Source organism: Heloderma suspectum, chromosome 1, assembly GCF_057233095.1.
Source record: "Heloderma suspectum isolate Gila_16-S chromosome 1, 16-S_ref, whole genome shotgun sequence".
In the NCBI taxonomy this organism is placed as follows: Eukaryota; Metazoa; Chordata; class Lepidosauria; order Squamata; family Helodermatidae; genus Heloderma; species Heloderma suspectum.
This window is the reverse complement of record NC_139458.1, coordinates 314635522-314707610: the sequence shown is the minus strand read 5'-3', so window position 1 is coordinate 314707610 and position 72089 is coordinate 314635522. Positions and strand designations below refer to the sequence as shown.

Sequence of the window (72089 nt, the reverse complement as noted above, 5' to 3'; positions counted from 1 at the left end):
TGCTAAGATGGGTAGTCAAACGACACCTGGAATTACAGGCAAGCATGTTCTGGAGAACAAAATGAAGCAGGACATAGGCTGATAGAATTTTGCCAAGGCAACTCACTGTGCATAACAAACACTCTCTTCCAACAACCTAAGAGACGACTTTATACATGGACTTCACCAGACGGTCGACACCGAAATCAGATTGACTACATCCTTTGTAGCCAAAGGTGGCAGACATCTATGCAGTCGGTAAAAACAAGACCTGGAGCTGATTGTAGTTCAGATCACGATCTTCTTATTGCACAATTTAGAATCAGACTAAAGAGAATAGGGAAGACCCACAGATCAGTTAGATATGAGCTCACTAATATTCCTCATGAATATACAGTGAAGGTGAAGAATAGATTTAAGGGACTAGATTTAGTAGATAGGGTCCTGGAAGAACTATGGACAGAAGTTCACAAGATTGTTCAGGAGGCAGCAACAAAAAACGTCCCAAAGAAAAAGAAAACCAAGAAGGCAAGATGGCTGTCTGCTGAGACACTGGAAGCAGCCCAAGAAAGAAGGAAAGCAAAAGGCAATAGTGATCGGGGGAGATATGCCCAATTAAATGCAAAATTCCAGAGGTTAGCCAGAAGAGATCAGGAATTATTTTTAAACAAGCAATGTGCGGAAGCGGAAGAAGATAATAGAATAGGTAGGACAAGAGACCTCTTCCAGAAAATTAGAAACATCGGAGGTAAATTCCAGGCAAAAATGGGTATGATCAAAAACAAAGATGGCAAGGACATAACAGAAGCAGAAGAGATCAAGAAAAGGTGGCAAGAATATATGGAAGATCTGTATAGGAAGGATAATAATATCGGGGATAGATTTGACGGTGTGGTCAGTGAGCCAGAGCCAGACATCCTGAAGAGTGAGGTTGAATGGGTCTTAAGAAGCATTGCTAATAACAACAGGAGATGTTGTTGGCAGCAGGAGATGATGGTATCCCAGCTGAACTGTTTAAAATCTTGCAAGATGATGCTATCAAGGTGATGCATGCCATATGCCAGCAAATTTGGAAATCACAAGAATGGCCAACAGATTGGAAAAGATCAACTTATATCTCCATACCAAAAAAGGGAAGCACCAAAGAATGTTCAAACTATTGAACAGTGGCACTTATTTCACATGCCAGTAAGGTAATGCTCAAGATCTTGCAAGGTAGACTCCAGCAATTCATGGAACGAGAATTGCCAGATGTACAAGCTGGGTTTAGAAAAGGCAGAAGAACTAGAGACCAAATTGCCAATATCCGCTGGATAATGGAGAAAGTCAGGGAGTTTCAGAAAAACATCTATTTCTGTTTTATTGACTATTCTAAAGCCTTGGACTGTGTGGATCATAACAAATTGTGGCAAGTTCTTGGTGGTATGGGGATACCAAGTCATCTTGTCTGCCTGAGGAATCTATACAATGACCAAGTAGCAACAGTAAGAACAGACCACGGAACAATGGACTGGTTTAAGATTGGGAAAGGAGTACGGCAGGGTTGTATACTCTCACCCTACCTATTCAACCTGTACACAGAACACATCATGCAATGTGCTGGGCTTGATGAAGCCAAGGCTGGAGTTAAAATCGCTGGAAGAAACATTAACAATCTCCGATATGCAGATGATATCACTTTGATGGCTGAAAGCGAGGAGGAGCTGAGGAAACTCATGACGAAGGTGAAAGAAGAAAGTGCAAAAGCTGGCTTGCAGTTCAACCTCAAAAAAACCAAGATTATGGCAAACAGCTTGATTGAGAACTGGCAAACAGAGGGAGAAAACGTGGAGGCAGTGACAGACTTTGTCTTACTAGGCGCAAAGATTACTGCAGACGCTGAGTGCAGCCAGGAAATCAGAAGACGTTTACTTCTTGGGAGGACAGCAATGACAAATCTTGATAAAATAGTTAAGAGCAGAGACATCACACTGACAACAAAGGTCTGCATAGTTAAAGCAATGGTATTCCCCATAGTAACCTATGGCTGCGAGAGCTGGACCATAAGGAAGGCTGAGCGAAGGAAGATAGATGCTTTTGAACTGTGGTGCTGGAGGAAAATTCTGAGAGTACCTTGGACTGCAAGAAGATCAAACCAGTCCATACTCCAGGAAATAAAGCCAGACTGCTCACTTGAGGGAAGGATATTAAAGGCAAAACTGAAGTCCTTTGGCCACATAATGAGAAGACAGGATACCCTGGAGAAGATGCTGATGCTAGGGAAAGTGGAAGGCCAATGGAAGAGGGGCCAACCAAGGGTAAGATGGATGGATGATATTCTGGAGGTGACAGACTCGACCTTGGGGGAGCTGGGGGTTTCGACGGCCAAAGGAAGCTCTGGCATGGGCTGGTCCATGAAGTCACGAAGAGTCGGAAGCGATGGAATGAATAAATGACAACAACATACCTTGTGGAATTAGGATGTGAACATTCTAAATAGGAAAGGAAAGGAACTGAAACAAAACATTTCACTTAATAATAGCTATTCTGCTAGCAATGATTGCTGCAATGCTTCACACAACTATTCCATGTCCACAACACCTTGAAAAGTGGGTTGTTTATTTGTTTGTTTTGTCATTTCCACTTCACAGTTGGGTAAATTCTGCTGAAGGGCAGCAACATGTCTCTGGCTGCCTACTCTGCAAGTTCCAAAGAGGAACTAAACCTGAAGACCCAGGGCCAGGTACAGATGTGAGAGGACTCCTCAGTAGGGTGCCCTCTGGTGGGCTCTCTCTGACATCAGTGCACCCAATGGATTTACTGGCAGCACCAGTAGCAACAGCACCATGATCCGTGGTAGGAGGCTGTGAGCTGCCCACCTATGCAAAAGTTCCAGCAGTGCATTACCAGTGCCACTACTGATGTTGCGGTAACAGAAGCCAATCCTTGCACTAGGATCACAGCAACAGGTTTCCTGGGAAACTCATCATGCCAGCAAGTGCTATTGACTTCGTGCAAGCATTAATTTCCACTAGCGCAACATCAGTAGCGGTAGCACACTGTTAGATCCTTCCCATAATAATTACCAGCTGCACCACAATGTAATGTTATCCAGAGCATCTTTCCCTAACCTGGTGCCCTCCAAATGTTTTGGGCTGCAACCTTCAACATTCCTGACCAGTGGCTCTGCTGGCTGGGGCTGATGGGAGCTGAAGTGCATGACATCGGGGTGGGGGGACCAGGTTAAGGAAGACTGCTCCAAAGGATTGTTGGCCGTTGAAAATAGCACTTTCCTAGCTAGTCACTGCTGCTGCTCAGTAAGTTAGAACCCTGATGTCAGCACCAATGAGCTCTTGCCAGGGCAACTGGCCAAAGATGCTGGATGGTGATGCCAGGCCAGCTCAGATCCAAGAGAGACCAATGCTGTAGTCCCTGGCACCATTTCCTTCAGTACATCAGATGAAAGCACAGACTACCTCCCAAGTTAAACTCTAAAGAAGTCTATGGCAGGGTTGCTGCTGGGTTTCTTGGATGTTTTCTGAGCTCTCTCATCATGCGTATTGTTTCACACATTTGGTCTCTTTGTTTTTCAAAAAGTGATTTGACAAAATCCTAATCACATCAACCAGGATAATTACAGCAGTAGAGTTTCTCCAAGTTAAAAAAAAAGGAGGGGGCAAGAACATTAAGTGCTATACTTCAGAACAGAGGTCAAAACTTTTTCGCCACTTTGTTAAGGAGGCATTGTGAGATTTTGTCATTTTCCCATGAATTATTTCCTTTCATGCCACTGGAAAGTGCGTTCAGAGGTTAGAATTCACTGAGAGAAAAAGAAAACCTTGAATGAAAATGAAAAACTTATTTTTAATTGCACGGCAATTTGATGATATTTTCAAGCTGTTCCTTCCACAATCGCATTCACAAGCTGACTTAATGTGCAACTATTGTTTTAATGTGATTTCAAGTGCCTCACTGTGTTCAGGCTTGTTAATTAAATGCATTATTGAAAACATACAGCCCAAGTTCTTCAAAACTTCATCAGCCCCTGCTTCATCTTTGAAAAGATGACCTTGGAACAATGCCAGCACATTAAATAGAAAACCACTTATTACAAACCAGGTAGTCAGTCTTTTACCTGTATGCTTTATCTTGAAATGCTGCATATTATCTTCACCCTTCTCTTGTATTCACAGTTAAGAGTGAGCTGTTTCTATAGAACAAATAGAAGACATCAAGTGATTTCAACCCTTTCCAGATGCATAATACTGGAACAGCCGCACTGCCCCATTATGGAAAGCCATTCTCTCAATAGGCTTGATGTGACTTGATCATGGACAATTAGTCCTAATTAATGAACCAAAAGTGAAGCAGATGAATTTAGCCCATTTTAGTGGTCTGCTACCTTGGAATGTAGTTCAATTTACACTTACCTGTCCTGGTGGAAGCTAAAATGAGCTTTCTCTACAGCAGCCCTCCCCAACCAGGTGCTCTCCAGATGTGCGGGACTACAATTCCATCATTCTCAGCCAGAATGGGCACTGCTGAACACTGGAGATGTTCAACACATCTGAAGGACATCAGGTTGGAGAAAGCTGCTCTACAGTGTGGGGCAGATCAAGCACATCTTTCATATTTGCATGATCTTACCCCTGCTTTTCAATTAGGATGTTCTATAATCAAATGCCTCCAAGAGAATTCTGGAATTAAAAATGGGATTCCGATGCCTAATATCACCCAGTATGGTCTTCTTGCCAAGAAAACCCCATGGAACGTATCACAAGGCTAAAAGATATGACGCCGGAAGATGAGCCCCTCAGGTCAGAAGGTGTCCAATATACTACTGGGGAAGAGCAGAGGGAATTTCCAAGTAGTGCCAGAAAGGGAGAAGCGGCTGGGCCAAAGCTGAAAGGACACTCAGCTGTGGATGTGTCTGGTGGTGAAAAGAAGGTCTGATGCTGTAAAGAACAATATTGTTCAGGAACCTGGAATGTAAGATCAATGAATCAAGGTAAGCTAGAGGTGGTCAAACATGAGATGGCAAGATTGAACATTGACATCTTGGAAATCAGTGAACTAAAATGGACACGCATGGGCGAATTTAATTCAGGTGACCATTATAAGTCTGTGGGTAGGAATCCTGTAGAAGAAATGGAGTAGCACTCATAGTCAACAAAAGGGTGGGAAAAGCAGTACTGGGGTACAATCTCAAAAACGATAGAATGATCTCAGTACGAATCCAAGGCAAACCATTCAACATCACAGTAATTCAAGTCTATGCCCCAACCACTGACGCCGAAGAAGTTGAGGCTGATCGGTTCTATGAAGACCTACAACACCTTCTAGAACTAACACCAAAAAAAGATGTCCTCTTCATCATAGGGGATTGGAATGCTAAAGTAGGAAGTCAAGAAATCACCGGGATAACAGGAAAGCATGGCCTTGGTGTACAAAATGAAGCAGGACAAAGGCTAATCGAGTTTTGCCAAGAGAACACGCTGATCATAGCAAACACTCTTTTCCAACAGCACAAGAGGCGACTCTACACATGGACATCACCAGATGGTCAATATCGAAATCAGATTGATTATGTCCTTTGCAGCCAAAGATGGAGAAGCTCTATACAGTCAGTAAAAACAAGACCTGGAGCTGACTGTGGCTCAGATCATGAGCTGCTTCTTGCAAAATTTTGGCTTAAATTGAAGAACGTAGGGAAAACCACTAAACCATTCAGGTATGACCTAAATCATATCCCTTATGAATATACCGTGGAGGTGACAAATAGATTTAAGGGATTAGACCTGATAGACAGAGTGCCTGAGGAACTATGGACGGAGGTCCGTAACATTGTTCAGGAGGCAGCAACGAAATCCATCCCAAAGAAAAAGAAATGCAAGAAAGCCAAGTGGCTGTCTGATGAGGCTTTACAAGTCGCTGAGGAAAGAAGGGAAGTGAAAAGCAAGGGAGAAAGGGGAAGATATATCCAACTGAATGCAGAGTTCCAGAGAATAGCAAGGAGAGACAAGAAGGCCTTCTTACATGAACAATGCAAAGAAATCGAAGAAAACAATAGAATGGGAAAGACTAGAGATCTCTTCAAGAAAATCGGAGATCTCAAGGGAACGTTTTGTGCAAAGACGGGCATGATAAAGGACAAAGAAGGCAGAGACCTAACAGAAGCAGATGAGATTAAGAAGAGGTGGAAAGAATACACAGAAGAACTATACAGGAAAGATCTTAATGTCTCTGATAGCCATGATAATGGTCACTGAACTTGAGCAGGACATCCTAGAGAGTGAAGTCAAGTGGGCCTTAGGAAGCATAACTACCAACAAAGCTAGAGGAGATGACAGTATTCCAGCTGAGCTATTTAAGATCCTAAAAGATGATGCTGTTAAAGTGCTGCATTCAATATGCCAACAAATTTGGAACACTCAACAATGGCCACAAGACTGGAAAAGGTCAGTTTACATTCCAATTCCAAAGAAGGGCAATGCCAAAGAGTGTTCAAACTACCATACAATTGTGCTCATTTCACATGCCAGCAAGGTTACGCTCAAAATCCTACAAGCTAGGCTTCAGCAGTATGTGAACCGAGAACTACCGGAAGTACAAGCTGGGTTTCGAAGAGGCAGAGGAACTAGATATCAAATCGCCAACATTCGCTGGATCATGGAGAACGCAAGAGAATTCCAGAAAAACGTCTATTTCTGCTTCATTGACTACACTAAAGCCTTTGTGTGGATCACAACAAACTGTGGCAAATCCTTAAAGAGATGGGAGTCCCAGACCACCTTACCTGTCTCCTTAGAAACCTGTATGAGGGTCAAGAAGCAACAGTAAGAACCGGACATGGAACAACTGATTGGTTCCAAATTGGGAAAGGAGTATGACAAGGCTGTATATTGTCACCCTGCTTATTTAACTTATATGCAGAGTACATCATGAGAAACGCCGGGGTGGATGAATCACAGGTCAGAATTCAGAATGCAGGGAGAATTATCAACAACCTCAGATACGCAGACGATACCACCCTAATGGCAGAAAGCGAAGAGGATCTAAAGAGCCTCTTGTTGAGGGTGAAAGTGGAGAGTGCAAAAGCTGGTCTGAAACTCAACATTAAAAAAAACGGAGATCATGGCATCTGGCCCCATCACTTCCTGGCATATAGAAGGGGAAGAAATGGAAGCAGTGACAGATTTTACTTTCTTGGGCTCCAAGATCACCGCAAACGGTGACTGTAGCCATGAAATTAAAAGACGCTTGCTCCTTGGGAGGAAAGCTATGGCAAACCTAGACAGCATAGTAAGAAGCAGAGACATCACCTTGCCGACAAAGGTCCGCATAATCAATGCTATGGTTTTCCCAGTAGCAAGGAATGGCTGTGAGAGCTGGACTATAAGGAAGGCTGAGCACCGAAGAATTGATGCTTTCGAACTGTGGTGCTGGAGAAGACTCTTACAAGTCCCCTGGACTGCAAGGAGGTCAAATCAGTCCATCCTAAAGGAAATAACCCTGCGTGCTCATTGGAAGGACAGATACTGAAGCTGAAGCTCAAATATTTTGGCCACCAGATGTGAAGAGAAAAGTCACTGGAAAAGACCCTGGTGCTGGGAAGGATTGAAGGCAAAAGGAGAAGGGGATGGCAGAGGATGAGATGGCTAGATAGCATCACCACTGCAATGCATATGAACCTGAGCACACTCTGGGAGAGAGCGGAGGACAGGAAGACCTGGCGTGCTATGGTCCATGGGGTCACGAAGAGTCGGACACGACTGAACAACAACAACAACATGGTCTTCTCACCCAAGAGTAATTAAAATGTCTTAGCTCTGAGGTTTGCCAGATGAGAGACAATTGTACCAGGCAATTAGAAAAGGATCATTAGATCCTTTTACTGTTTAGAAAGGAATCCAGATGAGGAGGTGTCAATGTTAAATTTAGGTTTACAACTTTCACTTAGTAGAGTCTCGTCAAGTTATTAGGTCAATGGGCCATTAGGTAAGTGACCAAGAGGTCTCACTGGAGACGGTAAATATGTAAGAAAAACAAGCTCACAAGCCAGGATGATGCCAAGTAAATATGTTTGTATCCAAAACATGCCTGTAACATGTCAGAGAAAACTAAAATTTTTAGATAAGTATGTTGCATTTTAATCTCGAAAAGAAACTTCAAAATTTGATAATCTTATTTAGACATATGAAGATTTAGAGTAGAAAGGTTATCTTTGGAATTCTAGGATAAGAAATATAAAGTGTAGATAAAATAGTTTATACATATAGCATCCAAAAAGTATATAAAGGAGACTCAGAACACACAACAGTGGAAGCTATCCTTTAGGATCAGCTTTCCCCAATGTGTTGCCTATAGAATCAACCTGGTAAGCTTGATATTGATTATCATTGGGAACCAGCAAAAATACTTGATTCTGCTTAGAAGCCTCATTTAAGAATGATGTTTGATGTTTTGTGTGTTTGAATTTATGCATGCATAAGCTCTTACATTTAGTACTGTTATGCTAATACTTTGTAGTAAAAGGCAAAAAGACAAATCTTGTCTGAGAGAGTGTTTCTTAAGAACTAGAATTCTGTATTACCCATATCAGAGTGAAGTATTGAACTGGCTCTAGATGGTAGGGATGTCAGAGAATTCCGCCACGGATCTCGGGGAGGTCGAATGCCAGTGCATTCGGCCCCCCCGAAATCAGTGGTGGAACGGCCTGCCACCCCCCCTGCCACCCCCCGGGACGAGACTTACCTGGGGTGGATCTTCCGGGCGGCAGCGGCTCCGGCGGCGGCTCCGGTGGCGGTTCAGCAGCAGCAGCGGCTGCGGCAGCCGGTCTTCCAACCGGCTGCCACCGCCACCATTTCCAGTTTTAAAAAAAAAGACGTGATAGGCTACATAAAGATTTGCATAGCCTATCACAGCTAGGTTTTTTTAAAAAAAAAAAAAAACTGTGATAGGCTACGTAAATGTTTACGTAGCCTATCACGTCTGACTTAAAAAAACCAACAACGCGCGTACGCAAATGGTGGCGGCCACGGCCGCCGCCATTTGCGTTCCTTATTTTGGCACATCTTAGTCTACGTCAAGATTTACATAGACTAAGACGGCGAAAGTAAGGGGAACGCTAATAGCGTAGTATCCGCTATTTGCGTTCCCCTTATTTTCGCCGTCTTAGTCTACGTAAATGTTGACGTAGACTAAGACGTGCCAAAATAAGGAACGCAAATGGCGGCGGCTGTGGCTGCCGCCATTTGCGTACGCGCGTTGTTGTTGTTTTTTAAGTCAGACGTGATAGGCTACATAAACATTTACGTAGCCTATCACGGTTTTTTTTTTTTTAAACCTAGCTGTGATAGGCTATGTAAATCTTTATGTAGCCTATCACATCTTTTTTTTTAAAACTGGAAATGGTGGCGGTGGCTACAGCCACCACCATTTGCGTCCCTGCTAGCCAGCGGCCGGATGTCCAGCTGCTGGCGGAGCCGGCTGGCGGAGCCGGCTGGTGGCTCCGCAGAATCCCTGTGGAGCGGAGCCAGCCAGCCAGGATTCCGGGGGGAGGGACGGAATGCCTCCCCCCCACCAACATAATCCGCGAACAGGTAAGTGACTTTCGTACATCCCTACTAGATGGTATCTGGTTGTAAGAAAAATCTGACTGTATACACAGTAGACAAGTGATCAGTGGTTACCAACATACTGACAATATAGTTTGAGAGGATCTCTGAACCAGGGCATATGCCACAGGACTACATGTGCATACCACAGAATGAGTTTGGAATTGGCTCAAATAGTTGCTAGAAAGATTTGGGAGGGGAGCTTCTAGGGTACAACTGTTGCTATGAATTTGATACTGCCTGTGTACTTGCTTCTGTGCACCTATAATGCTTTCTCATCCTGAATATTTCTGAAGAAACAGAGATTTTCAGAAAGAACCCAGAAGTCACCAGTGCTCAGTTTTCCAAAGGAAATTGACCCTGTAAACTTTATCCTGTAAAGGAACTTGGAAGCTTTAACAACTCAGGGAAGGGTGGGGAAGTGGTGGTGGGGGATGTCATTTTGGTTAGATAGTATACCTCCATATGTCCTCGACAAAGAATTACAGGGCTGAAGAGGTAAACATTGAGTTTTCAGGCAGGGCTGCATAACATTTGGTACTAGATATAGATATATGAGAATGATGGGAGTTGCAATCCAACACATCTGGAGAGCACCAGACCAGGGAAGACCGTATTACAGAGATTGCTTTAGCCGGGTGAGAGAGAAAGGACAACTAAAGGTGCAATCCTATGCATGTTTAGATAGGAAAAAAGCCCTAAAACACACAAGATTCCCCAGCCAGTGGAGTAACAGCAGAGTCATTATCTGAGTTGACTATAATTTAAATGTTAAGAAAATTGACAGCATGCAAAGATTCATGTTATATGTCTATACTCATTTTAGCTTTGCAGTAGATTTTTTTTCTCGGTATGTAGCATCTTCTTTTTAGTACATATTTGTGGATTTATCAGTAGTAGTATGCCTCTGTACACCAGCTGCTGGGGAACATGGGCAGGAGGGTGCTGTTACACCCATGTCCTGCTTGTGGGTTCCTGCAGGTGGCTAGCTGGTCACTGTGTGAACAGAATGCTCAACTAGATGGATCTTGGTCTGATCCAGCATGGCTTTTCTAGTTTTCTTATGTTCTTAAAGGCTTGAAATCCCATTCCCTCTTCCAATGTTTTGCAGATGGAACTAGGGACACGCTTATATACTTGCAATACCTCTATTGCACCACTAAAGTTCACAGCCTGAGCATTGCTCTCCCGCTCCAGTGCATATTGTTTAAAGCTCCAGTGCATATTGTTTCTAGGGATCTGCGAGAAATCCACTTCATCTGGGGTTTGGTTTGGATTTCCCCAATCTGCATCATCTGGAAAGAGATGCAGATTGGATGCGCTGTGCATTTGGAAATCTGTACATTTCAGGACTTGCAATGTGTTTGCAAAGCAGGAAAAACGCATGCGATAAAATGCTCACATTTGAAAAGTGCAAAGAAAAATGCAGACATTTAAAATGCACAAACATGCTTTATTCAATAGGTAAATGGATGCATACAAAAATCTGCATGAGCACAGCTTGTCATGTCAAATGAACCACAGGCGGCATGGCTTGTTGGAGAGGGAAACGACCCTCCAATAACGCTACAACAACCTTTGGTGACTTATTTTGATTATGCCAATTGGGCCAGTGACTCTTTGCATGGGAGATTACGTAGGGATGGAAGGGAATCAGTACACTGTTGCTTTCTGTCCATTTGCATGCATTTACATGTGTTACGTGTGCTAGAGTCAAGATGCATCTGCCCTCTAGTCAGAGATTTAACTTCTAGAGGCCCAAGAGAGGACAGCAGTTTTAGTACAGATGTATGCAGACTACCAACTTTAAAAAAAAGTAAACCCAAAATATAATCAAGAAGAAATATTTAAACCTAAACCTTCTCCTTTGACCCAGAGGGATTATATCACTGATGCCAGATGTGTTAGAACAGCACATTTTTACACATGCATGTGGGGCATGGAAAGTAGAACCTGGGAGATTTGTTCTTCTTCAGTATGATAATACTATGCTTTACCTATCATACCAATATTGATTCCCAAATGTTTTTAATGGAGTTGCCGCTAGGTGGGTGTGCATTACAGAGCAAACAGGGCAAACAAGCTGCATTCATGGCACAAATACGTGCAGTAAATCCTGGTCCATAATTGTCTCTGCAACAATATGATATCATAGGTTACAACTTTTAGTGTTCAGACAGAGAACCCATGTTAAAGTGTGTGTGTGTGTGTGTGTGTGTGTGTTAGGCTAATGTGAGTTGAACGATTAATGTGCATAACAACCAGACATTGTGCACATTCACCACGCTTCAACATATATACATATACACACACATCTATATTGTTTTGAAAACCTTTTGTGGTTATTGCCAGAACAACTAATTTGACTGACTATATTTTAAAATGAACCACATAAGGAAGATGTGTAATCCTGTTCAAATGTGCAATCCATTTCATCCACAAAAATGTAGTATAAAGAAGATGCTACATAAAGAAAAAATAATCTACCACAAAGCTAAAATGAGTAGAGACATATTAACATAAATCTTTGCATGTTGTCAGCTTTCTTAGTGTTTAAATTATAGTCAGTTCAGATAATGGCTCTGCTGTTACTAAATTTTATTATTATTAGTTTTGGATTTGGGGGTTATTTTATTATTATTGCATTTATACCCCGCCTTTTTTCCTCTCGCAAGGAACCCAAGGCGGCTCACATTATCCTCCTCTTCTCCATTTTATCCTCACAACAACAACCCTGTGAGGTAGGTTGGGCTGAGGGAGTTTTGAGAATATGTTTTGATTGTTGTGTTTATGTTTTTTATAGTCTGTAAGCCACTTTTTTGGAGGGCGAAATGGGGTAAAATTACTTAAATAAAATAATCAGAAACAGGTTGTTATTCTGGAAAGTTTTTTTTTAATGTTAAGAACCATTTCTTTTCCCCTTAATCCTGACAGTTTTCCATTGGCATGACCCACATGCATCTTTGCCTGGCCTGGGTTTAAGGGACTCGGAATAAACCTAGCTGGTTTTCATGTGAATGTGTTTGGTAGTTTGAAGAAGGGCTGTGAGACATGTCATAAAAACAGCTGCCTCTGTCTTTTCCAACCAGCCAGGAATAAGCTGATGAGAACAAAGCTTTGAATGAAAACACCTCGACTTTTCATGCAAGGACAAAAGGTGGTCATTATGCATACCAGGAAGGTTCTTTTATAGCTGGTAATTACACATAAATTGGGGAGTTACATTTTTTAAAAAAAATCATTTTTCTCTTCATTTATTTAGAATATGATTTCTGCAGTCATTATATAATTTCTGGTATTTTTAGCAACATTATTAAGAACAAATAAGATTACTGATTCTGAAATTATTCTAAAGATGCAAATACAGAAAGTTTCACTGTGGAACTGGTCTTTCAGCTTGCAGCAAATGAATAGAGCCTTTGAAAAAACTAGAAACTTAAACTTTTTTCAGTGGGAAGATGGGATCAATTTTTATCCCTGGGGGATTTTTTAAAAGTAAATTAGCCCCATTATTATTACTGATGTAATAATTCAATCTCTGAATTTTTCTCAAGTTCTCCTCTCTGAAGGAAGCCACCAACGATGACTGACCTCAAGTGCAATGGTGGATTAGCATGTCGTGCAAACCAGGTCAATGCCTGATATAGCAAAACCTGTTCCAAGCCACCCCAGTTGCTCTTTCCCAGAAGACAACCAGCCCATCAATTACTGAACAGTGCTGTGTTTTCATGACAACCAATAATGAATTCACATTGACAGTATGGAGTTTGCAATAAGCAAGATAAGAAACAGAGTGTCTCGGTTAAAAAGATGTGGAAATAGCCTGTTGTTTAAAAAATGAAATCTCCTAAGGAAGCAGATCATGAAACTAGCTACCTGTATGTTTCTGAGCCCAATTCAAATGCTGGTTTTGACCTATAAAGCCTTACACAGCTTGGGACCACAGTAGCTGATGGACAGCCTCTCCCAGCATGAACTGACCCATACACTATGCTCTGCATCCAAGGCCCTTGTCTCGCACCTCTTCCAAGGGCAGCTCGGAAGGAGGCAACAAGGCAGAGGGCCTTCTCACTGGTGGCCTCCCATTTATGGAATTATCATACCTGACAAGGCCCACCTGATGCCAACATTTTCATCTTTTTGGCACCAGGTTAAAACTGCCCTCTTCTCTCAGGCATTTAGCAGCATATGACGAGTCTTTTGATCAGGTCCTGGATGGTCTCTGACTGATGATTTTAAATTGTTTTAGATATATGTTGTTGATGTGTGTGCTATCTGTTTTATGTCCATACATGAATGGTTTTATACTTCATATAATGTATTTTAATGGTTTTTAATTTTTGTGAACTGCTCAGAGAGCTTCAGCTATGGGGCAGTATAGAAATAGAATGAATGAATGAATGAATGAATGAATAAAATCATGCAGCATGGAGTGCTCCTGTTCAGTGCTCCAGGTAGAGGTGTACGAATTACTTACCCCATTCCGGTCCGGGGCATCCGTGGAGGGGGGGAAGTGATCCGTCCCTCCCCCCGGAATCCTCCCCAGCCAGCTCCACTCTGCGCAAGTCCGCGGAGCCGCCGGCCAGGCCTGCCCGCAGCTGGACTTCCGTCTGCTGCCGGCCTGCGGCCACACATGGCGGCCACCGTAGCGGCCGTCATTTGCATCCCTGCGTTAGCCGTGATAGGCTACATATATATTTACGTAGCCTATCATGAAAAGAGCAGGGATGCAAATGGCGTAGCGGCCGCCATTTGTGTCCCTGCTCTTTGCTGTGATAGGCTACGTAAATATATGCGTAGCCTATCATGGCTAACGCAGGGATGCAAATGGTGGCTGCAGACCGGGGCAGCCATTCGCAGCCACAGACCAGGGGCAGCGGACGGACCGGACAGCCGACACCCTGGACAATTTCGCGGGGTGGCGGGGGGGATTGCTCCGTTCCGCTATGGACTCCGGGGGGGCGGATTCTAAAGAATCCAGCCTCACTGGAGTCTGTGGCGGAATTCTCTAACATCTGTAGCTCCAGCCAGCCAGCAAGACAGCCATGACTCCATTCACTCTATTCTATACGCCACCCCTCCACCCTGGTTTCCCATTTTCCCTACCCAACAGACACTCAGAATTCTGTAACCACTGAGCATGCTCAGTCCTCATTGGGCTTGGGGGGGCACTTAAGGTTTTTTTCCTAAATATTTTTCTTGCTTCTGCAAAACATGGGGCTCCCCTGAGTATTTATATAAGTAAATATATACTTATATACCTATAAGTATATAGGTGCTATATAAGTAAAAATAAATACTTATATATATACTTATATATATATAAGTATTTTTACTTATATAGCACCTAGATACTTAAGACATAATCCAGCCAGAGGTGGACTGTTTATCTTTGGCTGATTCTTGCACATGCTAAATACAGGGTGTAATAATAGGCAAGTCCCAGCACCACAATGGCATATAGTTTAGAAACAGACAAAAGGAAAGGGGAAAGGGAGAGGGTAACAAGAGAACCAGAATATTCAGATAAAAAAGTTAAACAGTTTAATGGGGTCATTGTTTTTAATTGATAATTGTTTTAGCTCTTTTTAATAGGTATGTGTGTGTTAATGTATTTGTAAGTCGCCTTGAGGCTTTGTTTTAGAAAGGCATCTAAGAAATTTAAATAATAAATTGTTATTATTATTATTATTAATATAATGATACTCACAAATGTTAAATGGTCAAAACAGCTTGAGATACAAGCTATAATTAAGCTTTCAGACAGAATAAATCAGTCAATAGTAAAGAAGAAAAATGAGGAGGGAAATGCAAACAGGCAGATGGGAAACAGTTTCTCTATTGCTGCTCTAGGGCATACCCAGACGGCCGTTTCCCACGCTCTCTATTCACTGCTTGCCCACTAAAGCAGAAATGGAGGAAGTGGGACAAAGTGGATTGCCTGAAACAGCAGGTACCTTTTCTTACAGGTTCAAAGTCAACTCTTTTGCAAGTGCGAATCACATCACCAGTACTGGCTCTGCAATCATTGTCGCTTCTTGCTGGGAACAGGTGGAGGACCAGCCCAAGATGAAGTCATTTGTATCCATATTCACCCCCCTCCAAAATAATTTCCTCTATTTCTGAAGTTCCGTGATAAGTGTGGATCCTTGTGTAGCCAAAACAACACCATCCATGCACAAGAGGGGGGGAAGAGCAGAGTTAGAGAAACCCCACGGTTTGCAGAACTAAGAAAAAACAGCCCAATGAGGACTGAGCATAGTAAGTGGCCCTGTAATGCTAAGAACACAAGAAGAGCCCTGCTGGGTCTGAGCAAAGGCCAATCTAGTCCAGTGTTCTGTTCACACAGTGGCCAACCAGAGGCCTCTGGGAAGCCCACAAGCAGGACATGAGGCCAACAGCTGACTACTTGAGAGCAAATGCTGACGTAGGAGAAAACACAGAAAACTGGGTGGGAGGGGGAATGGGGTGGAGAGCTTCAGCTACTGGATGTACAGAAATGTAAATAAATTAATGAATGAATGAATGAATGAGCTGAAAATTTATTCCACTTTTTTCCCGGACCATTCTCATTCAATTTAATAGAAAATAAATTGCTTTTGAAAATAAATTCAAAAGGAAAGAAATTTTTGGAGAAGTTCTCATGGGTTGGACTGAGTTTCATGGGCTTACCTTACTTAGGAGGTGGCCAAGGAGAGAGTGCAAGTGTCCTGTCTTTCATTGTACGACTCTCCAACAGCCTGTAGCCTCCTTGGCCCCCTGGGCTTCAATTAAAGCCCAAGGAAATATATCAGGAGGTAATTCTCCCATAGGGCTTTTTCAGATCAGGTAGCACAGGCAGCCTGGGAGGCTGCACGGCAATGGAGAGATGTGTAATAGAAAGGGAAAAAACCACAGAGCATCCTCATCCGCCTCACAGTGATTAGGCAAGCTCAAAACACCACCAAGAGAGATTCAAAATAAATTATAAAACACCTTGAGAATGAGGCAGAAAAATGGATGTCTTTTCTATGCAGAAAGAAGACTTTCAGGAAAATGGAGGATAGATTTTGGCACAGCACGACCTCAGCCTCTTCCCTGGAGCTGGACACAATGGGCAGAATCCACTCTGGCCCTTGAGTACATGGCCAGCCTGCCACTTGAGATCCACAAGCAGCCCTGCCACTTGCAGAATGGCGATTTAGCGCTTCCAGAGGCACGCCAAAATGAGCAAAAATGCCCGTTACTGGAATGGAGCAGGTTGGCAGAGCTCCCTTAAGTGAGCTCCTCTGACCTGCCCTCTTCCAGAAACGAGTGTTTCCACTCATTTGAGGGGTTGCCTCTTGAAGTGCTAAACTGCCATTTCACAAGCAGTAGGGGCCACTTGCAGACCAGAAGGTGGGGGGGGGCTGGCCACGCATGGACCAGAATCTGCGACCAGCTCTGCTAGTGGGTGGGCAGCATCGGATTCTGCCCTGTACTGCCCCCCTCATGCCTGCTAAAGGGCTTTCAGGGAAATAGCGGTATTATATGCATCTGCATTCGAGACAAGATGTATCCAGAATCATCCCTCAGAAATGTAACGCTTGGGTGACTTCCAGTCAGAGCCAATGTCACCCTTGCAGCATGCCGCGGAGCTTCCGCGGGACACTATCTCAAACAGCTTTTTAAAAGGTTGAAAAACCTTTTCATCTCCCCCCTGGAATGATAAGGGGGCAGCAGCAGCTTTGGATCAAGTTTCGGAAGATTAGTTATCTCTGCGTATTAGCAGGGGGGCTGGACTCCGGAGCTAGTCTGCCAAATCTTAATCATCACTCAAAGCTGTTTTGAACCTCCTATTTAAATAGGAGAAAATAGGGCTGATGTGCTCCATTGTAGTTTATGGATTAAGAAATGCCAACAACATTTGAGGAATGGATTACGATATATCAACAATATTCGAGGACCTGCAAGATTTGTTTGAAGAGAAGGATGACTACTTTAATGCAAAAAAAAAAAAGTTCTCCGCCTACCCCCCCACACACACCTTCCTTGGCAAAGGTTCCGAGAAGCGAAAATACAGAGGAGTTGCTTGCTTTGATAAAAACTTTGTCCTTGCAATTTGCAGAACAGGCTAAGAGACTGGATACTATTCAAAATTCCACCACCGCCCTGCAAGGGGCTGTGGATTTAATCAACATTTCTTGGCAAAAAAAATGGAGGTGAAGATTAACGAGCTGCAAGATTGGGTGGCAGGGAATGAAACAACATCACAAGCTTTTTTCAATAATTTTCGGCGCCAGGTGAAGACCTTTTTATTTTCCCAGGCATTTTAGCTTTCTAAATTTTTATCTTTGCTGTTTTAAATCTGTATTTTAAATTCCTGTACTGCTGCTAGGTTTTATTGTGGTTGTATTGTTATATTGTGGTTTTAATGTTCTGTATATTTTAAATTGTTTTATTGTGTGTTGTTTGGTTTTAATTTTTGTGAACCGCCCAGAGAGCTTCGGCTATTGGGCGGTATAGAAATGAAATAAATAATAATAATAATAATAATTTGTCAGAATTTCTCAACTCAAAGCTTCTGTATGCAGGGCAAATGTACGTATCATTGGTATTAAAAATTTACCTACTGATGTAAATTTGTCTACTTTTGTAGATAAGTTCCTGCATGAGATACTCCCTGAGCCATCTGATTATTCATTTGATATTGAACAGGCATTCCATGTGTCAAATGCCAAAGGGACTGGTTATACGGTTATAGTCCCATTTGAAAGAATCTCCACAAAAAATTATATCCTGCATTTGGCAAGAGAGGGTGGAAACCTTTTTTGGAAACAAGATAAAGTTATGCTATTTCCAGATTACACCAGAGAGGCTGCTGATAAAAGAAGGGAATTTACCAAGGCAAAAAATCTGGCAAAACAAATGAACTTACGATATCACTTAAAATATCCTGCTACATTTTGCATTTTTTTCCAAAGGCCAGATGAAGAAGTTTCTAAATCATGAAATGGCGGAGGCGTGTCTAAATGGAAAATCGCATGAGAGTTCTGCTCTACCACCATGAACTGGAATCTACAAACATGTTTTGCTAACTGGCTTTGTTTAGTCTGGAAGATTCAGACTAGGCCAGAGATAATTGCATATATATATATATATATATATATATCCATTCTTTTTGTTTATCTTCTCTCATTTTTTCCCCTTTCTCTTTCTCTCTTTTCTTTAAATCCTTTCTTTTTAAAATGGATATGATATACTGTACTTAAATTTATTGTCTGATGGTGTATAGAAATGTGCACATTCATTTATATATCTAGTACAAAATATATTAGTGATGGTTCTAAGGTTGTTTTTAAGATTTATTATATAATATTATAAAATTTATTAGTGATTTGTTAGTATTATTATTAATCCTTTTAAATCTCCTTTTTATTATTATTATTACTATCATTATTGGTTACTAAGATTTTTGGCTGGTTAAATTGTTAAGGTTAATATTATATATTAGCTGAAGGGCAATATATGGTTACTGGAAATGAATTGTAGTCCTGCTTCCTTGCTATAAGTCTGATGATATGATATTGAAATGTAAGGCTGATTATTTATACTGTATTGAATTGTAATATTGCCAGTGTTATAGGTATAATTTTTAAGTGGAATGGGATCTGAAGTTACTGTGTAATGGAGTTTAAAATTAATCCTTTTCTTCTTTCTCTTTTCTTTTCTTTTTCTCTTTCATTATTGCTGTGTCCTCCTAAGAATACTGTACTGTGGGGAAATTGTAGTTATTGATTAGGTTGTTGGTATTGTTTATTTCATTTATAAAGATAAAAAATAATAAAAAGTATTTTCAAAAAAAGAAAAGAAATGTAACACTTGGAAGACACCGTGGAAGGTGCTGAACCCTGAAGTTTGGCAATGGGAGCTGAACCAAAATTTCTCAGAAACTAGTGGCCATGTTGGCTGAAGATAATGGGAGTTATAACCAACACTCCAAGAGGGCACCAGGTTGGGGAAAGCTTGTGTACTCTGACTGGCAGTGGTTCTCCAGGCTCGCAGGCAGAGATCTTCCACATCACATCCTACTGGATCCTTTTAACTGGAGATGTGACAATACTGGCATACAGTGGAGGCTTTGCCCCTTGGATAGTTCCTTTAGAGTTCTGACTGGTTCTGACTGAAACCCAGAGCAGATTCACTGCCTCACTGACATCGGAGCCACCAGCCTCCACTGCTGGCATAATAATAATAAAGACCTTAAAGGGTTGTTATAAGGATTACCGAGATATGTGTGAAATGCCTTAAACCCTCTGTATAGCAGGGATGGGTAAGATGGCTTCTGTTCCCCCATCCGGGGCCATTTTTTTTCCATGTTAGCGCTATGGAGTGCTCAACAGGCCAACTTTAGCATCAAAACAAAACAAAATTGGGCATCCTGTAGCACCCCAATGGGGTGCAGCCCATGGGTGGGTCCAGGGTGGTGAAAATGGACCTCCCAAAGTTGCCCACTTGCTAATGCCAACCAACTTTCCCTTTCAACTTTCAACCAGCTTGTGAGAAAGTGGTGAAGAAGAATGGGAGGGTTTGTTTTTGTTTTTCAAAAAGAACAATAAAAGTAACTGCTCTGTATAAGATGTTACAAAATACTTGGGAGTTCATAAAGATGCATTTATCATTGTGAACGCACATCGCAAGGTCTTCAGTAAAACACTTGTCTTTCTCTCCAGATCAAACACAGAAACTCATTTACAAGTGAATGTCGTTTCATCTTTGCCAGCTTGCAAAGTGCGCCGTATTTGCATGCCTTTGTTTCTCTGGCAGAGTGCTGTACCAGTCTTCTACAGCTGGTGTGAGCTGTACTCAGGACCTGCTACTGGCTACTAGACTTGGCAGTGGATTTAACTAGCTGCAACCTTGAATGAATGTAAAAACTGGAAAGTGGTTGTCCAAAAGCAGGTATTGGATAAGCAATGTTCATAAGAAATAACAATACTTAATTAAACAAAAGTAGCAGAATTGTGGGTTGATATGAAATTCAGGGTGATGAAATTCAGGGCAAAAAAATTCAGATTAATCCACAGGTCTCCGGACCATGCCATGAAAACGCCAGTGCAAGCAGCATCCCTCTAGGGGTCAGCAATGACCTGGTGCTCGCACAGGAGGAACCTTTCCTTTCCTTCCCAGGGCCACCTTATGTGATCGGGTCCCCAGCTGCAGTGCCAGCTCCCAGACCAAGGCACTGCCTGGAAGAGCTGTTACAAAGCGTGCCTAAATTCTGCTGTTCGGGGAAAAAGAGGCCTGTATTTGGAAGGGGATGGGGGAGTGGGGGGAGGTTGGCCTTGGAGAAGAGCAGAAAAGCAAGTTCCATAGGATATGTGGATGTCCCAAGTGAAGCTGCAGACTTCTTGCAAACAACATTCTGGCCAGCCAGGGTGTTCTGATTGCCATAATTCCTGTGTTGCCACTTGCATTTTTCAGATCTTACCACAGGAGCCCCCACCATGAAATATTTTATGCCGATTAAAGGTCTTGTTTAAGGCAGATGGAAGGAAAAATTAGGAATTCAACATCTTTTAAAGGCGTAAGACCCTGAAAAACCCAATATTGTGTAAGCAGACATGCCTATGTGACACTTTTGTCACCTTCGCTTAAGACAGTCACCAAAATCCTCCTGGCTATCTTGCTCACCTAGACTTCTGATAGCCAGAGTCCCTCTCGTCAGGAAGGAAAAGGGAGCCCATTGTCTTCTTTCTTCCTGTAATGTCTGACACCTAAAAATCAATTTTCCAACATCCTATGAGCAAGCTCTGAGAAAGGACTTGCTTTGTTTTATTTTAATTACTAAATCCTGAGAGGAGAGATAAAAAGAGCAACCCAAATCCATGGATTTTACAAGGACCAGGTTTGCATGATCACAAATGGAAAATAAGCCATGGTGGTGTGCAGGGTCTGCGGGGTTGGGAGCTGTCTAATTAGCTCTCAGGTGTGGCTTGAGGGTGGGTGGCCAGGGCGCTTTACTTTTTCCTCCTCTCTGGGGGTGTTCAGATGATCAGCAGGGGAAGCAATGCAGCGTCGGTTGTTTTGCCTGTCTCTGCATGTGCTGGTTGCATGACCAGGATTACCCTAAGTACCCACACCACACTGCAGGTTGCCATGTCATCTGAACCCAGCCAGGAGCTGTAGGGTGGGTGAAAAGTTACCACAGTTGTGCCATGTGCCAGGTTCCGACGACATGGCAACCCACGACACAGTGTGGGTAATTAGGGCAATCCTGGTGGCACAACCAGCGCATGTGAGGAAACAACCAACACTGTGTTGTTTCCACCACAGACCGTCTGAACCTGGTCTCTCTCTCCCCTTCTGTTCCAGAGAATGAGCTCAACAGAGCTTCCCATTACTTCACAAGTCAGCAGATATGGAGTGGTAAATCTTTATCTTCTGCTTTTCTCCTAAGTGGTCCATACTCCTAACTCCAATCATTCTCTTTTCCTCCCTTTCTCCTAGTACTTCACCCCATTCCAAACTCCAAAAGCTCCTTGTTACTCTTTTCTGCCTCTCCATCCACTTTATTCCAAAACCCCTGTATTTGCTCTAACCCCCTCCTCCAAAATTATCTCACAATCCCCCCAAACAGTCTGTTTCTCCCCCATTCAAATTCTCCCAGGCTGAAACTTCTTTCTTCCCCTTCACTCTCTTCCCCCTTCTCCATGATCAACTTCACACACACACACACACACACCAGAGGTGTTGCTGGGCACATAAAAGTTTCAGGGCCCAGGCCCAAAAGATTGCAATCTGAAGTAAAATTCACATATGCTAATTTATATCTATATATGCAAATACAGAAATAATTACTAGGACTTATTTAAATTTCACAGAAGGCAAAACCCACCAATTAATTTCCCATCCAAATTGCACCAAATAAATGCTTTAATTAATTTGCACCCCTCTCCTCCCAGATCATCCTATATCCGTAGTTCCTCTTCAAGTTACAATTCATTTGGAATGGCGGTGTACAGACGTGAAAAAAAATCACAAAAAAGTGAGTCTGGTATGTTTTTTCATGAGGGGGAGGGATTGCAGCATGTGGGAAGAGGAGAATTCACCCGTCCCTCCCCCATTGTGATCCCCCTTGACAACTGTCCCTTGCATTGCAATTAAGCTGAGGAAAAAACCTTGGAGGAGGTTAAGCTCCTTAAGCTGGAGGAAAAAACTTCCATTGGCACCAATGGACACTCAGAGTTCTGAGTAAAAGATCCAGGGCTCTGGTAAATAGTTTCAGGGCTGGGACCCCATAGGCCCAGACCTAGCAATGCCCCTGACACACACACACATGCACACACACACACACTATGACTGGGTTTGCATGGTTATGGAGGGAAAATAAGCCATGGTGGCTTATTTTTCCTCCCCACGTGTGCTGGTTGTGAGCCACCTAATTAGCATAATTACCCTTACTAGGGACAGGTTGTCATGAGGTCTGAACCCAGTGAGGGTGGGTGGCTGGGGTGGTTTACAAACGGCCCTGAAACCCATGCTTGTTCTAGGGTTTTAGGGTGGTTTGTAAACCACCCCAGTCACCCACCCTCACTGGGTTCAGACCTCATGTCAACCTGTCCCTGGTAAGGGTAATTATGCTAATGAGGTGCATGCAGAAGGAGGACAATAAGCCACCATGGCTGATTTTCCCTCTGTGATCATGCAAACCCACCCATATACTCACACCTCACTAGGAGTTAAAACTGTGCTCTTTGAGGTGCCCCACTTCCATCACCTTTTATTTTTTAACAAACACACACACACATACATGCTTTTCTATGCATCCAGGTGCACCTAGCTTCACTACTGACTTTAAATGCTTGTTATCTTTAACTTTCTCACTGTTAATGTTTGATTCTAATTTCCCTGATACATGTGTGGTTCTAATTCCCCTAATGTGTGATTTTAACTCGTTTTAAATTCTTCTTTAATAAAACAAAGAATTACTTTCAATGACCTCTTTGTGGTCTCTGACAGTATCAGGTTTGGGGGTATCAGGTTTTCCTAAGCACCCGGAGTTCAACGCCAAAAGACCCCTCATGTATGTGTTTAGTTTACATGTATGTAAGATGCATGCCCATGTACATTAAAGTATACTTCTTAACAGAGCACTCCAGCTGTGCCTCACTTGGTGAGCCCTGCTTTGCTCAGTCTAGGCTTTCCCCAGCTAGGGAAAGCCTGGGTGGAAGGAGGCCCACTGAGATGCCACCTTCATTCCTCATCCTCCACCTTCCCCTCTCTCCCATCCCTCATCCCTTCTGAGGGAGAGGCCTCGCCCAAGGCCCCGCAGGCCAGTTGGACCTGCTTGGCAAGCCAAATGTGGTCCATGGGCCAGAGGTTCCACATCTCTGCGTCCAAAGATGATCTTGGACAAAATTATAGAGCTCATCCCAACAGTCACTTAAATAGCACAGGGATGGGACTGTGCTATTGTAACTGGCATTGAAATATCACTGCTGGTGACTTTACCCCTGTTCTACTGGGGTCATCAGTCGCTGTCTTTTACCAGGTCAGACCACTGGTCCTTCTAGCCCAGCATTGTCAACTGTGATTGGCGGCAGCCCTCTAGGGTTTCAGGCAGGAGTTTTCCTATCACTTGTTACCTGATCCTTTAAAAAAATAAAAAAATAAACCAGCCACATTAGGCATTGAACATGGGGCTTCCTGCATGCAAAGCAGGTGCTCTACCACTGATTTACAGTCCCTCCCCAGTGGGTGAAACTCCAGGCCAAATATTTGCAGCCCATCTCTCTTCTCTCTCTCTCTCTCTCTTCTATTTCCAGTCCCCACAACAGCAGTTCTTAAAAGCTTCTATCCTTAAATCAAAACAGGGAATAATTAGGGGTCCTCAGACATAATGGGATGTTTTATTATAGACTTCTGAAAATCCCAGATGAATGTTATGATGTCTGAAAATAGATACTTTCCCCCCACTTTTCGAACATAAACAAGTATCTGATGCAACTATGGATCTCAGGTTACGCCTCGTTCTGCAAAAACTTTTGTTTTGTGTCTATTGGACAATGCAACGTATCTTTAATAAGAGCTTGTCTAAGTTGGCTAATTGTTGGAGGTATAACACAGCTAATGCTTCTTTTAAGCATATGTTTTGGTAATGCCCAGTACTTGCCCCTGGAGGAGGCTTCTGAGATTCCTACATCCTACCAGGCTGAAGCTGGTCCTGGCAGGAACAGTGGAGATGACCTTTGCCTCCCTGTCCTCCAATCTCCAAAATTTTCTCTAGACAGGCTTTTCAGACTGTTTAGCACAGGCCCTTTGGAGGCGGAGGGAAGGAGTCTGGGGGAGGCTCAGGATAAATTGTATCCTGGCCTTTCCAGTCTCCTCCCCTCCCCACCCACATCCCCATCCCCACTTCCCCCACACCAGAACACCCCCTTTTCCCCCCTCTCCAAAGTTGATTTTCCAGCCTTGGAGAGGCAGCTGGCATGGTTCTCTCCACACCAGCTGCATGGAGGTCGGGTCAGGGTCAGATCTCTGACTCCCCCTTCCAGGGTTGGAACACTGTGTCCAACCTCAGAAGGGGTTTTTCAAGCAATCCTATGGTCCCTGGGATGCTCACACAGGGACCATAAGATTGCTCTCTTAGTCTCATAACTTATGCCCCACTGATTTCAGTGAGTGTGCTCTAAGTATGCTGAAATCTGGATCCAACCTGTAATAAAGAAATACATTAAGGTTTTGAAACATGGCACAGATCAGGGGGCATATTCCTTTCCTTCTGTCTTCACTGAACCAGAAATATTCACAGCATTTTCAGTGGCATAATCCCAGCTATGTACCAGATGAGTAAAGAAAACCTTCCTTTCTTTTTTAAATCAAGGTCTTGGCATCAGGCAATATATTTATGTGCAAGCAAATCCAAGTGAGACACAGAGCAACTAGTTTTTTTAAAAAATAGGCAAGGAAGGCATGAGGAAGATCAGAAGAGAAAAGGAGCTGAGAACCAATTGATACAAGGCCTTGAGAAAGACAACAATGCATTTGCACAGCCTTTAAGAACTAAACTGCCAGCAGTGTCTCTAACAATGTTTGCAATAATAAACTTTGTCTCAGATGCCTTAATGTAAACATTGATTAAATGTTCAGCATCCTGTTGATGAGAGGTTTTTTCAAGAGGTTAACCCCTCAATTCTGTATTCAAATTGTTTTCTTAACCTTGTACTCACTGAACAACTGTATGGTTTTCTCATGACAAAGCTCTGCTTTATTAATCCCAAATAGAAACACCTTGGAAAGACAAATATTGACTGTCTTTGACAGAGAGAGAGAGAGAGAGAGAGAGAACTCAATGGAACTCACCTGGCTGATGCACAGGTATCCTGGTTGTAGTGGCATGTAGTCTCCATCTAAAATTCCGTCAGTCACCAAGATTACCATCCCCCTTTGTACTTTACAGAGAGAAAAAGAAATGGCCAAAGTATAATACCAGTCACACTATGCTAGGGTCATTACAAAGAGGGAGGGAAAAAAGGGTAAAGGTGTCCCCAACCAGTCCTGTCCGACTCTAGGGTGCGGTGCTCATCCCCGTTTCTAAGCCGAAGAGCCAGCGCTGTCCAAAGACGCTTCCGTGGTCATGTGGCCGGCATGACTGAACACCAAGGTGCACGGAACGCTGTTACCTTTCCCGCCGAGGCGGTACCTATTTATCTACTTGCAATTTCTTGCTTTCGAACTGCTAGGTTGGCAGAAGCTGGGACTGAAGACGGGAGCTCACTCCATCACGCAGCACTCGGGTCTCGAACTGCTGTCCTGCCGACCTTCCAGTCTGCAGTTCAGTGTCTTAACCACTAAAATATGGAAGCAGGAGCAGTTGCTTGCAGAGGAATAAGCGTCTCCATAATGACCCTCATTGTTCAGTTTATATATTTAATTTGATTGAGCCACAACTTCAGAACTGTTCCTTCCCAAACATTGATCTGATTTCCATGACACAACAGCCCATCATAGGTTAATTAACTCTCAAGCAGCTCTGGTGCATTCCGGTCCCAATTATGAATCTGCAACTCCCAAACAGGGTTTGCCATGGCTGGTCGTGTCATGCAAACCCATCCAGCATAACCCTACATGGTCTGTTTCAGGGTTACGCGAGGGTTGTTCAGGCCTCAAATAGCCTGCGGTTGCATATTCATAATGATGGCTGTCATGCACCGCAGCTCCTTGAATGTAAAGTAACCCATGATGGACTGTTGTGTAGTGCAAACCATCCCACTGTAATAAGTGTGAGTAGTTAATACTGCCCCACTCCAGACTTATTATGGTTAGCCCATGGCTGCCGGTTAAGAGAGGAAGTGGAAGTTCCTGACATTTTTGGTCCTCTGTGGTGCCAGTTCTCTTTCCATGCATCCTCAGCAGGTTCTCCCAGCTAGGGATGAGGGTGGGGGCAGAAAAATGCATTCAGTTCTCATTTTAATGTCAACTGACCTAACTGTGCCCTTTGGAACTACCAGCAAACCAAAAGCTCAATTCTTCTTCAAATTTTGCACTTCCCTGAATTTTGCGATGGAGCTTTCCAAATTGTTTTTAATGCATGCATTAGCAGAAAGTGCACAATTTTTACCTGTAAGGCAGTCTAAAAATAATTCTAAAAAATTAAAACAATTGAGTAAAAACGTGTATATTAGGGGAAATAATGTTCAAAAATACATAATATTAGGGGAAACTGCTTGCAAAACTGCATCTGTGAAAAAGGATTGTATACAACAATGAGTGTTTTAAGAGAAATGCACCCAAAAACATGTATGAATTTTTATGCTTTATTTTAAAAAGCACAGATCTCACTGATGTGGAATGGGATGAGTGAACAAAAGATTGGAAAAATGCCTCAATGCTGATGCTTGTTTAGGTTTTTATTGAAAATGTATCTGTTTGTTTTGGCTTTCCCCCAGCAATGAGCAATCTTTGTACCAAATTCGTGTGTGTGTGTGTGTGTGCGCACACGCGCGTGCGGTTCCATTTGTTTGCTTTGCTTTTGTTTGTTTTTATTCTTTTGTAAACCGCTTTGGGATTTCTTTCAAATGAGAAGCGGTATATAAATATTGTAAATAAATAAATAAATAAGGGGAACTCAGAGAAATGGAAATTGACAGATCTGTGTATCCAACAGGAACTTTCCAGGCCAGAACACAATTCAGAATCCTGAATTCCATAGACTGCAGCTGCCATCCTCAACTCCTCCTTTTCCTAGGCTCTCGGAATTCACTATGTGTGGCTGGACAAGGCAAGGAATAGAAAAGAGACAGTACCTGAAGTACTTGAAAGGTTGTCACAGAGAGGAAGGCCAGGATCTCTTCTCAATCATCCCAGAGTGCAGGACACGGAATAATGGGCTCAAGTTACAGGAAGCCAGATTCCGGCTGAACATCAGGAAAAACGTCCTGACTGTTAGAGCAATATGACAATGGAACCAATTCCCTAGGGATGTGGTGGGCTCTCCCACACTGGAGGTATTCAAGACGAGGCTGGACAGCCATCTGTCAGGGATGCTCTGACTTGGATTCCTGCATTGGGCAGGTTGTTGGACTCGAGGGTCTTGTAGGCCCCTTCTAACCCTACTATTCTATGATTCTATAAGAAGCACCAGTCCTGGCTGAACCACATGTACTCTAACAGGAACATAAGGCACTCCCTGTGCTTCAGCAAAGAGTTGAATATCTCCATCAATGGCAACTTCTGAAATATGGCCCTGCCTTCCACACTGTAGTTGTAGTTTTACATCTTTTCCTCTTTGCTCCTTCAACTGCCACTTGTGCTGCCTTGGATCCTCAGTTTTGTCAACTTTTCTATATGACTTGACTATAGGTATCTGTCTGTATTCTAGCATGATTTTTTTTAACTGCTGTTTTCAGTCTTGAATCAGTAAGACAATAGTAGGAATGCAGAAGGAAGTCATGTTACATCCCCAGAGAGAGAAGTTGGCATGGTGAGATTTGTGGTTCTCTTACCTTTGGAGACAGTTGGTTCAGATCAGATCAGCACATCACCAGAAGAATTCAAGAGTGCTTGCAATGCTAGTGCCATATTGTACACACCTCTTAAATAAAAGAGCATCACTTAGCAAGGCTATGCTTCCACTACCTTTCACATAACTTATAGTTAATCGACATTAAGTTCATTACAATTGCTTTCTAACCTTGGCATTTTAAATGGGTTTCTAAATGTTGTCAATAACTCAAATTTACCAGAAAAGAGACACTCCTGAGCAGAAGATATGTATTGGGCTGGGGGGCCAGGGGGTGGGGATAGCTGTAGACTGCAACACAGTAAAATAGTTGACTTTATAAGGATCTCTGTGATATACAATATTTACATGTCATATGCCTTGTTTCCTGTCATACATCCTTCTGCACAGAGAAAAATCAAATTGACATATAATCACAATAGAGCACCATCTGATAACAGATTTCACTTTAATATAAATTTTTAAAATGTATATTAAATACTTATATTCCACATTTATATTCCGTTACGCTTATTTTTCTTGTTAAAAAATTTTAATTTTCTAAAGCTATGTAATTTGTCCGCCTGTTTAAAAGGCAAGTATGACTATTGAATTAAAGCAGAGCATCAACTTGGTCAGATTTCAATCAATTGGTGCAAGGATGGACTAGAATGATCAAATGGAAGGGGTTGCCTTTGGCCGGTGATTCCCACATGGTTGATTAAGGCCTCTGATGGGTCGTAAAAGCCTTGGAAATGCTGATAAGTTATCAGTAGGAACCCTTAGTAATTATGTTGTCCAAGAGGTTAAAAGATGAGCTCTGGGTTGGATCAACCTGTAGATCATAATCCAAGACACACGGACATGAGCTGCTGCTGCTGCTGCATTGTGACTTCCCCATTCATTTAATTGGGGGAGGCAGCCATGTGGAAGTACACATAGAGGTGTGCCCTCTATTGAAGTTAATGGAGAAACCATTGTGGGTAAAAGGGGTTATATGCTCATCAAAACCATTGTTCCTTCCCTCAGCCATTTGCTGGATCAGGATACAAATTCTGTTGCTGAAGTGCCTTCCTTATTAAACAGTTTTCAAATCACTGCCAAGCTCCTAAACTGAAACCTACTTTCTGACTATTAACTCTAAAGTTGAGGATGCCTCCAGACACACACCTCCAATATCAGATACACATTTGAGTATCCAGACCATAGGTTGGACCCAGACTTAGTCATTCTTAGAGTAAACCCATTGAAATTAATGAGACTTAACTGATGGTTAATTTGCCCCATTGATTTCAATGGACCTGCTCTAAGCATGACTTAAGGCGTAATCCTATGCACATTTAGCCAGGAAAAAGTCCTGTAAGTCCCAGCATGCCCCAACAGCCGTGTCAGACAGATTTTGGTATTTCCCTTTTTAAAATCTTCCTCCTTATATTGCAACAGAATAGAGACTGTGAGAACTGCAGGGGTCAATGGATGAGAGCTAAGAAGATAAGTGATGAGCAATGAGGAATAGGCACAGGAATGGCTTCACTAAACCAACTTCTCTTTTTCATGTTTTCTTATTTCATATTTAGTAAAATGAAGTGCAATTTGGGATAATCACTATTATATCTCCATACTCAGGGGCAACTACTGCAAGGTTAGGGCTGGGCCTACTGTTAGGCAAAGTAGCAGATTTGAGGGTACCCTTAAAGAGCAGCAAATTGCCAATTATCTAATTTATTACTATATTTTACCACCATGGTGGATGATGCTACTTTAATTTTCTGCCTTAGACACTAAATTGTTCTAAAAGGGTGGCCTTTAGAATAAACATATGTTTTTAAAGGATAGAATGGCAAATGTGTGTAACCAGTTTTTTCCAAACAGATGATTTATGAAATATTGCACGAATTACACCAAACAATAAACAGAACTAACATTCTCTGCAAAGAGTATATGGCTATTTCCCCTGCAAAATGGAGTATTATTGCTCATTTCAAAATATTAGGTTTAAACATGTACAGCTGTAAACTTCCATAAATCTGCTAATGCAGTTCCTTTCCTGTGTCATCCCACTGCCAAGAATTTCCTTTTTTGCAATGTCTTGCAAAACCACAAATAAGTCTACAAAATCCAATATGCTATAGGAAACCATATCTTATTAGATTGACTTTGAACATACCTGAAAGCGTTTTGTTGCTCCTAGAATTTATCTGATATGGTCCAGTGAACTAAAGCGCAGTTGAACCTGACCTTGACATGTTCTTCTTTACCTTCAGGTGATAACACAGAAACTGCTCTGACCCAACTCTGACATTATCCTTGATACTGATTTTTTTTTTTCTTAAGATACAGAAATAAAGATTAAAAATAATCTTTGACCATCACTGTTTTCTGTCCTGAAACAGATGGTGGCTGGATTATTTCCCATCCATATCTTCTTTCACAGACAATGTTTTGACCTGAAGCTTTCTGGCAAACCCTTCAGATATATTTCTTTGCCACACTGTGCTTAAAATTATGCTTGCCGGTTTCAGCTTGATCCTGCCCATGTTTGCTCAGAAATCAGTCCCATTACTTTCAATGGAACTTACTTCCAAGTAAATATGGTTAGGATTGTCACCTTCATTTGTTATCACCCATAGGGCCAGAACAGACATGTTTATCTAGCAGCTACACCTTTCTTAATGTTTACTCTAGAGTAGGTTCAGGAGCCTGATCCAGGCCTTAAAAGTCCCTTATCCCTGCATGGTCCAAATCTAGATCAAGCCCCTTGACCTACCCTAAAGTTTTGTTGTTGTTTTTTAAACATAGTTGCTAGACATGGGGTTTAAAGTGTTGTCTGTTTTTGCCCTCAGAAGCAGTAAATATTGACAGTATTAAGAAGGCATTTGGCGTCATGCTTGCATAGAGCTAGGAGGCTTGATCTCATTGGTTTCAATAGGGCTTATGAAACTAAAGCTGCAATCCTATACACACTTACTTGAGAGTAAGCCCCATTTAACTGAATGAGGGTTTTTTTCTGAGTAGACATGCATAGGATTGTACTGGAAGAGTGCAATGCTATGCACACTTACCTGGGAATAAGCTCCTTTGAATTCAGTTTGACTTACTTCTGAGTAGACATGCATATAAATTGTGTTAGGATCGCAAACTTGGGGTTTTATTTTTCCAGATCAGCATTTGCAGATGAATCCTCTTACCTAGTTTTCTTTACCATATTATGAAATTATATCTTTACAAATTGATTTTTTAAACAACATAATGCCCTTAATTTCACATATGAAGGCTCACATAGACAATATCCTTTTGGCTTATTTTACAAGTTCGAGACACGAGTATGAAACAAAACTGCATGAAGAAGAAGAAGAAGAAGAAGAAGAAGAAGAAGAAGAAGAAGAAGAAGAAGAAGCAGCTTCCCTATTTCAGAGTGTCCCAACTTTGCCCAGCTGAGCTCCACAATTAGCCATTTACCCAAAGGCGATGTTTAATCTGCATTTCATGGAACAGATTGCAGACATTGTTTATTTAAGGCTAGTAGGAGCATTGCTAATGTTGACTTCTGACTTAATCAAGGAGCATCACAAAGGTGCACCTAGCCAGAGCTCTGCCTTCAAGGGAAGCAGCAGCTGTCCATCACTGGTGAAAAAATCAAGTCATTTCTTTGATCCCTAACTGGAGAGAACCGATTCTAAAAATTAAAGATCACACACTTATTGGGATGGGTGTTTCTTCCCCACTGAAATCCATGGGACCTGTTTCCAAGTCCATATGCTTAGATCTGCTTCACACATGGTTGGTTTTCCCCTGCACTGATGTCGCTTCTGCATCAGAGTGTGTGCTGCACACATGCATCATTGTGTGGGAAGAGCACATCTCAGTCTTCTTAGCCAGGTTAACTGGCCACAGCTTCTCTGTCCATGTGCTAGCACAGGAGTGCAGGACCTCAGGCCCAGGGGCCAAATCTGACCCGCCAGGGTTCCCTGGATGGCCACGCCCCCTTCCTCTTGCCCTCACTACCAACAGTTTGGTGGTTTCCCGTTTTTGTGCAGTCCTCCCCACCCCGCTCCTTTCTAAAAGGTTAAAACACTTCTCCTAAGGCTTCGTTGCTGGCAGTGAGAGCATTCAGCTAAAATATGCAGGTATTTTTGGCCCTGTCCCTTTGGGCTTTGGCCCCTCCCACTGTTGGAATGCAGCCCCCGAGAACTTCTCCGAAAGGGAATTCAGCCCTCGGGCTGAAAGAAATTCAGCGCCCCTGTGTTAGTATTTGTTATGCTCAGGCTCTGCTCTTCCTCTGACAAGTCAAAAGTGGCTTATATGTGGCTCCCAGACTGTCTCCCATCCAGGCTGCTTAGAGGACCAGACATGCTTGGCTTCGGCAGCAGAACTGTACCATGTCCCTTCAGGCCAGTCTCTGAGCACATCCAGCCAAACAGATGCTATGTTCTTCTTACGTTATTACATACACACATTGCGCCTGCTGTTTCTCTGCATGGAAACTATATAGGGAAACAACCCATCTGAAATTGCCCTAAGGCAAACATTTTATCAAGGAGGTCCAGCCATGGAATGCTGGTCTTTCTGGGGCTCCATTGTAAGTCATGATGTCTGCTACCCTTTCTGTTTAACACCTACTGCTTACAGCATGATGAATGGCCCATGAGATTTTCACTGCCCACTGGTAGAACTTGACCCCATTTTTCTGGGAATCACTGGTTTGACTTCCTCAGCCCTTCCACTTCAGGCACTCATAAACTCATGGCCAAAATAAAAGGGCAACTGTCAAGGAGAAAAACACTGTGCATGGTCCATTACCAGTTCCGCATTACAGATAACTGGAGCAGCAGGAAGAGGAACATGGACAAGACTGGTAGGTCACAGGCAACCGCCGGCCCAAATGGGAGCGTAGAGCACAAAAGCTTGAAGAAGAGTGGCTACACACCACACTCCAGCAGCTCCAAACAAGTCGACACATCATGGAAATAATTTGATTTCTGGGAGCTGTTAAACTCTTGAGAGTGCAACCCAATGCATGAGTTCAATGGGGCTGACTCCCAGGTAAGTGGGAATAAGAATATAGGGGTGGGCAACCTATGGTCCTAATTTCAAAAGCCTTCTGCATATGACCAGTTCAAAACTCTGAAGGGTGATCCATCCCTTCCCACTGCATGGGAAGGATGAGAGGAAGAGAGAAAGGGGGTGGCTTAAAGAAAAAAGGGGGACCCACCCACTTTGGGCACTGGCCCTGCCCTCTGCTGGCTTCAGCCCTGCATACCACCAACATGCAGCCCCTGACAAGTTACCTGCAAGGAAATGCAGCTCTCAACAGAGAAAAGGTTGCCCACCCCTGCCTTAGACTAACTGATGCTGGCCTCCTTCCAAACAGCTTCAGAAGCAGATGGACCAACTGTATACAGGACAAGCCATGCATGTTATTTGGAAGTAACCCCCAGTGTCTCCAAAGCCTTTAGGACTGCAGCCTAGAAAGAAAGAAGATCTAAAAGGTTGGTGGGCAATTGTTTTGCCATGCTTATGAGAACACTCCCTAGAAACCAGTGCCAGCCTGAGGTGAAGAACAAGATGGAGTCCCCTTCCATGTGCAAAAGCCAGCTGGACTAACAGTTGATTCTTTCTTCAACACTGGTTATAGGACAGCATCCTTCACCACACCAGAAGGCAGCAGGCTAGCTTAGGGGGCAGAGGGCAGGCTGTGCAGCACAGAGCTCTTCCCAACAACTTGCTGCTACCTCCCAGCACCTGCCGCCTGGAGTGACCTGCTCACTCTGCTTAAGGGTAGGGTCGGCTCTCATGGAAGCATTTAGAAAGGCCAGGATGCGTCAGAGTCAACAGGGACTGGGGCAGCTTGCTGAGCAGAAGTGCCACTTTCCTCTGTCACTCCCCACCCCACTAAGCTAATTGCTGTTTGTTAGAGATTTTGTTGGCTGTTTACTTATTACTACAAACTAAACTGAATTCCTCACACAGGTGTTGGAGAGGTTAAAGAGAGGGGGACATGTACACTGCCCTTGTTGGAAGAAGGATGGGATAAAAATGTAATTCATAATGAGAAATAATAATCTGGAGAAAATCTGCATCATCTTTCCAGTGTCCAGACTCCAGCTCTGAACAACTTTTCGCCTGCCTTAAACCATAGGGAGATGAATGGGCCCTAAACATGGGACAGCCAAAGAAAGAGCAAGCTTAGTAGGACGTTATGGTTGGACCGTGAAGGCTGAGTCCGGATCACAGCATCAGAACATAGCTTGATGGTTTATGGTAAATCAGACTAACAGTCCACCCAGCACAGCCAATAGTCAGGGATGGTGGGAGCTGTAGTCCAAAACATCTGGAGGGCACCAGGTTGCTTATATCACTGCAATGACTGGCAGTGACGCTCCAGGGTTTCAGACAAGCATCTTGGAGATGCCATGACTTGAAATTTGGACCTTCTGCATGCCAAAAAAGCACATCCTCTACCACAGGGCTATGGTCCTCCTCCTGATCTTGGTCAAGCAAAGCCGTCACTTCTCGAAGCTCTGTCTGGAACTTGGGTCTCCTCACAAAGAGGGGTAGGCACCCTGGTGCCCTCCAGATAAGGTATGGCAGGTTCCGACCTATTTGGGGATAGGGCTCAGTGCCTTGGATAGCTCTTTTAGAGTTCTGGCTGGTTCTGACCAAAAGCCAGAATGGATGCACTGCCCCACCGAAATCAGAGCCACCAGCCTCCACTGGCTCCGAGGTAGCACATTGGCCTCCCTTCTGTCAGGGCTTCTTCTGCGACCACAGGCAAGCGACGTCTGCCTCAGTGAAGTCTGCCGCACGCCCGCCCCCAGGTCCGTCTCTTCTTGCAGAAAGCCATCCTCCTCGCCCCTGCTGCTTGCTGGCTGCCTGGATTAGGATGCCTGTGCGTGTGTGTTTGCTTGCTTGCTTGCTTGGTTTCCCCCGCCCCGTGCTCCTTGTGGAGCTGACGTCTGAGAACCAGCATTGCAGGCCAAATCGTTTTGTACAGGAGCTGCACAGCCGCAGTACAGGCAGACAGGAGAAGACACGTCGGGGAACCCGCCCCATTTGTCGCCAATAACAGCAGTTGACATCATGCGCGGGGATGCCGCGGAATCGCCGGAGGGGTGCGAAGGCCAGGAGGGCAAGCTCAGCGCTGGAAAGGGCCCCGGACGGCACTGGGCAACCCCATTTCTCTCCTTCCTCCGGCAGCGGGCTGCTGTCTTGTGCAGGCGCACTCTCTTCTCTCACCCCGCATCTCCCTCTTTCGAAGGTGACACACGCCTCAGCGCGTCCCCACGATCTTTCCACTGGAGTGGTCGGAATTTGTTCCGGGAATCGTCCCCTGCGGATGAGGTTTTCAGAGGCAAAGAAGAGCCAGCCAATGAAAGCCTGGCCTCCGGGCAATCGAGAAGCCCATGCCAAATCCTTTTTCAGCAGCAATGTCTAGGGTACCTGGCTGCTTCGTTGAAGAGGCAGCCCAGTCCTAAATATGTGGCTCTGCGTCCTGGTAGGCGTGCTTAGAATTATAATCCCACCAGTGCAGGCTGGTGGCTCAAATGTCAGCAGAGATCCACTCTGGGTTTCAGTCAGAACCAGTCAGAACTCTAAAGGAGCTATCCAAGGTGCTTCATCCGGTGCTGAACCCTATCCCAAAACAGGCTCAACACCTTGGATAGCTCCTTTAGAGTTCTGACCAGTTCTGACTGAAATCTAGAGTGGTTTCACTGACTGACTGACATCGGAGCCACCAGCCCCCACTAAATCTATGCCTGCTTACTTGGAAGTAAGTTCCCTTGAGTTCAGTGAGGCTTACTCCCAGGTAAGTGGGCACAAGAGTGCAAGTTTAGGGGGCGGACAAATCTGATGCATATTTACTCTAAAGACAGTTTTTCTGAGTTCAATGGGGCTTCTTTTCAAGTATGGGTGCAAAGGAGCCTTCCCGCACCTGGTGCTCTCCCTATGTGTTTGATTACAACTCTCATCATCCCCAGCCATTCGGCCAGTCACAAACCTGGTGCCCTCCCAGTGTGTTGGACTACAACTCCCATCATCTCCAGCCACCACCATGGCTGAGGAAAGATGGGGTGTGTAATACATCTCGGGGGGGGGGGGCTACAAATTCAGGTAAGGCTGCAAGGGTACTATTCTTCTTGAACCAAAAGGACGAAAAGCCCCTGCCATATCCTAAGCAAAGAATGTACACTGTTACTGCAGTATTCCTGGTGTGGACTCGAATACTGATTAGGCAATGCCAGATGCGTAGTACAAATGATTTTGACCCAGATATTATGTTCATTATGAACAGGGACCTTTTTATTATAGAGATAATATTGCAGAGCAGCCCGACCAGCAATATAAATGTATAAGGTGGAATACCTGAATGTCCAATCAACTGGGTCTCACTGGAGTCAAAGAGTAAAATCCAGCATTAAGTAGGACTAACTTAAATCCCATTCATTTCAGTGGGTCTCCTTTAAGTAGAATTTAGGTTGGGTTTTACCTAAACGAACTAGCACCATCTAAATAAGTTCGCTTGGAAATCAATCCCACTGATTTCATTGGAACTTAACAGGCAAGTAAATGTGCTGGGCTTGTCCCAAATTAACCTGGCTCTTTGAATACAAGTGCTGTGGCTGAATTAGCATGTGGGAATCAACGAAAGGGAAAAGAACTGAGAGCTTTATTGATATTCTGGTTCTATCTACATCTATATTATATTACCAGTCGGCATTTTCATAAAGGAAGCAAGAACAAACTTGGAACTCCAATTCTATGGACACTTACTTGGAAGTTAGATTGAACTCAGTGAGAGTTGCTTCCATACAAAGAATCACAGTGCTATGAATTAAGAACATAAGAAGAGCCCCGCTGGATCAGACCAAGGGTCCATCTAGTCCAGCATTCTCTTCACACAGTGGCCAGCCAGCTGTCGACCAGGAACCCACAAGCAAGATATGAGTGCAACAGTACCCTCCCACCCATGTTCCCCAGCAACTGGAGTACATAGGCTCACTGCCTCTGATACTGGAGGTAGCACTTAGCCATCAAGACTAGTAGCCATTGATAGCCTTTTCCTCCAGGAATTTGTCTAACCCCCTTTTAAAGCCATCCAAATAGTAGTAATAATGGGGGCCTTCAATTTCCCCGATATTTGTTGGGAGACAAATTCTACAAAACATGGCTCCTCCAGGAAATTCCTGACTTGTGTGGCGGATAACTTCCTCCTACAGAAAGTAGAGGAAGGAACTAGAGGATCGGCTATCCTTGACTTGATCCTAACCAACAGAGATGACTTAGTGAATAAAGCAGCTGTTACAGGAACTCTGGGGGAAAGCGACCATGTTGTACTTGAGTTCTTGGTTCTAATGGAAGCAAAAGCCGAGTGTAGTCAAACGCGTACCCTGGATTTTAGGAAAGCTGATTTTAATAAACTCAGAACAATGATCAGTAAGGTCGCATGGCAAGCGACGCTAACAAGAAAAGGGGTCCAAGATGGGTGGGAGCTTTTAAAAAAGGAAATTCTGAAGGCACAATTACAAACAATTCCAACAAGAAGAAAAGGTGGAAGACAACAGAAGAAGCCAATGTGGCTTCACAAAAAGCTTAGGGATGACCTGAAAACAAAAAAGGACACATATAGGAAGTGGAAAGAAGGCCAAGTAACAAAGGAAGAGTACAGGCAGGTAGCACAGAATTGCAGGGATGGCATCAGGAAGGCTAAAGCTGAGAATGAGCTGAGGTTAGCGAGGGATGCTAAAAGCAACAAAAAGGCTTTCTTCAGCTACGTGCATAGTAAAAGGCAGAGGAAAGAAATGGTTGTTCAGCTATTAAATAAGGATGGCAAAATGATAACAGAAGACAAAAGGCAGAGGTGCTCAATTCCTACTTTGGCTGAGTCTTCTCCCGAAAGAAGATCTATGACCCCCCTGGCAAAAGCAAAGTATAGGCTGAAGGGACAGGACCGCAGCTTGAGATGGATAGGCATATGGTCAAGGAACACCTCATTACTTTGAATGAGTTCAAATCTCCAGGGCCAGATGAACTGCATCCTAGAGTAATAAAGGAACTGGCAGAAGAACTCTCAGAACCTCTGTCTATTCTCTTTGAGAAATCATGGAGGACGGGGGAAGTGCCAGATGTCTGGAGGAGGGCTAATGATGTCCCTATCTTCAAAAAGGGTAAAAAGGAGGAACCTGGGAACCAGTCAGTCTGACATCAATCCCTGGGAAAATTCTGGAGCAGATCATAAAGCAATCCATCTGGAAGCACCTTGACAACAATGCCATGATTACTCGAAGCCAACATGGATTTGTCAAAAACAAGTCCTGCCAGACGAATCTGATCTCATTTTTTGATCAAGTAACCTCCCTCGTGGACTGTGGGAATGCTGTAGACATCATATACCTCAACTTCAACAAAGCTTTCGACAAAGTGCCCCATGATATCCTGATGAGCAAACTAGCTCAAAGTGGGCTAGATGAAACAACGATCCGGTGGATCCACAGTTGGCTACAGAATCGGACTCAAAGAGTGCTTATCAATCGGACCTTCTCAAACTGGGGAGAGGTAATGAGTGGGGTACCGCAGGGCTCAGTCCTGGGCCCAGTGCTCTTCAACATTTGTATTAATGACTTGGAGGAGGAGGTGCAGGGAATGCTGATAAAATTTGCAGATGACACAAAATTGGGCAGGATAGCTAATACTTTGAAAGACAGAAACAAAATTCAAAGTGATCTTGATAGACTGGAGCACTGGGCAGAAAACAAGGGAATGACATTTAATAGGGATAAATGCCAAGTTCTGCACCTAGGAAAAAGAAACTAAATGCACAGTTACAAGATGGGGGATACGTGGCTCAACAACACTACAAGCGAGAAGGATCTTGGAATTGTTGTAGATCACAAGCTGAATATGAGCCAACAATGTGATGTGGTTGCAAAAAAGTGCCTAAAAAAGGTCTTCAGCTTTGCTGAAGTCAAGGTATATTATGTCTACAGCATTCCCACAGTCCACGAGGGAGGTTACTTGATCAAAAAATGAGATCAGATTCGTCTGGCAGGATTTGTTCTTGACAAATCCATGTTGGCTTCAAGTAATCACTGCATTGTTTTCAAGATGTTACAGATGGATTGCTTTGTCATCTGCTCCAGAATTTTCCCAGGGATTGATGTCCGACTGACTGGTCTGTAGTTCCCAGGTTCCTCCTTTTTACCCTTTTTGAAGATAGGGACAACATTAGCCCTCCTTCAGTCATCTGGCACTTCCCCCATCCTCCATGATTTCTCAAAGAGAATAGACATTTATAACTCAACCTACATGTATAAGGTTGAGCTATAAATTTTCCGAAAGATGCAAAACCTGATTCGCCACGCTTGTGAAGCCCAAGCCACAAGACTGTTGAGGACTTAGCGAGCACACCAATATACATTCTTAGTTAAAAGTGGTGTATAGACATACCTCACCACCAGAAAATCCAATATAAAGTTTCACCATCATCTATGTTGTGTTTGTTTATTTGGCTTTGTTTTAGTCTAAGAAAATTCAGGATTTCTTTAAATCAAATTAGGGCATGAATATAAAGGATCAGTCAGGAGTGTAACACAAGTGTGAGAATCTGGGGGACCATGTAACACTCACTTTGGCTTGTGGCTACTCAAACGTGGCCTTGAGGTCAAACAGTTTAAACACACACAGGGTCTAAAAACACACCACCAGCTAAACAACAACATCGCATCTCAAATCAGTTCTCTTGGTCTGCTTCTTGGCCTTTGACAAAACCTGTGGTAGACAGGCCCTGTAGGTTCTTGTGATGTCAGTGACTACATGGAATAGCAACTCCGATCCTTAAAACTTTAATGTCAGTTGATTTCAATGACCCGTTGGCATTCATGGGACATACACGAAGCTGCTTAAGATGGGAAGATGCTTCCCAGTGCCTGGCATAGCAGATCAGCTGCCACAGACTGATATCGAGAACTCCATAGAAGAATCACAGGATTCACCTCTGGCGGGTGCACACACATCCAAAGCCTAAGGCATTTGTGTGACACCTTAGGACCTAGTAAATGCAGGTTGGGGCAAAAATCCCTTCTTAAGAGCAGGGCAGTAGAACCTGCCTCCAGAATGGCAACATGTGGGGAAAGCACAGAAAGCAGACCCAATTCTGGATATAAACTGATTTCCAGACTGATCCCAAGACCCAAGCACATTTACAGGCTGCTTGTTTTTACTTCAATGGAAGTCTCATACATGCATTGATTTTAGTGGGAATTACTTCCAAGTAAGTTTAACACTACACACTACACGCTTATTGGGAAGTTAAGTCTAATGGGAGGTATTTTCCAAATAAAGGTGCTACTGCGCAGGATTTCAGCCTGAAGTTTTAAGGGTGCAATCGTATGCATGTTTAGACAGAAAAAAGGCCTACAACTCCCAGCATGCCCCAGCCAGCCATGCTGGGGCATGCTGGGAGTTGTAGGCCTTTTTTCTGTCTAAACATGCACAGGACTGCGCCCTAAATCGATTTAAAGTCCTATTCCCACTTGACCAGTTGGTGAATTGCGTGGGCAATGAGATCTCTCATCACACTGTTACCGGTGGTGGGTTTAAGGAGGTTCAACCCTGTCCTAAAGACTGGGGTTTCATTTGCTTAGGACCACCGCAGCAAATACAGTACTGTTTTGTTGTTCTGGATCAGTCCTATACCCACTTACCTGGGAGTCCCATTAAACTTCTGAATAGACATGTATAGCATTGCACTGCACCTCCTGAAATTCCCTAGCATTTCCAGTATATTTCTGTTTACCAGCCAGATCCACAACCCAGTTGAAAAGAACTGCCAGGACTGAAGCATATTTGGGCTTCGAGGCTCAGTAGGCTGGCCTAATTTGTGGTGTGTGTGCAGGGTGCATATGGGGATTTCTGTTGTCAAAGAGACACACAGTCTACTCCTTAGAATACATCCATGGACCTGTGGCCCTGAAATCAGCACAGCTTACTTCCCATCCACTGCTACCAAGTGTGCTTTGAATCAGAAGGCAACAGTAAATTCTATATGTCTCTACTCAGAAGTGTTTAATTTATTAACCACTTCAACTGCATAGCAGGGACTAAAATAGAAACTCGCTAAAGTATTTTTAGGGTAAGATCCTATGCGTGTTTAGATAGAAAAAAAGTCCTACAACTCCTAGCATGCCCCAGCCAACCCATGCCCCCTTAAAGTCTTTAAAAGCCTGGAACAGGGAAGTCTTAACTTGGCACCCCAAAGATAAATGTAGGTTGTAGGCCAGTGAGCCTCCCTTGAGAGAGCATTGGGGGGTGGGGTTACCACCAAAAAAGTCCTCTCTTGTTACCACCCTCTGAGCCACAGAATGACATCAATGGGACTCACTCTCAGGCAAGTGTGTTTAGGATTAGAGTCCAAGTTAATAAAGAGCATAACGCTTCTGTCAGAGAGGTAAGTACAGCTGAAATCAGTGGGAACTACATTGAGGTAAAGTGCTGGTGTTTAGGTTGCAGTACATACCTTAATTCCTAGCACTTTGGCTAGGAATGGACTGTGGATAAGGCTAGTCCTATGGAAGCCGGAGGCGGACATTAATGTAGGCCATCCAGAATGGGCTTTTCCAGATACATCTGCTTTAATGCAGATCCTCGCCACCACTGACCTCCACTATCTTTACTTGGCTTCTGTTGGACACATTGCAACTTCTGAGTAAATATTGTTAGGCTTGGCTGCAGGGTCTGCCCAGCCATAAATGCAAGATAAATTAAATGGTGGTCTCATTAGGGGCTAGTAAGAATGTGGACTGCTTCACTCCTGCCTACCCCACCCTCCCAAATTAATGACATAAACTGTCCTAATGGAACCGAGTGGAAATAATTTAGTGGGAGTTGCTTAAAATAAGCCGTAGTTGGATCCATGGGCAAAAATTACCACCGGTTGGTTGGTTTTTTTTTTAATCTGGGAGAGAACTTCATTATATATAACATTTATTTTATTATAGTTATACATACACACGTCAAAACTACAGATTATGCTAATCACATAGCATGTAGTTGAGGCTTGAGTCTTCTTTTTAGGGGGGGACAATGGGGAGTTTAACCCTCCCCATCCGAGCACAGTGGCTTACATTTACACTACACTAAAAAAAAGAAGAAATAAAAGGACAAACCTCATCTACGCAGCTAGGTGATTAGCAAAATATGTTCTTCAGCTCTTAGCCACAAAGGACACTAAAAAAAATGTAACTAGGAAGGGAAGGCTTCTCTGTTTCACTGACAGTCTCAAAGCTTATCAAAAGTAATTCTTGTCAGTGCCTTCAGCTTTGCCGGAGGGGCTACTCTCAAGAAGGTCTCATTAATTTCACTTTATTCCATCTACATTCCAGGCCGGAACACATTTACATGTAAATACAGCCCCATTTGAAATCAATCTATTTTACTGCCAAGTAAATGCGCAGTCTGACTGTCACAGTCTCAAATCAAATACTTTGTCCTGAAAATAAGGACTTCTCCAGCACCACCACCACCAAAAAAAGAAGTATTTTGTCCGTTCATTTTTAACTTTGCTGACTATGAAGCTTCAAATCGCTCATTCTCCAATTAATATAATTTTTCCAGGCGGAGCAGCCACCGGTGTTACTCTGTTTCACCCAAAGCAACTACGAGTTTTGTGGCTCCATAAAGGCGTACAAGATTTACAGCGCAATCCTCTCCATGTCTACTGAGAGTCCAGAGTCCACCCTATCAGATGGACCAAATGGAGTGGACTCTAGACCACAAAAAGGTTATAGTACAAAGGCAGTGCAATCCTATGTGTGTCTACTCAGAAATAACTCCCACTGTGTTCAGCAGGACTTACTTCCAAGAAAGTGTCTATAGGATTGCAACCCAAATCTATTACGTGTTGAATATAATTTCCAAAGTTGGTGCTTTTTTTCAAACTTGAGAGAACAGGTGTAAAGCAAAATCAGGATGCGCAACAGTATGCGAGACTCCTGGGCAAGGGGCAAGGATGATATACTCATAACCATATAAACCCCTTCAAGTCAATGGGACTTGTCTGGTATAAGCAGCTGGTAATCAATCAGTGCCCCTGGTACTAAAAAAGATAAAGAGATAATTATCTTTAGCAGCAATCCTGTGCATTTAGGCTACTTAAATCCCAATGATATCAATGAGATTTCATCTGTGCAATCTCATTCTGGCCAGATCCTCTGGCCAGATAAACTTGAAAAGCAGAAGTGTAAAACAAGTAAATTCTCTTGGTTTACCAGGATTTACACTCCGTCTAAAAACACATTATGTCCCATTATGTTCAGTGAAACTTAATTCGAAATAACCAGTCAAGCATGCAAATCAGTTTGAATCGAATGCTTCTGTCTAATGGTACTTCTATCAAATCTTGCTTCTTTTGATGTTACCATTCCAAACAGTATTTTCACAAAGAAAAAAAAGTTGAAAATCCTTTTCAGTGAATTAGACAAACAGTAGTTTGTCAGTAACTTTATTTTTTAAAAAAAATTCATCACAAACTGCAACCAAGACCAAAATACTTTACCCATTGTACATCATTCATTATAAAACAAACATACATCACATATGTAGTCTACGATACCCAAAAAAGTATCTTGAAAATGATATAGAGCGTGCTTTTATGATTCATGCATCAATATTTATTTTACAAATGTTAATCAAATATTATTCTGTTATAAATAAGCTGCAAATGGGGTGTCTCTGACTCCACCAGGATCTTACACCCCCTTTGTGGTATGCAATCCTAAGCATCTTACTCAGAAGTAAGCCCCAATGATTTCAGTGGGAATAACTGTAGTTAAGATTGCCACCTTACTTGAAAGCCAGTTCCATCTAAATCCAATCCCAAAATGAATCCGGTAAAATTTATTTATTTATTTATTGCATTTATACCCTGCCTTTTTTCCTCTTGCAAGGAACCCAAGGCGGCTTACGTTATCCTCCTCCTCTCCCTTTTATCCTCACAACAAATAACCCTGTGAGGTGGGTTGGGCTGAGAGTGTGTGACTGGCCCAAAGTCACCCAGTGAGCTTCCATGGCCGAGTGGGGACTAGAACCCGGATCTCCCGGCTCCTAGTCCAACACTCTTGCCACTACACCACGCTGGCTCTGAAACTCAATAGGACTTCCTTCTAAGTAAACGTGATTAAGTAAACATATACACAGGGCTCTGTCCACACCTTGGAACTGGCTAGAACAAGCAAGACAAAATACTTTTTTTTTTTTTTAGAAGGATGTTTTTCCCCCACTCTCCCCATCACCTGGCAAAAAGGCATGGTTTCCTCCAGGCAAAGGTTCAGTAGAATAAATGGGCTGGGTGCTAAAGTATCAAAGTTGCCTCTTGGCTGTTTTGTAGGAAATGGAATCAAGAATGCACTTCTCTACAGGGAAGTGTATCTTCTCTCTGGACCACACCCTACTTAAGCCCAAGAAGCACTTGGACTGAAGAGATTCTTGTCTTGAACTCGTTAACCTCAAAATAAGTACACAAATTTCACCCCATCCACAATACCTTTATTTAGAAGCCCACGCATCTCAAAGAAAGTTATTTAGGAACACAGGCGGCTGCCTGCTACTGAATCAGAACATTGGTCCATCTAGCCCAATACTGTCAACGCTGACTGGCAGCAGCGGCTCTCCAGGGTTTCAGGCAGGATCCTTTCCTAGCCCTACCTGAAGATACTGGGATTGAAACTGGGACCTTCCGCGTGCAAAGCAGGTGCTTTGCCACTGAGCCACAGCCCCTTTTCAAGTAGGTCTGGGATCTTAATCAGACATTCGTTCCCAATGGGTTGTATCCAATGTTAGTCCTACTTAGAATAGACCCACTGAAATGGATGGGACTTAAGTTAGAGTGACATTGGATACAACCCATTTGTCAATTCTTTAAAAAAAAAAACTGTTTAGGAACAGGCATAGATGTGCTTAGAAGTGATCCAAGCACCCCTGAACCATATTGTGAAAATAACTTTCAACGAAATCACAGGTCTTATTATCAAGTTCAAGTATTTGCTTTAATTCAACACCTGTACTGCCCATGTCCTTCATGTCCTCTGGCTAGAAATGAGGTGGTGGCTCTCAATTGTTGTGGCTATTTTCTCTGAGGCAGTAGCCCTAAGCAGGCATACCTGGAAGTCGAATTGAAATCAGCAGCGTTAAGATCACACTGAATGTGAACTCAGACAGAACTTTTGAGGTCATCAAGACAACCTCCTCCATATGGAGACAAGTTCCTCTATAATCCCTAATAGTATGCCCGTATCATCCATAAGATTATCGAGTGGTCGAGGGAGGAGGAATGAACTCCACCATAGGCACCAGAATAAGGGAGGCCAATCCTATCCATGTGTACACAGAATTAAGTTCCACAGTGTTCAGTGGGACTTTTATGCTAATACTGAAATGGGAGTAAGACCCGTTGAAAGCAGTGGGGCTTACTTGCAAGTAAACATGCACAGTCAATCCCAGGTAAGGTCTGGAGGAGAGTGGGGAGCAGCTAATAATTTGAAATGTTATAGGGGAGGCCTTAAAACGAGCCTGGACACAGCCAGTGTTGTGATTACGCAGAACTTCCCTTTTGCTCACTTTCAGAAAAGTCGATTTACTATTATGAAGACTATGTTAAACACAGTGGAGCCTGGTGCCTCCTATTTCAGTGGGGCTGTGAATCTGCTCTGGGTTTCGGGCAGAACCCCAGGAGCTATCCAAAGCGCTGAACCTGATCCCCAACATAGGTTCAGCGTCTTGGATAGCTGCTTTGGAGCTCTAACTGAAACCAAGCGCAGACTCACAGCCCCACTGAAATCGGAGGCACCAGCCTCCGCTGCTTAAACATTGCCCCCCTTCGCCAAAGGAGCAACGACGCACCAGAGCTAGGTGAGCCGGGGAAGAGGCAGGTTGGCGCAGCGCTGTTCCGCCCAAGCTTCGCCGCGGCCGATTATTACTGCTGCCCCTCGGCCCTGCCGCCGCCGCCGCCGTCCTGGTCGCTTTGATCGTCCGTGAAGCAGACGTCGACGTCGCTCTCGTTGTCCGTCTTCGGCTCCAGGAGGTCCTGGCGCGCGTAGCCGGCGGCGGCGGCGGCGCTGCTCCTGTCCTCCGCGCCGCCTTTGGGCACGCTCTGGCCCGGGTGCCGGGACTTGACGTGCCTCTCCAGGTCCCGGCGCCGGACCAGCACTTTGCCGCAGAACTCGCAGCGATAGGGCGTGTTGCCCTCGGCGTGGAGGCGGATGTGCTTGTTGAGGTTGCTGGGGTCGCCGAAGGGCCGCAGGCAGACCTTGCACTTGAGCGGCTTGTAGCCGGTGTGAGTCCGCATGTGGATCTTCAGGCCGTACTTGCGCGAGTACAGCTTGCCGCAGTACAGGCAGAGGTGGCCGCTCTTGGGCTTGCCGCTGGCCGGGCCCGCCGGCGCCGGCTGCAAGCTCTCCAGGCGGCCGCGGCTCTTCTCGGCCGCCGCGATCTCCGACAGCTGCTGCGTGTGCATGGCGATCTCGCGGTCGATGCTGGCCAGCGAGCCCAGCTCGGCCGGGTTGAGCCCCGCCGCCGCCGCAGCGGCCGCGGCGGCGGCCCCGTTGAAGTAGGACAGCGAGTCCGGGTACTTGAGGAGGCTGCCGAAGTGGAGCTTGAGCGGGTAGTAAGGGGCGCTGTAGAGGAGCTCGCCGTTGTAGACGGTGAAAGGCATGAAAGGCGGCAGGCTGCATTCCCCTGAAGAGGCGGAGTAGGGCTTGAGCCCGTCGAAGGGCGGCAGGGCGGCGAAGCGCTCCAAGTGGAGTCCGGCAGCCCCGCTGGAGAGCGGAGGGTAGCGGGAGGCGGGAGGCGAGAGGCCGGCGTGCAGGCCCCGCTCCACGTGCTTGAAGGCGGAGGTCTCCTCGAAGTGCGAAAGGAGCGGGAAGCTGCGGACGCCCCCGGAGTAGGCCAGCCCGGCCGCCGCTGCCGCCGCGGCTGAAGGAGGCGGGGCAGAAGCCGCGTGGCATTTGGCGTGGTGGTGAGGCGCGGGGGCCTGGGGCGGCGGCGGCGGCGGCGGCGGGCTGTGGTTTCGGAGGCGGCTGCCCACGCCCGGCGGCCCTTCGCTGCTGGGGCGGCTGCCCTTGAGGCTCCCCAAGAGCTTGCTGACGCCGCTGCCTTTGCCCTCTTCCCGGAAAGCGGGCGAGTCCGCCTGGCTCCCTTTCGCCAAGCCGGCGGGCTTGAAGGCCGACCTCACCCCGGGGTAGAAAGACAAGCCGTTGCTGCCGCCGGAGGCGCTGCCCAGCAGGCCCAGGAACGGCCCCGGGCCCCGCCCCGCGCTGACGCTCATGTCCAAGGCCTGCTCCTCTTTGGCCGCCTTGCGCCCGCCCCCGCCCGCTTTGCCCAAGGCTGGCGAGCTCGAGGATTCCCGCTTGATGCTCTCCCGGGCCCCGGCAGGGCAGTTGGGCCGCGGGGGCGCCGGCGCGGCCGCGGGTTTCAGGGCCGGGCTGAACAGTTCCGCCGGCCTGGCGGGCTCTGGCGGGCCCAGGAAGCCTCGGCCGTTGTTCAGCGCGCAGTGGAAGTGGACGTGGGCCTTCAGGCTGTTGGGGTACTTGAAGGTTCGCCAGCAGTACCAGCAGATGTAGCGCTCCTCGCCTAGGCAAGAAACACAAACCAGGGGCCCGTTATGATGATGATGATGATAATAATATATACGAAAACATGACTGCTAGCTATCTCGTTCGATGGCTTCCAATGACATTTCGCACGACTTTGAAATGTGCGTGCGGGGGGGGGGGGGGGAGACTTGAATCTGCCACGTAAGGAGGTTTGAGATTAAAACCTGAAAGTGAGAAATTCTTGAAGAACATTTAAATCTGAGGTCAATGTGAAGACAACTTGAGGAATGATTGCTAAGGTACCAGATTCATCACTTTGCCTCCTGTAGATGAAATTCAACGTTATGCATACTTGTGAATGTTGCATGAGTAGGAATAGCCTATAAAATTTATTTTTGCCAGCGTTAGGAGAATCTGCTTGATAGAGATTTCAGCTTTGTTAGAATGCACAAGAGTTATGTAAGGGAGAGCAGTCTTAAGGCCTAGTTCTGTGCTGTCAACTGCTAATGTGGAGAAAACTCAGTTCACTCATAAGTATGTATAGAGCAAGAGAAACCTATTGTAGTTAATTGTCTTTTAAGTTAATTTTTGTTGTTTGTTTGACTAGCCATCCATATACTCTTAGAACAGACAGGGACCAGAGTAAGAGTATCAAGTGAATTCACATGTATATCAGCTCCCCACCTCTTTACCAGCAAATACATACACAGGTTAACCCAGATTATAGACATTGCCATTACAGACCAACCATCTCCTAAGAGATCTGACTGGGACATTCGGTGCACTTCAGCCAACAAAGCCTGCATGAAGGCTGCCATTGCTATCTCAGAAGATAGGAATCTGTACTGAAAGGTTGGTTTGCTAGCATTCATTACTACATAGAAATGTGGATGTAGCAAGGTTGGCTTTGCCAGATGTGGTATATCACCCTTCCAGCTTATGCTGACATTCAGTACAGAGGACTAGCTTCTGGAGTGGCTGCAGTCCACCTCTCTGGTGACACCATAGTGGCTACCATTCTGAAACCACCTACCCTGGTGTCCTTGGCCAAGTCACTTAGCCAATTATTATTATTGGTTTTTATTTATTGCATTTATACCCCGCCTTTTTTCCTCTTGCAAGGAACCCAAGGCAGCTTATATTATCCTCCTCCTCTCCATTTTATCCTCACAACAACAACCCTGTGAGGTGGGTTGGGCTGAGAGTCTGTGACTGGCCCAAAGTCACCTAGTGAGCTTCCATGGCTGAGTGGGGACTAGAACCTGGATCTCCCAGCTCCTAGTAAGAATCCTTTGTCAGGGAAGAGCCATCCTTTTCATGCAAAAGATTCCGGATTCAGTATTTGCTGTCTACAAGTAGGGCTCCTGTCTGAAACCCTAGATAGCTGCTACCAGTCAATGTAGATTTCATGGGTGGGGAGCCTGTGGCTCTCCAGGTGTTGTTGGACTCCAAGTCCCAGCCAGCATAACTGGGAGCTGTAGTCCAAAAATGTCTAGAGGGCCACAAGTTGCCCACCCCTGATATATAGACAATACCGTTGATTAGGTTTGAAGATGACATGACCATGGGGTATATTAGACTGTCCAGCCTAGTGCCATCCAGATGTTTTAGATCAACTGCCGTCAACCCCAGCCAGCATGGGCAATAGTCAGGAGTGCTGGGAGCTGTAATCCAAAATATCTGGAAGGCACCAGGCTGTTGTAACCTGTACTGTGCCTTTAGGATAGGGCTCAACATAACTATTTCCTGCCCTTATTAATCCATTACACTCTGTACCTTGTTTGTCCTCAATGACAGCAGCCTCGTGAAGCTGAGAAATGGTGCCCTCACCCAAGTCTCCACTTAAATCTATGGCTGAACAGAGTTTTTTTAATCAAAGCCCAACATTAGGTCATATCAACTCTCAGAAACCGTTCCAGTCGAACCCCTGTCAGCAGAGGTCACAAAATCAGGCCAACATCTACTCTGGCATGGTGTCAGGGGCTTCCCTTTCCCTATATGTAAACAGGGAACAATAGAGACAGGACTGGTGTAAGAGCGATAGAAAGGAGTCAAAAGGACTTCAGAAATGTTCTGCAAATGCTCATAAATAATGATAGCATCTTAGATCTCCAGACATTGGGTAGACTCATTGAAATCAATTATATCTCTTGTTTTCAACATGTCATACATAGAGTAGACACATTGAGAACAATGAGATCCAACCCTTATAAAGCGTAAGTAAGGCTGGAGCCCAGCAATCACCTACAAGGCTACAACAGATGCAGTGTTTGGCTCTGTAGTGAGACTTTTCCACCATGAATGAGGTGTTCTGATTCACTGCCTAGGTGGGGCGGAAAGTCACCCTACCTGAGTTTAAGTCAGTTCAGTAGCAGAGAAGCTTCTGGAACTAAACCATCGATCCCATTTAAATACCTCAGCTTAACTGGATTGTGATTGGGGTTTAAGTTCTTATCCTCTCTCTCTCTCTCTCTCTCTCTCTCTCTCTCTCTCTCAGGAGAGCAGGGGAAATAGATACTGTTGCACTGCAACTACCATCATCCCTCACCATTGACAATGCTAGCTAGGGCTAATGGGAGTTGCAGTTCACCAACATCTAGAGGGCCACAAGTTCCCCATCCCTGCTCTAAGAAAAACCAAAGATCATTTAGGCTGCAAACCTATGCAGATGTTTCTGGAAGTAAGCCCCAAATGGGACTTAGGGACTTACTTCTGAGTAGATATGCATAGGATTTCACTACATAACGTAGATCCACATACCAGTTCACTTGCTCTGATGTCCTGACTCTTCCCGTTCTCTCAAGGCAAGTTATGATACACAGTAGTGACTTTAATATGAACTTTATCCCACCATGAGTTAACTAGCTTGCCAATGTGAGGATGAAAATTTCTCCCACATTTTTTTCCCATTCTCATTCCCAGTGGAAGGCATCATGCAATAATTCCTCCCATAGGGCTTTTTCAGATGAGGAAGTACAGGCAGTCTGGGAGGCTAGCAGTGATTAGGTAAGTTCACGAACACCACAAATATAAATTATAAAACACCTTGAGAATGAGGCAGAACAATGGAAGGCCCTTTCATGGGGGAAGAAAACTTTTAGAAAATTGGAAGACAGATTTTAGCAGAGTACTAACTCCACCTCATTCCTGTAGCTAGACATAACACTGCCTCCCACACCTGCATTGTGGTGGATGCGGGGGGGGGGGGGGGAGCTGCCAACATAGTTGATACTTTTGCAGCATGAAAACCCCAAAATCCCTTACCCAAAAAGAAAGAAGCTGTGCTATAAGTTGGGAGGCCTACCTATGAGAAACAGTTGAGAATATCTCCTCCCCCTGGAGATATTTGATGAAGTTGTCTCCCAACTTTCCCTGCCCACAAATAAGGTGGAGAATTTCAAGACACCATTTGCACACAGCTCCAATCATTTTAGACCCTGTACTTTTAATCCCACTAAATTCAAAGGGATGTGCTTCCAGTATTGGCCTTTTGAGCCCATCCTTAGGGTAAAGTAGAAAGGACCAATTACCCTTTTATTAAATAAGTGCCCATTTGTACAATCGAAGCGGTTTATAAGGAGTATCCGGATGGATTTTCCCATTATGTGTGAGGGGAGTCTAAGCATGTCGCTGCGAATACGGAGCCAAAGTAGAAATTGTTTGAGACTAGGAATAGGATGTCGATGTTACATATGAATCCTAAACCACTGGTGTCTTTCTCTGTTCTTTTCCTTTTAATCCTGATGAGTAAAACCGGTTGAGCGGGGGAGTTCCCGCACACCCTGGAACTGGGTAGCCTCTGGACTACAGGAGGAGACAAATGGGAGCAGCTGTTTCTTTAAAGCCTGTGTCCGGCAGCCCATCTGTTGAAGTTTGCAGAATAGGTAGCTTATGTCAGGGAGTTGACTCAACGAAACAAAGGCCAATCTAATAATCATGAGCTCCTCATTACCAGGCCAGACAATACCTTCTATGTATGGCCCATACGTAATAGGCCCATTCAAAAGACAATGCCCACTGTGCCCACCCGGGCATCCTTAAATGTTTAGCATTCCCTAAGGCGGAACAAACCGAAATGGCCCTTCATGGGCTTACTAGTTCTTGCTGCTGCTATGTTACATGTGGTCCTTTTCTGTGCTTTGGACTGTCTAAGGCAGAAAACAAACGTTGGGCCATTACAGCAGAGCACCCTCATGCACTCATGACTAGAGGGTAGTATCCAAGGTAGAATAGACCTAGTGAAATGAATGGGACATGTAGCTAACTTAAGCGCCATTCATTTCAATGTGTCTGCATAGGACTAACATTGAATACTACGCAGAGTTAATCTGGGAGGGTTCACTTAAGCGATCAGCATTTCAGACTATAAAACATGTCCTAAAAGAGGTTGAAGCCACCTTGGAAGGATTTCTATCCTGAATGGTGGGCTGTAAATTATTGGAATAAATAAATGTCACATCCCCAAACACAGATGACAAGTGACTGAAAATCCCTAGCTGCATTCAATAAATTAACAGTCGATATGAGACACATGAATCATAACATTGCTTTTAGGAAGTTGAAGTATGGATTGTGAAGTGCCTTCCTGGGATAGATAATAAAAGATTATTGTATTTATTCTATATATTTCCTGTCCAGAATCCCAGGGCGGGTAGAGTTTGTGAAAACTATTCTAATCTTGAAATGTAGAGATTTCAAACATGTAGGAGTGTCTCTTTCATAGAGAGATATAGATACATTACTAGTCTAGCAGCTTGCTCTTTTTTTCTTTTGAATGAGTAATATTTTTCAGGCTTTAAACCTTCTAAGTTTATATATGTATCAAGCTTTGCTAGTAAGGTTTGTGATCTGAAGTTGACCATCTCAGCAAAATATCTGGTAAACCAAACAGCCTTTTACAATGACATTAAGTTCAAGAATCAACCAGTGTGGATTCATTCACTTGCGGAAAAATAAAGGTCTTTCAGCCCCTCTTCTTCCCCCTTCATTGGAACACTCCAGCACACCCTTTCCCAACTTTGGGTCCCCAGATGGTGTTGGACTACATTGCCTATCTTCCCTGCCCATTGCTCATGTTGGCTGGGGATGATAAGGATTGTAGTCCAAAACTTCTGAGGGTCCTAGATTAGGAAGAGCTGAGGGTTGTATCCAATGTTAGTCTAACTTATGCCCCATTCATTTCAAAGGTCTACTCTAAGTAGGACTAACATTACATACAATCCTGAGTCTAGCACTTAGCTGATTAATAAATGCACAGACCCAAAATAGTTCCCTCTCTCTCTCTCCGCCCCCCATCTCTCTCTCTCCTCCTGTTCCGTGGCTTGTTTCACGCATAGCCCTTATTGGCTTATTAGTTTGCCTTGAGGCCTGTAGAGAGAGAGCACCAGGGTTCTACGTTGGGGGAGGGAGACTGAAAAGGGGGAAGAAAGGAAGGAGAGTGTCTCAATGCTCTGCAGTTGCTTAGCGATTGTTCACTCGCAGCCCGATTTTCAGCAGCTTCACCAGTCCTATTACCATGCGCTGGGAGAGGCAGGTAAGCCTGTTGCAAAAGCTGAATAGGCAGCCGCTAGAAAAATTCGCGGACTACTAAACCTAACTGTTCGGATTGAAGAGCGTTCGCTGTCCGGCGATCTTGTCGAGGCTACTCTTTTCGGTTCTGTTTGTTTGCAAACAGCAGCGATCCCGAAGTCCAGGCTCCTCCTGGCTTCGGTCCTCTTCCCCCACCCCTCAGTTCTGCTACTAAGAGCCCCGTTTGCTCAATCAGCAACAAAATGGAGCGAATCAAACCCTTTGATTAAACTAAGATTGCCTAGCTTGGCAATACCACCCACTTCCCAAGGCCGGTTGATTTTTTAAATTTTCTTTTAAGAAAAATGTTTTGTTGGAGGGTTGTTTTTCTGTATGGGGGGGGGGGGTTTACACTGTTTTTATTTTTTTAAAAAAATAGGCCTTTTTTGAGGGTGAATCAAGGTGGCCTAAAACCCACACTAGGTGGACACAATAAAAAGCAATAACCACGACTTATTAATGTTTTCCTTGAGAGCTTTTCTGTCATGCTAAACATGTTACTCCATTGAATCCAGTGGACTTCTCAGTAAACATGCAAAGGGTCGCCCTGTTAGGGCAATATGCAGCCCCCAGTCTATGCATATTAGAATCGCGGTCTTGAGTTCCGTGATTGGAGAGAGGCAAGATATAAATGTAACTAATGCTGCTGTCCTACACACACTTATCTGGGAGTAAGTCCCATTGAATTCAATGGGGCTTACTTCTGAGTAGACACATAAGATCGCACTTAGACAACTATTACCCAGAAAGTAAGTGTGAGTAGGATTGCTGCCTTACTACACAGTCTTTAATTGGAATTCTCTACCCGCTTACCTGAGAGTAAGCCCCACTGAATTCAGTGTGACTTACTTCTGAGGAAACATATATAGGTTTCGCATGTTAACTCTAATGGGTTTACTTCTGAATCCTGATGGGTTCAGTGGGGCTTATGTCCAGATACTTGAGTTTAGAATTGCAGCTTTAGACATCTACTTGAGAGTAAGGCCCGCTGAATGCAAGGGGACTTGCTTCTGAGTGGACATGCACAGGATTGCACTGTCATTTTCTTATTCTAAGCATTCTCCTATTGCTTACATGTAAGAATCAGTGTGGTGTAGTGGTGAGAGTGTTGGGCTGGGACTCGTGTTCTAGTCCCCATTTGGCCGTGAAGCTAACTGGCTGACTTTGGGCCAATCACTGACTCTTACCTTAACCTACTTCACAGGGTTGTTGTGAGGATAAAATGGAGACAAGGGGGATTGTGTAAGCCGCTTTGGGTTCCTAGTAAGAGGAAACGAAGGTGGGATATCAATGTAATAATATATTTTTTAATGACACCAGGTGGGGCTTACTTATGACACCAGATGGGGCTTACTTCTCAGGAATTGTCTTTAGGACTGGGGCCGCCTCTATTAAGGTCAAAGAGACTTGGGCTGAATTCCATTGAAATCAATGGACCACATAAGTTACTGGGTATAAGTTAGAAAGTTGAACCTAAGAACCAGCTTGGCACATTTGTCTTAAGTAGGGTTGTCAACTTTTTTTCAGGCTGGGGTCCTGGCCTGTAACAGTTGTGAGGCCGACAGAAATTCAGCAGATGTGTTTTAATTTTTGTGAACCACCCAGATTGCTTCGGCTACTGGGCAGTATAGAAATGAAATAAATAAATAAAATGTATACAGGCAGTGTGTTGCGAGAATGTGATGGGGAAAGGTTCATCTACTGAATGGTTGCACTTCACATAGTTAATAAAGGCGCAGGCATGGGAGCTGGCAACTTCAGGGAAGCCAGCGGTGTTGATTTCACCAGAACTTCAGTCACACATATTTTAGGTATCACTGAAGACGGAGCTGCTGAACCAGCTCCTTCCGTGCAAATAAATTGTGGTTCAAGTTGTTTCCTACTGTCTTCCGTTCTTGTAGGACTGAAAATTAAGGATTTCTTATTAAGTGTTTAGTATTTAAGAAACGGATGCAGCCCTGGAAAAATAAATGATTGACTAGAAAAAGTTTATATTCCTTAATAAACTTATTTGAATGTTGCATAAAATCTGTAACAGTTGCTTGGGATTAAGTGTATTACAAAGCAATTACTTCACTGTATGAACAATACTTGCGACATCCATTCTAGACTCCACGGAGGGACTTTTTTTATAATGGATTAAACACTGAGATTGACCGAGGTGGGGAGAACTGGAGGAAAATATTAGGCTTCCAAATAGCTCAATCCTCTGAGGCTGCAATCTTAGACCCACTTATCTGGGAGTAAGCCTCATTGAACTCAATGGATTTACCTTGGGTAGACCTGTATAGGATTGTACTGCTAGTGATGCAAAGAGATATTGTGCCTGAGATACGTAGAGTTTTAGGAAGATGGAGGGAGTCATAGCACTAATTTTCCATTCAGCAATTCCTTTCAGCTGCAGCTCCAGATATCTCAGATAGCAGAAGCAGGAAAGATACTGCCAATGAAAAGAAACCACATTGGCTGGATGACTGGTCTGACTCGGTATATAGACAGCTTTTCTAATGCTATTGAAAGCTTAAATTGCATGCAAGTGTGTTTGCCTTCTCTTGGTGTGCCACTGATTCCCAGCTGCAGAAAGCAGAACACAAAACTCCTTTATCTCCTCCCCATCCCCCACAAGCAAATCTATCCCATCCAAAGCATCACCTCATCAACACAGAGATACACGAGTCCTCCTCCCTATGGCATAGCACAATTTTCCATGTTGGATGGCGATGATGGAAGTTGTAGTCCAACACATTTGGAGGGCACCTTGCTGGGGAAACCTGGGATCTGATTTGGGCTCAGATCCAGAGCAGCAGCAACCTCTACAAAGTAACACTGTAGTCCTATGTCTACTCAAAAGTAAGCCCCACTAACTTCAATGAGGCTTGCTCCTAGGGAACTAGGCATCAAATCGCAATCTCAGTTGGATATTTTTGATATTCAAATGAGGAGTGGGGAACTTGTAGCCTTCCAGATGTTATTGGACAACAGCTCCCTTGTTAGAAATGTATCCAATAATATATATTGAGGTGATACAGAATGACAGTTTTTAAAAGAGCAACAAGATATTATACTAAAACATGGAGGGTGATGTCCTAGAATTGTGTCTAATACAAGAAACCATGCACTGCAATCTTATGAATGTTTACTTCTGCATGTTCCACCGCACATCCTCCCTACTGCAGCTTTCCCCAACTTGGTGCCCCCCAGATGTTGTGGACTGCAACTCTCATCAGCCCTAGCCAAACATGGTCAATTATCAGGAATGCTGGGAGTTGTAGTCCAGTGTTAGGGAAGGCTGCCCTGTTGTGTGTGTGTTGAGGGTTGCAATCTTACGGTAGCTCAGTGACAAAGCACATGATTTTTGTACACTGAAGGTTCCAGATCCAATCCTCTCCACCTCCAATTAAAAAAGGATAAGGTGATGGGAAAGAGCCCCTCTCTGCCTGGAGAGCCACTGTCTGCCAGTCAGAGGAGACAGTACTGGACTAGATGGACAAACCCTCTGACCTGTGGTATAAGACAGCTTCATATTGGCCATTGCTGCCTGATGTCTCTGAAGCCAAGGGGTTCCTGTGTTACTGTCAACCTTTACTTAGAGGGACGTTTTGATGCATCTGCGCTAGCCTACTGAAATTCCTTTTACGATCCATCAGCCTTGCCCGACTGGGCACCTTCCAGACGTGTTGGACTACAACCCCCATCATCCACTTCCAGCTGCAGGCAGGGATTATGGGTGTTGTAGTCCAACATGTCTAGAGGGCGCCCACTTGGGCAAGGTTAAGCTCCACTAAGGTGGCATCCCCAGGAGACTAGTAGAAGTTACCATTCATTTAGGATATGTAGTTGAGGATAATAATACAGTGTCCAGTCTAGCTGTGAACACCTGTGACAAAATGAAATACGAAACGAGCTCTCAGACTGGTTACTCATTGAGAACTTTTTCAAGTGGAGTTTTCTTGTACTTAGAGCTCTCTCTCTCTCTCTCTCTCTCTCTCTCTCTCTCTCTTTGATCTCTCACATTGAAATTATTTTTTCTGTGTTTGGGTAATTCCTGTCTGGCAGTTTGTTTTTGTTGTTGGAAATTATCTTTCTTCCTCTATTCTTTTTATCTTGTTCTGGAATACAGTTCTCTTATAGCACTTGCCCTGAAAACAACTGAGGCTTCAGCCCTTCTAAACACATGAACTAGGTAACAACCAAACTTGGTGAGAGCTTCCCCTGATTTCTATCACCTTTCCCAAGTGGTAAGCAGGATTATAGCCCACACCAGGTACAGATACGTAGTAAAACATTCAGTTAAGTGGTGGCCAGGAGCCACTTTTTGCATTTATACATCAGTGGAACTTACAACAAGTTTTACTTTGCTGGGACTAATCACCTTAGATTCAAATGCTTCATTTTAACTAATGATGTTCCATCCAGGGCCAGCTGTACCATTAGGCAGAGAGAGGCAGCTGCCTCAGGGCAGATTTTAGGTGTCATGAAAGGGGAGCAAATTGCTAGTTACTTGTTATTATTGTATTCTTACTGTCAAGGACAGGGAAAGACACTTGTGCAATTTTCTGCCTCTTGTGACTTTGGATACTATGCAACTTGACTTGGGGGGTGGCATTTGCTGCTCTGCTTCAGGCAGCCAAAAGTCTTGGGCCTGCCCTGGTTCCACCTCAGTATGGTACTCAATCCTGTGCATTTTACTCAGTCATAAGAGTATATCCCCATCTGTCGGGGATGCTCTGACTTGGATTCCTGCATTGAGCAGGGGGTTGGACTCAGTGGTCTTGTAGGGCCCTTCCAACCCTGCTATTCTATGATTCTATGAAAAAGAGCCCTGCTGGATCAGAGTACTATTCTGCTCCCACTGTGGCCAGTCAGAGGCCTCTGGGAAGCCCACAAGCAGGACATGAGGGCAATGACCCTCTCCTGCTGTTGTTCCTCAGAGACTAGAGGTAATATTTAGCCATCATGATTAGTAGCCATTGATAGCCTTACCATTCCTGAATCTGTCTAATCACTTTTTAAAGCCATCTCAGGACCAAAACAGCCATTACTTTAAATCTGTGTCTTGCAACTACATCTTTTTTTACTCTAGAGTAGATGTAGGGGGCCAATCCAGATCTTAACCCCCCACCCTCCACACTAGGGTCTTAGTACAAATCAGGGGCCCTGCACCTGTTCTAGAATAAAAGTGAAGGGGGGGAAATGTACCTGCTAGACACAGATTTAAAGTAATGGCTGTTTTGGCCTAGGTTGGGGACCATAAGAACATCTCATGGAAACAAATTCCATAGTTTAACTATGCTCCACTTTTTCCACAACATGCATCATTCATCTTCCCACTCCCTACACTAAATAGCCCCAAACCTTGTAACCTGTCTTCCTGGGGCGTTGCTCCAGCTTCCTGATTATCTTGGTTACTCAGAAGTAAGTGCCACTGAGTTCAATGGCTCTCACTCCCAAGGAAGTGTTCATAGGATCTAAACTCTTCAACTCAATGCTCTGCAAACCCAAACTTGCAAAGCCTGCTATCCTTTTCTGAACACAGTGGGACTTCGGAATAAACATGCACAGGATAGGACTGAATGCAAATTGAAAGACTTCTATAACCCGACATCCCAATCTACAGCCCACATGAATGGAAGCAGGGTTTAAGCTGCCATTCACAGTGATCTACTATTCTGCTAAACTTGCTTGGTTTGGCCAGGGTCACATTGTCTTAAATGTAAACCAGCTTGGAGTGATCCAAGTCAATGGGGTAAGAACATGTATGCTAAACTTGCACTCTTGCTCTCTTGTGGAAATAAGCTCTACTGGAATCAATGTTTGGATAGGGCTGTCTGATGCTTAACACCTAACACTCCGGCTTCATTAATTTACAATGCAATCCTAAAAACTATTTGTTTAATTTCTATTCTGCCTTGCCCCCACTGCCAAATGGCACTCAAGGTGACTAACAATACAATCCAGATGAGCAAAATCTTGATTGAAACATATTTTTACACTGAAAGTAGGCCTATTGTGTTTAGTTGGAATTAGTCCAAGGAAAGTGTGCATAGGATTGTAACCAGGGTCTCACTGTCCGTTCTACCCTTGAAAATTATTTCTGAATAAAGCCATTTCCCTCACACATATGCATATTTTAACGGGATTTTGTTGCCTCTTTACTGTGGCTCACAAGGTAATAAGTCAAAATAATCTACAGATATGGTTACAAGGGCCTGCGGATCCCCAGGACATTGAATCGAAGAGGGTCGGAAGCTCCACTTACTTCACTGCCTGAGCCAACTTGTCTTAAAACAAACTCCTTCTGGCCAATAGACAGAGGCTCCACAAGCAAGAATGAGCTAGAAAGGGTTCCTAGAAAAGATCTCAGGATATAAGAGGATGCTATTGTTCGTTACCAGAGTGAAAACACACCTCCTTTTAAAAATGTGAATGGAACCAAAAATCCATTTCAAAATATAAACTGTTGGCCCATGAAGGGGGATCCGTAGATCTGAGTTCTCCTCTGGCTCATTACAACCATAAGAAACAACTAGTGAGCTTTGTTTATTTTGTCCTGGGAATTTCGGAAGACTTTCAAACAGCGCTAGTAGTGTGCGACACTTTAAACACCGCTTTCTGCCAACATACATATTTTCCTGCATTAAAAGGGTTATAACCGTCACAAAGAATAACAAAGATCTCACTGTTACAAGGAAGGTGGTAATCAGGGTTGCAAGTCATAAAATGAAGAAGAAAACAAAACAAAGCGGGGGCGGGAAGACTTTAAAATAAGTCTCTTTTTATTTAAAAAAAATCTTGCAGGAAGAAAAGTGTGTGAGTGTGTCTGTAGGTGTGTGTAGAGGGAATCTGCTCATATGTCGAAAAAGGCTGGTCAGTACCCTGGTTGAAACTCTCCAGTCTACTATACACACTATAACAACAGCAAGTGTGCATTGAGATTAACCGCGCGCGGGAATCCATATCTAGAAAGGGTGGGTAAGTTTTCCACGTTTGTTGCATGCATCTACTTAAGCTAGTTTCCTTATGGCCGCTAGCTCCATTTCTGCCTCTTTATTGCAGCTCCATCAACAATCTTGTTCTGCCGGATTAAGTTTAGGAAGCCCCACTCCCCTCTCTGCACCACCCTCTTTCACTCCCCAAGTATTTCCACTTTGCTTGACTGAGGTCTTCCTATACACAGCTTACTTGTAAGCAAATCCCATTAACGCGGGGGGGGGGTGTCTTCCTTCAAAGTTAACATGAGCAAGATCCGGCTGCTGCACATAGCATTGATTTTCAAATGTATTCCAAAGATTTCAAGAGGTCCCACATCACAGTTGAACAGCTCAGTTAAGCTAACTCTACACACACACACACACACACACACACACCGTTCAGTGGGATTTACTTCCAAGTAAAGTGTTTAGTTAGGATCTGCTTGTTCAGTGCTTCTGAGGGGCCGAGGGAATAAAGTGTCGAAGGGCTCAAGCCTATTTAGACAGGAAAAAGCTGACTGGGGAATGCTGGGAGTTGCGGAACTGTCTAAATATATGTAGGATTGCGCCCGAAACTGACTGATCGTCTCATGCACACACACTTTAAGCACATTTACTTGCCGAATAAACCAGTGTTGACTTTAATGGCACTTACTTCCAAGTTTATTCTACCTACGATATAAGGCCGCCGTCTTTAAATGGTCTGTGACCGAGCCGTTGGCCCCTGTGTTTTGTATTAAACCCAGAGAAGAGTTGCAATGCTCAACAACTTACTGCTGTGTAAATTCCATTGAACTCAGTGGGGCTGACTTCTGAGTAAAGATGACGCGCAATGAACTGCAGGGCTGGAATCCTGCCCTTCCTGCAGTTAGTAGCAAATCTCCCCTTGATTCGAATGGAGCTGAGTCATCATAACAACCCGAGCGCTCGCTGGCAGCTCTCCCGCCTCGGGAGAGTCGCTGGCCAAGGTGCTGTACGTACCTTTCTCGTCGTGCGTCGGCGTCGCCGTGGTCGCGATGTCAAACCACTGGGCCAACGAGTTGGAATACCACGCGGTCAGCTCCTCTCCCGGCTGGACATCTCTCAGCGCCCGGTAGAAAATCTAGGAGAAAGGAGAGATCTCGTCAGCTGCCAAGACAGCAAGGCAAATCCAGCGGCGGAAAGCGAAGGGCCCGCCATCCACTGCTAACGCCAGGGAGATCGGAGAGGGTGTAGGTACCTGTCCGCCCGGTAGATCTGCAATAGCTTCCAAAGTCTGTTCTTGGGAGTGTCTGGCAGCCCGGATTAACCCTATCCACTCCACAGCGGGGCCTCCGGCTTCGTCCACTAGTTCCCCTCTCACCATCCGCACCTGGAAGAATGGATAGCAACGGCTGTCATTCCGACTGCCAACGCGATTGCTTTCGCCACAACATTCGTTGTGCAGAGCAGCTCAACAAAATGTGGGTTTAAAATAGAAAGCCTTATCAAAAGGCCGGCTTCTTTCTTTCTTTTTTTTGTCTAATTTTACATAGTACGAATCCTTTCTGAAGATCTATCAACAGAGTGGGGGACGTGGGGGACGGGGATGTAACACCATAGGTTACATCCTAGTAACTAAGATCTAGTCTGAGACCGCGGCCAGAGGACGTTTAATAGAGCAATCCTATGCATGTCTACTCAGAAATAAGCCCCATTGAGTTCAATTGAGTTTACTCCCAGGTAAGCTTGGACAGGATTGTACCCTTAGAGGGGCCACCATCCACAGCTCTCACCACCTTAAACCGGGATAAGGCAAAGCCGTTGTTCAAGGGGTTTGAGGACTGGAGCCTTATTTTATAAGCGACGGGTTGTGTGGATAGAGTGTGGAATTGAAATACTCGGTAGGAAATTCTTACTGCGTTAAAGGGGACTTATTCTCAGGTAGGCGCGCCTGAGATTGCAGCCTTAAGCCTATCCATTCAAGTGGTTATTGTTTGATTCCGTTGAAAATGCTCCCCTATAAGTACGCTGGGTGATGGGAGTTTTCGTTTCGTTAGGGAGATTTAACAGGCTGATCCTCTTAAATCCAGGTAGGTCGAAGTACTGAGGATTTTCACTCAGATTCTAGATTTGTGCAGTTACCCTGCGAGGAGCCTCGGTCAGTCGAGCTCTCTTCCATAGATTGCCTTTAGGATCAACTTAAATAGTAGTCGATGCGGTGCGACTTAACCAGAGTTAAAGATCAGGTTCCCATCCAGTTTGAATCCAAGCGTCACGGCTTCATTGGTTTGCGTACTGTCGCCATCGATAAGGGGCAGCCTCATTCTATCCATCTTTACTCGTCAGTAAGTCGACCGAGTTCAGTAGGATTTACTCCCAAGTAAGTGTGCGCACGATTGCAGCCTCGGGCTGGAATGCAACTGTCTTATTTTCACAGGCACGTTGAGCCCTGCGGTCAGTAATTCCCAAACTCCATATGTTCCTTTTAACAGCATCCCAGAGAGTGGGGAAAACCCTCTGTTCAAATCCCTTCCGTTTCCTTTCACTTTCACTAGCCTATATTTATCTCTACATCCTCCTAATGGTTGTTTCAGGGGAAAAAAAACTTTTAAAAATCATATCCATTTTTTAAAATGCTATTCAGGCTTGCAAATGGCTACACTTACATTGCATGGGCTCCAAGCCCCTGCAGGGCAATTAATTAACGAATAAGATAATCAGCCTTGTTTCCGGAGGGGGGAGAGGGCCACAAAGTCTCTCTCATCCTTCATAATCTGCTTGGTCATAGGCAGAGAAAGAGAGCGCGCAAATGAGGGGCTCCCTCGCGGAATAACCAGGCAATAAAAGTCACGCCAACAAAGGCAGCCTAAAGAGAGCAAGCAACCGAGCCAGATGAGAAATAAATTTGAAGAGGCTGGCAGAGCGTTTAAAAACAATTAAAGGGCATTCAGAATCCGAGCGGAACTTATGACAAACCTCCGCGCTTGGGAAGAAAGGAGACAACGTCGCCTTATGCTAAGTTCATCCGGGGAGATGGCTGGAAGGCTGCATATACAGCCCCCTCCCTCCACCCCAAAAAACCTCCTTTCCACTTTGGGCTCCTTTTATAGACTTCTGTGTAAGCTGAGCCAGAAGAAGTGCCCTGGACAGGAGCAACTTGAGAAATCAGCTTGGCTATCACAACCCATTTTTGCTTGGCAAAATCATTTCATCTGGACTGAAATTCTCTTTAACAATTGAAGTTTGTTTTTTTTTTTGAGTGGAGGAGAATTGTAGCGTTAAAAGACGTCAGATGTTTCAGAAATGTGGATCATGGGGGGGGGGTAATTTGCAGCATCACCCGCTGGATCCATTGCAAATCTCCCCCAATTCTTCTTTGGGCCACTTTGTTCTTATCTTGTGTACATTTGGGCTCTAGATGGACATGTGAAAAAAAGCAACAACCCTCTTGAACTTCGTGGCCCTCTGGACCCACTGTTCACAAACTTTTCTGTGTGTCTATCTCTACCATTTAATGGTCTCTAGTCTAAGAAAGCTGCTGTCACAATAAATCCGTAGTCTTTAAGGTGCCATAAGACTTTGTTGATTTTCCTCCAGCAGCCTAACACATGCACCATCCTCCCTTCTGGATATCTGTGCTTAGAAGCCTGTTTTGTTTTGTCTGAAGTCTGACTGCTGGTTTGTTTTTGTTTTGTTTGTTTTTCTTTATCCAGCTTTCTCCTGTATAAGAGGCAAATCTCACCTTGTGGCGTTAGGAACGTTTACATTTGGTTTCACTTTCATCTAAGAGGTATTCTACCCCCCACCCCTCCACCTTTCAAAACCAAAAACATCAACAACCCCGAATTCCGAAAAAGAATGAAAACAAACTAAAATAAATTAAAACAGGGCAATCAGTAAAAGGAGCTGGTATCGCAGGCACCCGGGACTCCGACACTAATTCATTAATTTAATGAATAATTTAATTTAACGAATTACTTTCAATTTTGCATTCATCGCTCTCCTGACAATTTAAGGCGGGCGGGCTTCAGCCAGAGGGAACTATTTATTCTGAAATCCAGATTATCATTTGTAAAACTGGGGATGGGGAGAAAACAGATAAGGAACCAGGGAGCCTGTTGACCTGCCGCCCGCTCTCGCTCTCTCTCACTCGCTCGCGCCTTCCCCTCCCACGAGTCCATCCAAAGTCCGCAGTCTCCCCAGAAAGCCCGGGAGGCCTGAACAGCAGAAGCGCGAGATGGCCACCCATCCCCGGAGCCTCTGGGCTTCACCAAGCTCAGAAGGGCAGAGGCGCTTCGTGTTAACGGCCAAAGCGCTCGTTGCCTTTCTGCTCCGAAGGGGAAGCGGAGGGAGACGGAGCCGCCCCACTCCCTGGCTACCCTCGGAGCCCCCCTCCGCCCCTTTGCGCCCCTCCCCTGGCGATCAGGCGTCTCCCCCCCCCCCGCCCTGCTTTCCGCCAAGGTGCGGGAGCAATACCTTTTTCTTGGGTCCCGGCTCCCTGCGATCGGACAGGTACTTGCCCAGTTTGAAGGCGCCGGACACGGGACCCAGGCGCAGGCCGGCCGGGATGCTGCTGTCTGCGGCGACGCCGAGGGCCGGCGGAGCCCGGCTGGCTTGCATCGCGCTGCCTCCGGGGAGCGAAGGCGCGGCGCGGCGGAAGGCGCCCCGGACTCTCCGAGGGCTGGCGGGGTGGCAGAGGGCGGCGGCGGCGGCGAGGGCAGAGCCGCACCGGCGTTATCTCCGCCCGCAGAGTGACGCGGCCGGCGGGGCGCGCCGCCTTTTCAAGCGCCAGGCGAGGGCTCTCCCGTTGGCAAGGCGCGGCTGCTCCAGGGCGCCCGATTGGGGTGGTGAGAGACTTTGGTTCCTGGAGCAGCTGCCGAGCTCCATCCAAGAGGGTCACATGGAGCTTTTCCCGAGCGCCCCCTCCCTCTTTCTCTCCACCGCCCCCCCGCCAACGCATAATCGAGGGCTTTTTTGAATGGGACAGCCAACAATGGCCCGGGCGACCTTCCCATTCCTAAAAATCCAATTTGTCAAGGGCAAAGAAAAGGCGCTGGTGAATCAAAGGTCTGGAGGGACCATTAATCCTCAGCATGGGGGATTGTCCCCGAGACAGTTACGATATTTTAAGTGACAAATCCACTGTATAATTTCTCCATAAATTTTACTTCCTTCGATTGTTCGCCGACAAACCAGTTTTGGAAAAGAAGGGAGTGTTTTAAGTCTACTTGGCTGAGCCTTTTGTCAGCCAGGAGACTTCAAAGATTTTTAATTCTCTCTCCTTTGGCTGGATTGTAAAGGCGATTAAACAAAGAGATGGGGGGGGGGATGTTTGGAGGACTTGTTAACTTCTATTGATTCCTGGCGTGTGCCATACAGAAATTGGGCAGGTACTTGATGGGAAAACACCAGAAAATACCTACACTTAAAAAAAAAAAAAGAAAAAAAGAAAGCAACTCTGCTATATTACCAATTCAGTGGGTTGGTTTGAGCCTAGAAATCAGTCTAGAGAATGGCTTTATTCTTTCACTCTTATTTTCTTCTGCTTTTAATGGCACAAAACATGGAATCCTGGCTGCGAGCTGAAAGCTCATTCGAAATGCTTTTATTTGACTTATCGAGGGAAGCACCTTGTACTGGGGAAAAGGCCAAACAATTTGGCAGGCAAACTTCACACACACACACACACACACACACACACACACGTGGTCCTGGGAATGGATTCTTTCTCAATTCGTGTACCCAGTACCCATTTCCTGATCCAGGTCTCTAAGCCAGTAAACACTTCTTTCTCTGGTTTATTTATTTTATCTATTCGTTTTTTAAAGAAGTATAAATGGAAAAGTAAAACTCCGAATAAAATAGAATAAAATGCCGTCCAAATGATTAATGAAAATTACAAAAACTAATAAGACCCATATTGAGGAAGTGTTGAGGGGTGGGGGAGAAATAATATGGGATGTGTAGTTGTGCATGTCCTTATGTATTCACTGAATCCAATCATTCAGTGATTTGAAGAAAGAAGAAGAAAGGAGGGGGGGAAACCCAACGAACTAGGTCAAATTCTAAATATACTTCTTTGCAAGTAAAGCCAATGCTTGAAATTACAGAGTCTTGCTTCCACATCAGTAGGTTTAAGGCTACAATCCTGTTTACACTTACCTAGGCCTAGGCCCCAGTGCATTCAGTGGAAATTGCTCCTGAGTAGGATTGTGCTGCACGGCTGCAATACAGTGTGATTACTTACTTTGGAGTAAACATGCATAAGGTTCACTTGCTAGCCTAAGGGTACTTTCTAGGAAGTAAGCCCTATTGAAATCAAAGGGGCCTACTTCTGAGTAAGGATGAGGCCATCCCAAACAGGATGCCAATGTGCACATGTCCTCCATAACATTTCTCCTATTTATGTGCTTCTGGATTTTCTGTGCTATTTTCTGTGTTTCTTGGAGGCACAAGAGGCTGGCTGTGTTTGGCTCCTACACACAGAGAGAGCTACATACACTCTTCTCATAAAATGTTTACCTGCCCTCCTTCTGAAGTCTGGAAATGTATATTCAAGACATTTCAGCATTGACCAGGGGATAGTGAACCTAGTTTTTGCTCACATTATGAGGACATTTAAGGAGATCGATTGACTTTGGTGATTAAACATAGCGACATCAGAGTATAACTGACAGAGAGGTAATTCTCCAATACGTTTATTTGCAAAGCTTCAGGAAGGCCTTAGCCTAATGAAATCAATGGAACTGAGTTCTCCTTGCCTGTGTTAAGGACACAAAGTTTAGCGTTGATCAGGGGTGACCAACTGGTGCCCCTCCAGATTTTGCTGGACTGCAGTTCCCATTAGCCTTTGCCAGCATAGTCAAAGGTGAGGGATGACACTCTTGAAATCCAAACAACTTCTGGAAGGCCACAAGTTACCTAACTGTGGCATAGATCTTCAAAACATTCAGTATCCATCCATGTTTGATGAGACTGGGAGTTGTGCAAGTTGATTCTGTGCACCTTTGCTTGGATATAGTCCCGTTAAATCCAGTGTATGTGTGTGGGGGGGGGGATCTTACTCCCAAATTCTTATGCGTAGGATCGCAGCCTTCCAGTGCAATCCTATGCATGTTTACTCGAAAGTCAGTTCTATTGTATCCCTAGGTAAGCCTGTGTAGGATTGCAACCTTGATCTTTAATTTTCTGTTTACAAGAATCATTCACACTCCTTTCATGGAACAAGCCCTAAGAGTTTTGTTTTATTCCCTTTGCAAGCATGGAATTGGCAGAATGTCATCAAACAGCTCCGTTTCATAGTCAGTGGCCTGGTGTTGCACGTTGCTTTAAGGAAGCAGATGCACGAATCTGTTGCTCTTTTCTACCATACACACACACACACACACACACACACACATTACTACTACTGCTGTGCTATGCTATGCTATGCTATGCTATGCTATGCTATGCTATGCTATGTATGGTCTATCCGCGCCCTTGGGAAATACATTATCGAAAAGCTTGGATAGACTATACTTAGTATAGTATTCTAGAAGACAGCCAGATCCACAACCAGGTGGTGAAACCTGACGGAATCGTTTGGATTGAAGCCAAAATAGAGCTCCGTTTGCTTGGAAGGAATTTGCTTCCTAGTAGGTATGCAAAGGCAGAGGTGGCAGAAAGTAGGTCTCCAGATGTTTTGGACTTCAACTCCCAGCTTGCCTGATCATTGGCTATACTGACAAGGGCTTCTGGGAGTTGAAGTCCAAAACATCTGGAGATCTGCCTCCTGCCCACCTCTGCGGTAATGTATCCCCAGCTTTGTAAGCTGCTTCTAAGCACGTCCACTGGAAAGTAAGCCCTATCGAAACGACTGGGATATACTTCCAGGTAACCTTTTTGATCGGGGTACCGGTACGAAGGACACGATCTGGCCGAAATACTTTAACATCCGACTTTTTTCAATGAAAGCAGAAGCATATACTTTAACCGCCACCTGAATCGAAATCAGTGGGACCTAAAACTGTTCAACATTCCCTGCACCATACCCAAACGGACCAAACTGGCTTGCACGCAATTAAGGCTGCAGTCCAAAATATGTTTATTTGGGAGTGACTCCTATTGAGGTCAGTCGGACTTACTTCTGAGTAAGCATCCATAGGCTTGGACTGTCAGGCTGCAATCCTATACACGCTTACTTGGGAGTAAGCCCCGGTGAGATTTATTTCCCAGCAAGCACGGGCATGTTCAAGGTGCAGAGCCCATTGACTTCAGCGGAACTTCTACGAAAACGGGTTTGGAATGTAAATCCACTCAAGGGCTCCTTTTCCTTGGGGTTAGGGTAGCCAGATGCAAAGGGCACGGGGCTCCTGCACCTTTAGTGGTTGTGCTGAAATACCATCTCCTACACAAATATTAAAAGTGCAGGAGATCTGTGCACTTTTTCATCTATCTGTGGATCGGGCAAGAGTAACAATGCGATCCTACGCATGTTTACTCGGAAGCAAGTCCCACTGTGTACAATGGGGCGTACTCCCCAGGAAGGGTGCTTAGGACTGTACTGTAAGACAGCCTGGAACTTTTTTCAGTTCATGAAAACATTAACGTGACCTTTGATTTTGTGTGGGTTCTATTCAGCTCTGCAGGTTTCATTCTACTCGGCTGCTCAGAGCGCTCAGAAGCTGACGTTGACTTCCACGCAGATATGTTTGTGTTGTTCTTCAAGTACCTTGACACTTACAAGATTTCCTGGCCGTTAACCTAGTAGAACCTCATTGTCTCCCCATCCCCGGGTAAAAAAAAAAAAGAGCGAATTTTCCTTTTAGAAGCCACATGAACCGTTAACTAACTTGAGGCGTAATCTTATGCACTTTAGACAGGAAAAAGTCCTACAGCTCCCCAGCATTCCACAATTTCTGTGTCCAAACACGAGTAGGATCGTGCCCTTAGGTACATAAAAGGGAAAGGTGTTGACTTCCGTTTAGCCTAAGTGCATCACTGGGAAGTTAAGTCCAATTGAAATCAACCGACCTTACTGTCATGTAATTTGTAGAGGACCCCAGCAAAAAATATCCCCAGGGATTCTCTCATGCAGGGTAGGCAACCTGGAGCCCTCCCATGTTTTGGTCTACAACTCCCAGAATCCATAACCATTAGCCATACTGGGAGTTGTAGTCTAAAACATCTTGAGGTCACCAAGTTGCCCCTGCTCTTATGTGTGCCATTCAAGAGAAGGCATGTGGAACGAAAACCACACACACTGGCAGCAATTCTATCCATGCTTACTTGGGAGTAAGAGCACCACTGAACTTAGTGGGACTTTTGAATAAACATGCATTGGCTGCGGTTTCACACCAAGAGCTACCTAGATGCCTAACAGCGCAACCCTATCCATATCTACTCAGAAGTAAGTTGCATTACAAGTATAGAATTGCAGCCTAATTGAGGCAGAGCAAACAACCAGAAGAAGAAACTAATTTAACATCCTGAACCTAAACACATTTACATTGAAGTAGATCCTATTGAGGTCAGTGGAAATTATTCCCAAGTGATTAGGGCCCCAGCGTTAGATGCTACACTATACTTGTTAGCAAATTCCACTAAAACTAAGGAGCCCAACATCCAAATAAATCAGTATATGGACTCCGTCTTTACAGGCTTGTGACTCAGGCAGTTAAGACTGGGGAGCAGGGGTTACATTTTTTTCTGGGCTCAAACAGTTCTCTGAGTTGGTCTAAGACAGGGGTGGGCAACTTGTGGTCCTCCCGATGTTGTTGGTCTGCAAAACCCATCATCCCTCACCACTGGCTATGCTGGCTAGGGCTGATGGGACTTGCAGTCCAACAACATCTGGACGGCCACAAATTCCCACCCCTGTCTGAGAGCATCTTAAAGACTAACGATATTATTATAAGCTATAGAGGGCTAGAGACCTTTTTGCATCCCATTGAAATGGGCGATACAGCTTATGTCACAATAAAATAATCAGTCTTTCAAGTGCTACAGGACTCCTTGGCTACAATCCTATCCTATACCCATTTACCTCGGAGTGAGCGCCTTTGAACTGAATAGGACTTACTTCTGAGAAGACATTTAGGACTGCAGTGCTGATTGCTGAGGGAATAACATGCAGCTTCTCTAAAATTAGTTGCTTCCAATTAAGGACGGGAAATCCTTAACTCTTGTCTACCCTTTGGATTTAAGAGGACTTTACTGTGACATCTTCCGTTTTCTTCGGGAATGGCAGGGCATTTTCAAAAGTGTCAGGCACAATTAGAATCCTAGAAGTAAGTTCCGCGATGTTCGGTGGGCTTGCTCCCTAGTTAACCATGCAATCCTATACATGTCAACTATACATGTCAACTGAGAAGTAAATTCCATTGAGTTCAATAGGGCTTTCTCCCTGGTAAGTGGATATAGGATCGCAGCCTTGGTGTATTTAGGACTGCAGCTTTACAGCGCAGTCATAGAGGTTGTTAATGTGGATGAGGACGCCAGAGAGCTCTGGCAGTTTCAGATCGAACAGATAGTTTCTGGCAAGTGTAGGGCTGAGATTCGAATTACAAGGCAACAGGAGAAGAAGGGATGGCGAGAGAGTTCTAACACCAAACTGTGAAATCAGCCTATTTTTGTAGTGACCCAAGACCAAAAAAAAACCCCTTTCTTTCTCTCCTGGGTCAGGTGGAACTGCATAGGCGCGACCCCAGAAAGGGCTAATTTGGGTTTATTCCCAAATTACTCCCTTTCCCTTGCAGTGGGGGTTTCGGGTCGGGCGGGGGGAGGCTCACTGAAGATGACCCCTGTGATCCGCATCCTGAATGGGAGGCAAAGAGCTCAACAAAAAGCGGAGGGCAATAAATTCAGGCCAAGAACAAGTCCGTCTAACCTCTGGCCTGCCGGCTTTCGGATGACACCCGGTTGAAATATACCCCCCACTCGCCGCAAGGGTACTGATCGATGGCCAAAAAGAAAAAAGCCACCCTCCCGAACCACTGGTTCAGTGCTGGCTCAAATCAAAGAGCGTGAACGCCACGCGAACCGCCTTCTCCAGAGCAGGGGATGACCGACTGCGAGGGGAAGTTATTAATATATATTCCTAACTGTGCCTGGTTCCCGTCCCCTGAAAAACATAAAGACTACAGCGAAGACGTTGCAAACCACACGGACACCAGTCCTCTCGATTTGATTGGATTCATTATTATTATTATTATTATTATTATCATTATTATTATTCCTTTCCTGTAGCTCAATTGCCTGCCTGGAAACTTCTTTCAGTTGCAATAAATGCTCCCCCCTTATTAAAAGAAAAAGAAGGGGAGAAAAGAGGCAAAGAGCCACGTTTACTTTGATTTTTGTTTCTCCCCCATCCTCCTCCCTTTCCCTAAAAAGGCAGGCTGAAATCGATCTAATGTGCCCATTGGAGCAAGCCATGCCATGAAAGGCTGGGTGTTCATTAAAAAAAAAAAAAAAAGTGAAAGGGACCTTGGGA

At 44.5% G+C, this 72089-nt stretch overlaps 1 protein-coding gene across 1 annotated transcript; it reads right to left on the bottom strand.

Moving 5' to 3' along the window:
- Positions 1 to 46501: 46501 nt before the first annotated feature.
- On the bottom strand, positions 46502 to 65239 carry PRDM13 (PR/SET domain 13). Its single transcript, XM_084814860.1, has 4 exons — positions 65096 to 65239; positions 61878 to 62009; positions 61640 to 61760; positions 46502 to 48156 (listed from the first exon to the last, which is right to left on the bottom strand). Exons 1-4 carry the CDS (start codon positions 65237 to 65239, stop codon positions 46502 to 46504), a joined length of 2052 nt encoding a protein of 683 aa, XP_084670986.1.
- Positions 65240 to 72089: the final 6850 nt, after the last annotated feature.

Excerpts from the sequence above, each read along its gene's own strand:
- PRDM13 (XM_084814860.1), bottom strand. The coding sequence starts at position 65,239 with ATGCAAGCCAGCCGGGCTCCGCCGGCCCTCGGCGTCGCCGCAGACAGC. Across the intron at positions 62,010-65,095 it reads AGCCGGGACCCAAGAAAAAG|GTGCGGATGGTGAGAGGGGA; the intron begins GTATTGCTCCCG and ends CCATTCTTCCAG. Across the intron at positions 48,157-61,639 it reads GCCGACGCACGACGAGAAAG|GCGAGGAGCGCTACATCTGC; the intron begins GTACGTACAGCA and ends TTTCTTGCCTAG.